Genomic DNA, 72,089 nt, shown 5'->3' with positions numbered 1-72,089 from the left:
TCTGAGTTCAAGTCCTAGGACCAGAAAAGAAAAGGGAAAAAAAACTATGTTTCATCAAATGTTGAAGCTATTTGGAATCATGTCTTAGTCTTTCTGTAAATCCACCTCAACGCTGTAACTAAATTTAATTGAATGCCATGTATCTGCAGGGCACTAAAAATAATAATAAATAAGAGGTCTTTGGACAGTGATTCATTAAAGACTTATCCAAGGGCACATTTGTCATTCTTCTCTTTCCTACTTTCTTAGCTCAGTGACATTAAGGCCTTGCTGTGACACATTTACCATCACACATACCTCATTGTTCAGATTTATGCTATCTCCAGGCTTAAAATGAAGGCTAAACTTTTAAAGCATTGATAGAGATTTATGAGAAAATATCTAGTTTCTCCACACAGGGAGGGAAAAAATGTTGTAATTCATCTGTACAAATCAAATCAAGTCATTACAAATGACCCTGATCTTCCTCAGATGCTGTGCATTAGTAGTAACTAGCACATAAATTTAGACAAATTGAGTATCACAGCTCAACTTTTGCCCAAACTGTGACCAATTAAGCTTCAGTCAGTGTTCTTACAATAACAGTCATAATCAGCTCAACTTAGGCAAACTCAACACCTCAGTATCATCTGTATAGTATGTATGAGCTGTCCACCTTCACACACCCACAGAATTCAGCCTCTGGGACTAAAGAGAGTTCTTTCCTTTTTTTTCCCCAGGAATAATGATTTGAGGGAAAAGCTTCAACTACCAAGAAAATGTGCTCAAATTTGACCTCTCTCTTAAGAGCACATTGTGAGTGACTACTGTATTTATTCCGAAAGAGCAATTCAACTCCTGTCACCAAAAAAAAAGAAAAGTTAGGTGTAATGATACACACCTGTAATCCTAGCTACTCAAGAGGCAGAAATAGGAGGATTGTGGTCTAGTGATGGTCTCGACAAAAGTGCAAATTTTATTTAAAAAAAAAAAAGCAAAGGAACACAGGCCTTGAGTTCAAGCCCACATACCACTAAAAAGAGGCAAAATACTGGTCACCATACATTATACACTATACGTGTTTTCTTCCAAAGAGCAAATCACATAAACCCTCTGCTCAGGGTAGAAAGCATGAGAAAAGAAATGAAACTTCAAACTCAGAACCACAGCTCTTCACTTCCCTACAAAGCGACAAATTGTGAAGAACTCAGAAATGAACAGCACTTCTCAAGAGCATATTGATTTTCAATAAAGCCATTTACACATTTTTCACTTGGGCTACAAGCAGCATGCTGCTTTACCAGAGCCTGCTCTGCGGAATTAAAATGTGTGGACACTGCCCTCACTCACGACATAAAGTTGTCTTCGAAATTCTCTGGATGAAAAGAAGGTTCCAACTTGGATCCGAGAGGCAAGAGGATAGAAAAATGGATATGGATGAAATGACATTTGATGCTTTTGCCTTGACTTCATAACTTGTGAAAGAAGAAAGCACATACAGTCCCCCAGAACAAAAAGACATCTGTTGGAAATACAACATAGCTCTTATTGGCTGTGTGCCACTGAGCTTTCCACCAGCCACTGCACAGGAAATTAAGTGAAGACTGCCCTTGGGAATGCATTTAACATCCTAGGTGAATGTTGATTCTTTTTATTATTTTACTTTGTATTGTAGTCCCCTAGAGTAACACCTCAGTGTCCATTGTAAAAGGAGCTTTTTTCACAGTGAGATGGTAGAGACCCTAACGGGAGGAACACAAAAGGGCAATACCTCTATCTCTTGATTATGTAAAATAATACTTATTGAAATAAACTCCAGGAAATGGAAACAAGAGGTTTTGTTGTTGTTGTTATTTTCTTTTTTGCCTTGTTTATCTGTCTTTGGGAGAATAGGGGGACCACAGAAATGAAAGGATGGAGGATGAGGGGGGCAGCAGTGGTGTCACTAGACACCGTGTGGAAAATGAACTATGCAACTTGTGGGTTAGGGATGGAAGGGAAAAACGAGAAGAGCACAAGGTAGGGGCGACATCGTCCAAAAAGAAATGTACTCATTACCTGACTTATGTAACTGCAACAAAAAAATTTAACAAGGAAAACAGTTATTTTTTTTAACGAGATTGAACCTCTTTCACAACAAGGAAGAGGAAAGGACACATGACAAGCAAAAGATAGGCTAAGTGCCAGTGGCTCGTGACTATAAAATCTTAGCTACTCAGGAAGCTGAGGCTCATGGATGAAAGCTAGCCCAAGCAGGAAAGTCTATGAGACTCTTAACCTCCAGTTAGTCACCAAAGAGTCGGAAATGGAGCTATGGCTCACGTGGCACTAGTCTTGAGGTGAAGAACCCAGGGACAGTGTCCAGGCCCAAAGTTCAAACCCAACAACTAAAAATAAATAAATAGCTCAGGCAAGCACTCACACAGGACACACACACACACACACACACACACACACACACACACACACACACATACATGCACATGCGCGTACACACACACGATAATGGAAATATTCTTAAGCAATTGTTATGATGGATGCATAACTGTGGATATGCTTTAAAAAAACTCTATTGAATTAAACACTTCAAATGAGTGCATTGGAAAATATGTGAATCATATTTTCATAAAGTTGTTCCAAAGGAGAAGCCAAAGCTCACAGTCCTATGTACCCCAACCACCACCACATCCATGTGTTTATTCAATCAATAAATATTTATTAAGTAATTTTCAAGTCAAGTACTCTTCTAGGCACTGGGGATGCAGCAGCAAACAAAATAAGATTGGTAGAGATTGTGAAAAATAATCACAAATTTGTGAAAATAACAAAGGAAACAAATAAAATACACAACTTGTATGAGACTACAATTAACTGGAGAAGTTACAGAAGCTGCAAAGTTAGGTGGTGATCTTAGACACAAAGAGTAATCAGAAGTAGCATTTTCTCTCTTTCTTTCTCTCTCTCTCTCTTTCAATTTTTTTTTCTCTCTCCTTCCTCCCAATCATCCAACCTCTCAACTTTTTGAGATTGGTTTAGAAGAATGACCCAAATCCCAAATGTAATAATATCAAAATAGAAGAGGAAGCTGAAATGGCAAAAGGGAACATAAAAAGCAAAGCATATGCATAGAGCAGGAAACTTACCTTCCTGGAACTGATTTGCCTAATGAAGACCTGCTACAGGCCAAAGGAAACACCATTCTGAAGTTTCTGAGAAGGATCCATGCCAGAGTTCAGAAAAGTGTGAAAAACAGCCTGAGACACAATTCGTTAACTATCATCCACCCATAGCCCACAGTTACATTTCATTTAACCCACACAATTATTTTTGTAATTGACCCAACTTTTAAATAGAAAGTTCCAGATTAAAAACAACAACAAAAAAAACAAAGAGGATCTCACTAAGTAGTTCTTTTCCTCCAGCCAATATCATCCACTTACGTAAATTTGCCTATTTGCCCTGTGTTCAGTCAAGTTATCAACTCAGTTCTCTGCTTTCTCTTTTTGAGATATTTCCTGTTTCAAGAAAGAGGCTTGGAATGTTGTGGAGGAAAAGAACAGAACAATTCATGATTTACTGTTTAAACTTACTATTGAGCTTATATGGTGATGTTTCGGGGCCCAGGGGTCCACATCCCTCCCGGTGAGGATTTCACAGCCCACCAGAGTCCACCACGCAGAAACAGCCTCATGCAAAAAGGTGAATTTATTTGAGGAAGCAGATAGTGAGCTGACTGGCCAGGGACACACTGCAGATTCAGGAGCTGACACTGTGACCCGGAGCAGTTTTCAAGCTGGGTTTTTAAGGGCAAAAACCATGCAGTCAAGCCTGGCCACACGCAGGAGGCCAATGGGATTGTAGCACACATAGAGAACCAGCATGGTCATGTTAGGCCGCACGCAGGTGGCCAATGGAGTTCCAGTCTGCTTCACTCTAACTGTTTGAACTAACCTATCATTTTGGTTTGAATTAGCACTCGAATTTGATGGGTTCCCACACAAAGCAGGCAGATATTCTTTCTCATGAGGGTGGGGATAAGCTGCTCCTTCCTGGAAGGGCAAGGGTGGCTGGCTGTTTTAATATGGTTAACTTTCAACACTTCAGGATAGGGCAGGGAAGATCTTAGTGCTTTCAAGATAGAGTCAGTTTTTGCTCCCCTAACAGTGGCACGTGCTATTATTCTCAAGACAGAGGCAGGACTATGTGTTAGAGGCCAGCTCAGACAATTAACAAGACCCTGTATCTAAAAAAATAAATAAAAATAAAAACAAAAGAGCTAAGTGTGTAGCTCAAGTCATTGAATGCTTGTCCAGCAAGCATGATACCCAAGATTCCATTGACCACCCCAGGAAAGAAAGGATGGAAGGAGGGAGGGAGGAAGAAAATAGCAAAAGAGACTTAGCATTCACCCCCTCTAAACAACATCAAGATTTTCCCCTAATTCAACAGGATGTCTTTAATTTTCCTTTTTTAGTGATATTCTTTCTTTCCGTATTTCCTTTTCTAGAAGCTATAAAACAGAACAGCTCTAAGAGCTGCCCTGTCTAGGAGCCAGGAAAGGGTAGCAGTCTTGGCCATCAATTCAAGAGAACAGGTCCACTTCCCAGGTCACTTACTGTCAAAGCCTCTGGAAGAGACTTGTAGGCACGATAACAATAAAAAGAGAAAGTTTCAAGAATACATATGGGCAGAGATGTGTGGGACTGAGTTAAGAGACATATGCAAATTGACCTTGAAAAGTGTAGTCTGCCATGCTAACTACGAGAACTGGTTCCTTTTGGTTAAATGTTAGAATCTGTTATGTTAACTAACCTGGAAGTTCACTGACAGAATCAAGAGTCTGGACATTTTGTGAAGTAGCATTCAACTTATAGTGAGGTAATCATTATGCCACAGCACAGCGTGATTTAGGAATGACTAGATTTATTCTACTCAGCTTAGAGGAAGGAAAGGCTCAAAGCCCTCATCCCTATTTGACTCAGGCCCTGGAGCACAAATTCCCCTGCTAATGGCTAGGCACTGATTCAGAAAAGAGAAAGGAAATAGAAAGCTTAAGGCTGGACTAAAACACCACAGAGACTGTTTCAAAAACAAGCAATCAAGCCTTAAATCCAACAACTCTAAGCAAAAGTAAGAGAATCAGCCTGGCTTCCCTGAGTCATTACTTTGCATTACTCACTTCCATGTCTATCCTTGCCCAAGCTAGTGCTTTCTTTCACCAAAGAATGTTCCAAAACATCTTTGTTATCCAGAGATCTGGGGAGGGGCACAAAACTCTGAGAATCATAGATAGCTAGGTGATTCATCAAATAGGCTGACATTTAGTAAATATTCATAGTAGCCTATTTTCATAAACAGAAAACGAATCAACCATCTCTACATCTCTATATCTAAAACAAATACTTAAGCTATTGTTTTTAAGTAATAACAACAACAAAAACACTTATCAACCTGTAGATTAGTGAGAAAGTCAAGTACCTGCTTTTAGTTCTGACCATCATCCAATCGTTCCTGCTATCTCCACCCTATTGTAAAATAAAGTGTCCTCTAATCTCCTCACAGAAATGACTCTATTCACCAAACACTGTAACTATGAAAGGAAATGATATGCTTATCAATGTATATTAATGCCAGCCATAGCATAGCCAGCCAAGAATGCCAAAAAGAAGCCATTCTAAGAATCATCTGTACATGGGGCACGCTTCTTCCCCTCCAGTCCTCCCAGTTGCCCATGTTGACCCCCTCCCATTGGCTAACTAGGCAGGTACCTCCTCCCCTCCAGCAATTTCTGGAGCCACAAGGTAGACCCAAGGAAAGTTTCTCAAAAAGGCAATAGTGACTCTCTGATAATTGTTTGAAAGTCGCTATGCATTTTCCTTCCCCAGGAGGAGAAAAGCAATACTACATAACCACTCTGCTTCAAACGTCTACTGATAACTCACACTAAAGTGAATTAAAATAAAGTAAAAAGTTAGATAAAGTTAAAAAAGTGAATTCATATACAGTAAAGAAAAAAATTTAAATTCAATCCCTTGACTTTATCCAAGTATCTTAACCTGGTTTCCTACTTCTGATAAAAAGAAACATCCCTCCAGGAAAACAAGATTCATTGAAAAAGTTCAATTCCAAAGTGTCCTTCTTAGCCAGTGCCAGCACTCACACCTGTAATCCTGGCTACTGGGGAGGCTGAGACTAGAGGATCACAGTTTGAAGCCATTCCAGGCAGAAAAATCCATGAGACCCTTATCTTCAATTAACCACCAGAAAACTACCAGAAGTAGAGCGGCGGTTTAAAGTGGTAAAGACCTAGCCTTGAGCAAAACAATCACAGAGACAGAGCCCAGGCTCTGAGTTCAAGACCCACAACTGGGAAAAACACATGTCTTTCTTATACCCAGAGCTGATTTGTCAGACTGATTTGAGGCAGTGTCTGGGACATCTCCAGCTGTGCTTGACAAGAACTAGTGTGTTTATTTGGGGGAAGTTAGCTGAATCTTGTCCCTCTGCCAGAACCACTGGTAGGATAGCACAAAATTGGCTTTCTGTCACAGAGAGAGAGGGATAGTGTTTACTCAACAGACTTGTAGACAGAAACATCCATACAATGACACTGGCTGAAATCCCAGCATAAACAGTTCTATCAGCTGTTTCAAGATCAGAAAATGCAGTTGTCTGGCCAGCTCAAGAGAGATGCTAGTGATTGATCATGCCTCTAGTCACTGAACACCCTCCCATGTCCACTTACCTATTCTATCTCAGCACCCGTATATGGGCTAGCCTCGTGCTAGTCGTGCTGTTATAACAAAATTCGGTTAGGTGGATGGCTCATGAACAGCAGATTTCTTTCTCCCAGTTCTGGAGGCTGGGACATCTGCAATCAAGGTCTTAGTAGAGTCAAATTCTGGTCAAGGCTCTCTCCTGGTTTTAGACTGACGACTGTTTTGGTGTGTCTTCACTTGGGTAAAGGAATGAGCTGCCTCTCTAGACTTTGATAAACTCACCAATGCCATTCATAAAGGCAGTGGCCTCCTGATATAACCAAACACGAAGAGCATAGCACTGTTATTGTTCACAATCCCGTTTTTATGTCTCTATATTATTTACTTTTGATTTGTTTTAATTGTTATTATAAGGGTGATGTACAGAATGATTATAGTTTCATAAGTTAGGTAATGACTTTCTTTTTGGACAGTGGTCACCCCCTCCCTCACTCTCTCCCAGTTTTTCTTTCCCATCCCCATCCATAAATTGTATAGTTCATTTTCAACATGGTGTCGAGTACCACTGCTGCATATGTACACCCTTTGTCCCTCCATTTATGTGCCCTGACCTCCCCTCCCAAACAAACAAGGCAAAAGAAAAGGAAAACAACAATGAAAAAAACTCTTGTTTCCATTTCCTGGAATTCAGTTGCTAAATATTACATTATATGACCAGATGCATATAGTCATTATACCTTTGCATTCCTTCTCCAAGAATGTGTCCCTTTGATCTCACTGTGTGGGAATGCCTAGAGTCCTAATATATTTCATACTAATCCCATCTTGCCAAAAGAAAACCATATTCATTATCTCTTCCCGCATAGCAAATGAAGTCCATAATTCCACAGCCTAACACAATAAATTTAGAAGCCTCTCAGGATCCAAAATCCAGGAGTTAGGTGATATTGGTATTTCTGGCCTAGGATCTCAGGGTCTCACAAGGTTGTGATCCCAGGGTTGGCTGGGGTGCTGTCAGGTGAAGGTTTGCCTGGGGATGGAGGATGAACTTCTAAGGTCACCCATATAGCTTTTAACATGAACCCTCAGGCCTTTGCCATATGTTCCTCTCCACAGGGGTGTTCAGAACATACCTGCTGACTTGCCCGCCAAGACATGATGTCAAAGTCAGAGATATACCAAGATGGTGGACTTGGTGTTTTTATAACTGAATCTTGGAGATGGCATTTGCACCACTGCTTTGCATGTTTCTGTGCCACCATACAAAGGCAAGGAGCACTGGAGGATATCTTGAAAGTTGGCCATCATGAAAACTGATGTACACAGAAATGTCAACCTGCCAACTGGAGTTAGTTCTAGAGAAATCAAGATTTAAACCAAGGGTTGGAACTGTACACAAAGCCCTTGTCCTTGAGAGCAACTAAGCTATCATGAAGCCAATAAGGACAAAGGTGAAGAACGTTAGGCATGCAAATCAAATACCTATCACCACCACCACCACCTTCAGAAGTAGCGTAGGACACAATTCAGAAATTACACTAACTGACGGCTTTACATAAAGCAAAACATTATGTCCTTAGATTCCCCTATTATTGTTCTTTCTTGAAAATGAATCCATATGTTCATTTCAACTCAACATTGGAAAGACAAAAGTTGAGTTATACAGAAGAAAGAAGTAAGTTTTTAGTGACTTCAAAACAAAATTAGGAACCATATTTCTTTAACAGACATTCATTTCCTGGATTAGACACTAAGGAACATAGGCTATCATTCTATTTTATTTATTCTAGACATCTACGGATTATAGCGAAGATCATGTTGTGTATAATGCTTTGAAAGGACTCTTCAGAGAAAGAACTAAATGAATTTTCACATCTATTCTTAATATTCTCCCTACTGAATGCAGACAGCAACAGGAAAATTCAAAGCTATTATTTTTAATGTCAAATGCCTTGCTAGTCCAATAAAAGGGGGAAAGATATTAAACTTTCTTATACAACAAGAGCCAGATAGCACATATCTTCAAGAAACACATCTTAATCAAACTGAACATAGGAAATTAAAAAGAGGATGGATGAGTGAAGGTATCCACCCGCACTTAATTAAAAAGAAAAAAAAAGGTTTGGCAATTCTTATGAACAAGAGAGCATGTTTTTTCTGCCCTTTGTTCTGTTCCTTTTAGAGGAATAGTGTGGATTAATTTTGGTTCAGAAGGTTCTGAAAAGAGCGCCTGAGAAATTGTAGCACTCAGTCTTCTGTTGAAAAGTAGATGTTTCCTCTTTTAGGCAAACCTGTCTTACATCAGGAAACGATCCCAGTGAAGAGAAGGAATCTTGGGTTTCAATTGAAGGCCTTGATAACCTTACAGGGGGGTATAAATATGAAAACATATAACTCATCTAATATGGAATGAAAGAAAGGATTTAAAAGTCCTAACTAAGTGTAAGGTGGGGAAAGTGTTAAAGGTGTCTATATATTTCAAAACTTAGCTGACAACTAATTCAGCTAAATCAAATAGAAAGTATTTAGTGAATAACAACTACTCACAAAGCATTCTGCATTTGTAGATTTAATCTTTACCATAAATCTGATATTATAGTTAATCCCACTGTACAAATTGGGCTCCAAAAAGCTAAATGACTTCCCAATGTCACGCATCTCTATGCAGCCACATCTGGATTTGAATGCAAATATGTCTAATTCGCAGCTGTGAACTGACCCATAACCACACAGCTCTGTAATTCTGCAGAGTAAAGAATTACTTAAAGAATTCTCGGGCTAGGGACAGGGACTGTGGCCTAGTGGCAGAATGCTTGCCTGCCATGCACAAAGCCCTGGGTTTAATTCCTGTATACCACATATACACAAAACACTGGAAGAGGGGATGTGGCTCAAGTGGTAGAGCGCTAGCCATGAGAAAGCCCAAGGACAGTGTCCCGGCCCTGAGTTCAAGCTCAGGATAGAGAAGAAAAAAAAAAAAAAACTTTCCCCTGCTGGTCTTCAGATCATTTAAAGAATGTTGCCCTGGTAGAACCTATACAGATACACACACAGTACACACTCACATATACACCAGGATTTTACATTACACTCCACAGAACGTAATATAATGCAGAAATACTACTCAACATAAAAGCTGGTCTAATGTTGCGCATTAATCATAAAACTGAGCCACTTGGAATCTGCTATGTCTTTCTGTGTTTGAGCTTCCTTTGTTACCCTTTGTCCTCTAATTTGAAGCAGTAACTGCTTTTTGTTGTCATCAGTCTCAGTATTATCCCCACACTCTTCTAGCCTCTTCTATATTCTGTATTCTATATTCTCTATTCTGACTAGATCCATGCATTAAAATCCACTGGCATAAACTTCACATTTACCTGATCAGATACTGAGGTCTTAGGACCCTGTCTTTAGAAGCAGAACTGAAGACTTTGTCATTACATTGATACTATAAGGGAATGATCTCAGGAGAAGGTCTTGAGGGTCACACAGGAAAAGGATCTGAGCAAAGATGTGCCTGTCACAATGGAATTCTATGCTGCCATCAGAAAGAATGACATCACCCCATTTGTAAGGAAATGGAACGAGTTGGAAAAAATCATATTAAGTGAATTAAGCCAGACCCAAAGAAACATAGGTTCAATGGTTTCCCTCATTTGTAACAATTAGTACACATTTAGGGCTCTCCTAGTAGAAGATTACAATAGCTCAAAACCTAGGTACATACAGTCATATAGGATTAGACTAAATGAAAGGATCTCTAGGATATGGAAACAAGAGCTTTATCTTGTGTGATTGTTGTTCTTAATGCACCGTGTTATTTCTCTCTTTTGTTGTCCTTTAGTTAATCTCATATTTTTACTGTATCTGACTTTGTTATCTGGTATGCTGTATATACATTTATTTGATTATTTGAAACAGGAAAGGGAAGGGGGGGAAATAAGATGCAGGGAGAGAAATGGGGACAAAATCATGAGAAGGGGTATCAATGTGTGTGAAGTAATGCACCTTCTTTCTGGCAAATGTAACTGTAACCCCTCTATACATTACCCCCACAACAAAAATAAAAAACAAACAAACAAAAAGATGTCCATGTCAGCTTTATCCCATGAAGCTCTGGCCCATGAATTGCGCTGTAGAAGTGTAGTTCGCTTGGAGACCAGGATATAACCAATCCATCTAGTTTGCCCAGGACTGAGGACTTTCCAAGGAGGAAGAACTTGTCACTTAACTTGTCACTTAATCAGGGACTATCCCAAGGAAAGGAAAATCAGGCCCAGCCTGACACTAGGCCCAACCTGAGGGCTCACAACTGTAATCCTAGCTTCTTAGGAGGTAGAGAGCTACAGAATCACAGTTAGAAGTCAACTCCAGGCAGAAAAGTCTGTCAGACTCCAGGTCCAAGGGATACCCAGCAAAAATGCAAGGCTGGGGGCATGGATCAAGAGAAAAGAAGGAGGAGAAAGAAAAGGAGGAGCAAGAAGAAAAGGAGAAGGAAGAAGAGGAGAAGCAGAAGCAGTGGAGGAGGAGGGGGCAGGGACAAAGATAACTCCCCAAAGGTTCATGTGTTGACTTGGTTCCCCACTGGTGAATGGCTTCTAAGGACTTTGATCCAGCCAATGAATTAATCTCCTGATGGATTCATTAATGCATTGTTGGGAAGTGGACAGAGTTGCAGGAAGTAGGTCTCTAGAGGTATCCCCATGTGATCTCTATCTCATACTCTGTCTCTCTTTGGTCATCATAAGAGGAACAACTTTGCTCTGCTATAACCATCCACCATGATCTTCTGTCTTCCCATGACTGAGAAACAAAGGGAGACCGGCAAAAATGGATCCCCCAAAAACTCAGAAACCGTGAACCAAAATAAATCCCCTTGAAGTCATTTTTCTCTATTATTTGTCACGGTAACAAGAAAATCCTAATACAAGTGAGGGGACTTCTGGTTGCGTCCAAATTTCCTCTTGAGAACAGCAAACTGTACGCCTTAGAAGCCCAGGCCTCCAGAAGTTGGGGCAGGTTCACAGCAGGTAAGGATGATCCAGAGGCAAAAACACAGCAGAGCTGCTGCCTCTGCTGTGCACTGGACTGCTGTGCTCGAATGTGCAGCCATCTGACATGGTCACAGCTCAAAAGCAACAGCCAGTTTCCTCATTCAAGCTAAAAGGTTCAATTACCTATCAGTCATTTGTTTATCACATGATTTTTTTCCTTATGGCCTAGTTTTCTTTCCTCTTAGTAAGACAAAAACAAAAATCAGAGGGTCTATAAAAAAGTAAAAGTTGAGTGTGATGTCTTGCCATCATTTCTGAGTTTCTAGATAATCTAAACTGTCCAAATAAAAATCTCTATCAACATTGTCAGGCCTACAAGCACTGATGCCCAGTTGAAGTGGAGACACAAGTTCTGGGACCAATGCGTTTGTTTTCCAGCTCTGCTACTTAGTTCTTCTGAGCCCAGTTATCCTCTTCTGAAAACAGAACCTAAATCCTGGCTTCACCAGCTCATTAAATATGTTCATGCTGACAAAGTACCCAGCACAAAACAAGTGCTCCGCATGTGAAGGTTTTTACAGTTAGCTATTGAACATCATCTGAAAGCTTGATTTCTAAACCCATCAGTGCTGTAAAATGCCATGAGAGGCTTTTACTAATTAAAATCAAGATAGTGGCCAGAAACAGAGTTCCCATCTGCAGAAATTGTAGGGATTTGTATTCATCCTAGATTATACTTGAACTGCCACTCAAAAAGATTTATATGCTGGACCTTTATCAAATGATTCTAAGATATTAGCTAGAGTAATTAGAGAAAATCAAAGGACATAAAAAATTTAAACTTGATCTTAGTGTGTGTGTGTGTGTGTGTGCATGTGTGTGTATTTGTATGCATGTGTGTAAATGAAACTGTAGTGTATAATTTAATTTAGGAGAAGAAATGAGGTGGCTGAAATTGCTCTAGATTTATTCTAACCAGGCTGTTGATACAGTGAGCATGTTCAGAAACTGTCCTCACACATAAATGAACTTCTCATAATTAATATTTGCTTTCTTAAATAAAATAAATTGCTCATTAATATTGTATGACCACTTTATCAAAAGCTGTAGAAATGTCTTAGGAGAAGAATAGTTTACTGAGATCACCCATCAATGTATGTACCATTCCCACTCTCTTTGTGTAAGGGGAATAAAATAAACACGCTAAATGATGCCCATTTCAAAATCCTTACTTAAGGACAAAGACCCTTGTAAATATAAGGCTTTCCTCTCATCCGGATTATGAAATACAGACTATCACTATAAACACACACACACACACACACACACACACACACACACACACACACACACACACACAAACAGTAAGAATAGGAGCAGGAGACTGGTTCCTCTTTTTTTAATGGAAGACAAAAAAATGTTATTGGAATAAAATAAATTTACTTTGAGATAGAACTGAAAAGATTTGGCAAACGCACGCAACTACTGGTGACTAGGAATGAATTATAAACAATACTTACTTGGGGTTATGAGCATTAATGGGGTTAAGTGGAATTTCACACTTGAGAAATTTCATATGCTCAGCCTTGACCCAACTTCAGAAAATATGTGGCTTTACTGTAAAATGCCCTAGAGACGCAAGAGGCATGCTGTTAGTTTGTGGGCAACAAGCAACAGAATTTAAATCAGAATGGAAAATGAAACACATGGCACTCTCCTCTGGCCTTCTGTTTCTCTCTGGGTGAGGGGGAAAAAAATCTTACAAGACTTCCTTCTTCCTAACTCTCACATCTAATTAGTCCCAGCCTGGTCCAATCTCCAAATATTTCTTCTGACCACTCCTCCTCTCCATCTGAGGTTATTGCCTTGTGACTCAACAGCTGGATGTCGTGCCACTTTCTTCTTTCCTTCCAGACTCAGGCTCCAAAGTAATTCCCTAGCCTACAATTTCTGCCAACACTCATCTTTCTCTGTTGTCAGATCCATCTTTCTGAAACAGAAATCCCAAGAATCATACTACAGGAAACACCAGAGCAGGAAATACCACTTTTCTGCATCTCTTTCTTAGTGTATCATTTTAGCAAATGAAAGATCCTGAGAAGCTTTGCTTTGCTTTAACACTGGTACATAACTTATTTCACTCTTACCCAGTGTTTCAAACAAAATAATGATGGATATTGATTGACCTCTTGAGGACAAGAAAATAAAGGCTGTGTGAGGTTAGATAAATCTTAGAAGTCAGAGGCTCAAATCAAGATTAACTCCAGAACTAAACTTTTTTTTTTTAACATTCTGTAGACTAACAAATTGGGAAATACTTATCAAATGTATATTGCCTACGGCCTCTGATCAAAGCCTTACTTTTCACCAAGTATCCCTAAATACCATCTCATTCTCTAATTTAAATAGCTGTGCTACATAGAGCCCAAGGACCAGAAGCATTGGCATAAACTGGCAGCCAGTTAAAAAAATCCTCTCAGTTCCAATCCAGCCCTTCACAATCGAAGTTCATATTCTAACAATATAGAATCATCTCTTTGAGAACTGCTTTCCTTAGTGCATTCTAGATTTTTAGATCATAATCTCCCCTCTCTTCTCCCATTTGCTCTCTTAGTAAATGTCTTATACAAACCACAATGCCAGCCTAAAATTCACATGAATTCAAATCTCTCTGATGTGTCCCTCTCCGTACTGCTCTTCTTTACCCCTCAACTTCACCCAAAATAGTTCCAGCATTTCTCCTCACTCATGTATAAGTGTCTGCTAGCCACAATTTCCTTCCCTCTTCACATGGAACTTATCTTCTTTCACTACCATCTCCAAAACTGGCAACCGTGACAGTAAACATTACCAGGATCAGCACTGCCTCAGTGGATCTACACAGTTCCAGTCACCCTGGCCGGTTCTCCATACCAGACCCCTGAGTGATTCGCCCAGACCAGAGCATAGAGCAAAGGAGAGGAGATGGGTAGGCAATCAAACAATGAGAGTGGAAGAATTATTCTTTTCACAAACTAATTTTTCAGAAACATATATTTCTTTTTTTCCTTTTGTTAGTCCTGGGGCAAGAACTCAGGGCCTGGACACTGTCCTTGGACACTTTTTGCTCAAGACTAGCACTCTATCACTTGTGCCACAGCACCACTTCCAGCTTTTCCTGTGTATGTGGTACTGAGGGATTGAACCCAGGACTTCATGCATGCTAGGTGAGTACTCTACCACTAGGCTGTGCTAGTACTGGGGCTTGACCTCAGGACCTGGATGCTATCGTTAAGCTTTTGTACACAAGGCTAGTACTGTACCACTTTAGCCACAGCTATACTTCCAGTTTTTTGGTGGTTAATTGGAGATAAAAGACTCACGGACTTTCCTGCCTGGGATGACTTTGAACTAGGATCCTTAGATCTTAGCCTCCTGATTAGGTAGAATTACAGCAGTGAGCCAGCTGTGCCTGGCTTAGAAATACAGACTTCTAAAGTAATTTTATGGGAAAGAATATTTTGCATGCAACTTTCCAGAGACACGACTCTTCCCTATGGTAAGATGTATGTGTGCTCTTTGGGAAAGTAAGTTTTGTCCTGGAGGGGAAGAACATGAATAGAAATCTCAGGCTAGGGCCCAAAGCAAAGATTCTAGCGTGCAATGCAATGTAATTCTGAGAAGATCTGCAATTTGCATGGCCCAGGCCATAGAGGATATGTCCAAGTATGGCCCAGTCCTAGGAGCCCAGGAACAGGGAGGCTCCTGGAAAAGACACAGGGTGGCTCTGAAGTGTGACAGTTGATTACTCTCTAGTGATAGCTTGAAATCCAATGAAAAAACCATGTGCAGCATTCTTCTCTCTCCTAGTTGTCAAGATCAGGAAGTCTGCCAGAATATTCCATAGAGACACATCCCAGAGATATCTCTTATAGACCACAAGCACCTAAGTGGGTAAAACAATCATAGAGATCCAAAGACAGGATCCACAACAAAAGCGGAGGGCTAGCTTTGGGGACTACCCTCAACATCACCCACCCATGCAAGTAATCACAGCCTCCAGCTGGACTGTGTGCATCTACTCTCTACTCCTAGACCTTCAGCACAGACCCCATTGCCTCTGTTATTGCTCATCATATTAGACAGCACTTTTCAGAGATAGATGGATAGATAGATGGATAGATGATAGATAGAGAGATATAGATAGATCCAGATAATAGATAGGTAGATAGATAGATAGATAGATAGATAGATAGATAGACAAATAGATGATACATAGCTTAAATATACAGACAGAGATAAAGATGATATACAGACACATACAGATAGACAATAGACAGCAATACAGACAGATAGATAGATAGATAGATAGATAGATAGATAGATAGATAGATAGAGATTGATAGATAGATAGTTTGGATGATAGACATAGATACACCAAGAGAGGATAGATACAGACAGATAGATCATACATACATACATACATACATACATACATACATACATACATAGACAGAGATAGAGATGATAGACACAGACAGACAGATAGATGATAGACAACAATAAGATAAATAGATATATAGATACATACATAGATACATACATACGTAGAAATAGAGATGATAGACACAGAAAGACATGTAGATAGATGATAGTGAGATAGATAGATGATAGATAGATAGATAGATAGATAGATAGATAGATAGATAGATAGATAGTTTGGATGATAGGGATAGATACAGACAGATTATAGACAGAGATACATAGATAAATACATATATAGATCTGGGACAAGATAAATCATAGAGAATTGGCTTATACAATTATGGAAGCTAAGAAGTCTCCAAGCTACAGACCCAGAGAAAACAGTGGAATAGTGTGAACACCTCAGAGATGGAGACCTAGAGTACAGAATTCAGTTTAAAGTCCTAAGATCCAGTCATGCTAGGGGCAGGGGATCGATACTCCAGCTCAAGCAGTTAGACAGAGGGAATTTAACTTTCCTCCACATCTTCTGGCTAGTAATGGCTTCAATAGATTAGAAGAAGCTCACCAACACTGGGAAAAGCCATCTGTCTGCTTCACCTACTCCACCAATTCAGCTGCTAATCTCTTCTAGAAAGGCCCTTCGAGACACACTCAGAAATAACTTTAATATAGATAGTTGGGCAACTCTATGCTCCAGCAAACTGACACATAAAATTGATCAGTTCATTCATCCTACCCAAATAAAGAACCTCCTTTTGATTTTCCCAGATTTACTTCTAATCTTTCTCACATTCATTCTCCACACTGCTCACTTGACAAGAACCAGCCTACGTCTGTCACTCCTCTGTGTAAAACAAGCCTTTCAACTTCCAAAGTTCCTGAGACACCAGACAGCCCGCACTGAACCCCCATAAAGATAACAAGCACAGTTTGCATCTATTACCAGCCCATTTCACACAGCAGTGCTCTGTCCATCCCTCCTTTCATTCTCTCTCCATTCCTTGGCCTCATTGGTAATGAGCCTTTCCTATCTCAGAAAGACCATCATCATTCAAGACCAGACATTTCTTTACACACACCCCATTCTCCATCTGTTCCCACAAACCATTCTTAGCTCTTTCTCAGGAGTCCTTTTTATTCTTTAAAGTTTAATTAAATGGCTGGTCACTGGTGGCTCATGCCTATAATTCTAGCTACTCAGGAGACTGAGATTTGAGGATCATAGTTCATCACCATCCCTAGCAGGAAAATCTGTGAGACTCTTATCTCCACTTAACCACCATAAAAGCTGTAAGTGGACCTGTGGCTCCAGTGGTAGACCGCTAGCTTTGATCAAATGATAAGGGACAGCATCAGGGTCCTGAGTTTAAGCCCCAGGACACACACACACACACACACACACACACACACACACACACACACACACTTCAATGTTATTCCCTCATGATACTCTAAGACTACATAAGAAATTCCTCTTGTTTACCCAGCACCCTAAACATACTAGATTGTATACATCATAATTTCAACTAATCGCTCATATATTTAATTCATTTCTGAAAGTGTCAGAGTAATAAAAATTATGTAGCAGGTTCTTGAAAGACAGGAAAATAGAAAGGCAGGGGAAAGAGAGAGAGAGAGAGAGAGAGAGAGAGAGAGAGAGAGAGAGAGAGAGAGAGAGAGAGAGTGAGAGAGAGAGAGAGAGAGAGTGAGAGAGAGAGAGAGAGAGAGAGAGAGAGAGAGAGAGAGAGAGAGAGAGAGAGAGAGAGAGAGAGAGGAAGAGAATGGGAAGAGAAGAATTCATTTGAGGCAATCAGTAATAATTGATCTTCCCAACAAATTGCTAACAACAGTTCTGTCAGACAACTTAAACTATTAAGTGGCTCTGCTTGGAATCATGTGTCACATGTCATGACACAAACAGACAAGACTTTATTAAAGTCAAGATAAGTAGGTACCTCGTAATTCTGTGAACAAGAATATCACACATCTAACTCTTGACTCTTCCATTAATGCTAATTAGGGAGAAAAGTAGCATTGAACAATGATGGTCAAAGCACAGACTTAGAATCAATTTATTTGGACAGAAGACTGTAGATCACTCTCTCTCTCTCTCTGTTCCAATAAGCCAGGAAGAAAGTACACTTACAGGAAAAAAGTATTCAATGTGTGTGCCTACACACATAACACAAGAACTGTGGCCAACACAAGCCTATTTAAAATAGGACTTTTTTAATATTTGTCTTTGATTTAAACTATGAATTAAATATTCTCACAGAGCACACTTTTAAGCAGGTGAACTCTAGGACCATCATGAATACTTGATGTTCCATCTGGGGAATGGACCAGAAATCCAACACAACAACAAGTCCTCCCCCATTAACCTCACTCTTCCTCAACAAGAGCTGCAACCAGACGCTTACCCCATGGCCAAGGCTAACTCTCATCTCACCTGTCTCCTCCAGCCTATGATGAGATGTAAATGAGAAGAGAAGCATGAGAGCAAGAGAATCTATCCATTGTCACCAGCTGCTCAGATAAGGCAATTTGTCAACTTCATCGAATTGAAATTAGCCTTCTTCTCACTGAGGAGAAATTTAACTCAATGTTATCTTTCTGGATTTTCCCCCTAAATTCAATATCACAGATGAATCTTATAATCTTTGAAGAATATTTATTGTGTAATCACCTATAACCACTTTTCTACTATGCTTCTTTTTTTTTTTTTTTTTTGGTCAGTCATGGGGCTTGAACTCTGGGCTTGGGCACTGTTTCTGAGTTCTTCAGCTCAAAGTTATTGCCCTACCTAGGGCCCTGGGCATTGTCCCTGAGCTCTTCAGCTCAATGCTACTACCTTACCCCATGAGCCACAGCGCCACTTCCCATTTCTAGCGGTTAATTGGAGATAAGAGTCTCCTGGTCTGTAGTGCCTCCGCTGGCTTTGAACCATGATTCTCAGATCTCAGCCTCCTCTGGCTTCATGTAGGACCTTCACCCGCGGGAAGTTCTAGAACACTAACTAAATAACCCTATAAGAATATGTCTGCGGAATACCTCATCAATTCACAATGCCTAGAATGTTGGCTCTGTATTCAATGGTGCTTTTTTCTGGCTTTTGTTGTTTTGCTATCTAACCATCAGCTAAATAACTCACAAACATTCAACTTTCATTTTAGAATCAAGTCATAGATCTCACTGGGAAAATGGCATTTGTTAGATAAAATGGCATAGAAACCGTAGCAATTATTTGAGAGCTCTCAGTGTTTACAGGGGCTGAGCTAAATGTCATTATCCTCAGGCTGAAGTGTAGTTCAGTGGTAAATACACACATACATACACACACGCGCGCGCACACACGCACACACACACACACACACACACACACACACTTACTTTCAGATAAGGAAACAGAATAAAATGAAAACATGAAACAGCTTCATGCAAAGTGACCAAAGGAGTCTGACTTGGCCCCACACATCTCTACCTTCCTCCGTCTTTACTGTGTGCTAAATACTACTGCATTCATCTGCCAACAAGGCTCATTTTTTTTCCTGGCTATTAAAGGTGAAACTGTCAGAGTCACCCCCATGACCCCATACTGAGTCATATCCCAGCCATTGTTTATACACACACTAACATTGAAGAAGCATGATGTCAACGTGTCATCCACTATCAATCTTCTAATGCTTTATCAGATGAACAGTGATGTATTGTTTGTGATAAGCAGATAATGTTCTCAAACTTCCCAAAGTTCCCCTCCTAAACCTGTGAACATGATGTGTTCCATGACCAAAGGCATGGTATGGATGTGATAAGGTTAAAGATCTGGAGCTGGGAGATTACATCACCTGTCCAGATGGACCCACTGTAGCCAGAAGCCACAATCTAAGAGGCAAGCAAAGCCTAGCACTCATGCCTCTAATCCTAGCTACTCAGGAGGCTGAAGATCTGAAGATGACAATTCAAAGCCAGTTCAGGTAAGAAAGTCCATGAGACTCATTTCCAATTGACCAGTAAAAAACTGGAAGTGGAGTTGTGGCTCAAGTGGTAGAGTGCCAGCTTTGAATGAAAAAGCTAAGAGCTAGTGCCCAGTACTGACTGGTACATATGTGTTTGGGGGTAGGAGGCCCAGAGTCAGGGAAAGTGAGGAGTTTGGAGAGCAGATGTAAGGGTGGGAGGGGGTCAGGGAGATGGCATATAGCCGTTAGAAGCTAGAAAAGGCAAGAAAATGGATCATTCTCTACGGCTTCTAAAAGGTTACACTCCTTACCTCCAGATTAGAAAAGAATGCATCTATTGCCTTGAACCACTCAAACTTGAACAGCTAATACGTTATTCAATATCTTCACTCAATATCTCCACAAGACAATAACTGCTCAGTTCACCCTCAAATCCCTCCCACTGTTCCACCTTAAACTTCCTGAACCATAAATGCCACACACATCACACCACACCTGGATGCATTTTCCACAAAGCCTATCAACTTGAGAAATGCCAGCATTTCTTGAAAATAAACCCAGATGTCATTCTCTAGAAGTAGAAGATGAGACTTGGAATCAATCATTCCTTTCCTTTGCATATACACACAAAAATGTATAATGTTTGATTGTTGTCTTTAATGTACCATGTTATCTCTCACCTCTTTTGCTGTCCCTTGGTTATCTCATATTGTTACAATATTTTGTCTTGTTATCTGATAGATTGTATATATGTTTATTAGGTTATTTGAAATAGGATAGGGAAGGGGGGAAAACAAGATGAGAGGAGGGGTGGGGGAAGGGAAATGGGGACCAAAACATGAGAAAGGGCATCAATGTTTATGAAGTAATGCACCCTCTATCTGGCGAATATAATGCAACCCTTCTATTAATTATAATAAAAAATATGGAAAAATGTGTAATGTTTAAAAAAAGCAGAAGCAAAATATAGCTGGTCCAAAACAGTGAACCATGTGAAAGAACTTACCATTCTCGTAAATTAATGAGTGGCATAGTAAGATAGGAAATTTGATTTTAAAAGAATTTGAGGATCTGGGTGTTTAGAAGAAATTCAATAAAGAAAATTTTAAATAAGATTTTGAAACCAGATACAAAACCAGTTAGCATCCTATAAAGCACTAAACTACAACCTTAGTCATTGCCTTATCTACTGAATTAAAATAACTTCTATCAAAAATAGATAGGAGGGCCAGGAGTTTGACCTAGTGATTGAGTGCTTGCCTAGCATATACGAAGACCTGGGTTCAATTCCTCAGTACCACATACATAGAAAAAGTTGGAAGTGGTGCTGGGGCTCAAGTGGTAGAGCTCTAGCCTTGAGAAAGTCCAAGGACAGTGCTCAGGCCCTGAGCTCAAAGCCCAGGACTGGCAAAAAAAAAAAAAAGAATGCCTTAAAAAATAGTAATAAAAATACCAAAATATGTAGGAATCTAGAAATTGACACCATGCAACATAGTATAAGCCCTTTATGAATAATATCTGTTTAAAATTTCAGTAAATTGCATATTCTCCCAGAAATATAAACCCCAAACAGATATTTCATGATCATCCAAGTCTAATTTACAAGCATTTGAGGGCAATATTTCTTTTTTTTTTTTTTTTGGTCAGTTGTGGGGCTTGAACTCTGGGCCTGGGCATTTTCCCTGAGCTCTTCAGCTCAAGACTACCACCCTGACCTTTGAGCCATAGCACCATTTCCAGTTTTCTGATGGTTAATTCGAGATCAGAGTCTCACAGACTTTAGTGCCCGGGCTGGCTTTGAACCGTGATCATCAGACCTCAGGCTCCTGAGTAGCTAGAGTTACAGGAGTGAGGGCAATATTTCTTAATAAAATATCTTCAGGAGCTTCAGCGACGCAATCAGTTAGTGCACGGTACTTATAAAATATCTTTATCTAGCTAGTACTATAAAATACAAGAAGACTGAGCGAGAAAGAGAGAGCATACATGACATTCCACAGAAAAAAATGCTCATTAAACACTAGAAGAATGCCCAAGTAGACTATAACACTAAAATGATATTTCAGGAAGAGGAAACTTGACAGAAGAAAAGAGAGAATGATTGTAGGGGGCAGTGTGCAAACTGCTGAGGGGTAACACGCGAAGAGATGCAGAGGATGTGAATAATGGCAGCCTATGGTTAGCTTGGAAAAACACAGGGTAGGGAAAAGACATTGCTCCACAGTAGACTTGGATATTACCCTTCTGGCCTACATCTCTTCCTTCTGTGTATCTTTGGCTTCCCTAATTACGAGAAGATAGTGTTCTGCTTAGTTGTCTTTTTAGTAACTCAAGTCAAAGGGCAAACCTTTTGACAGTATTTGCTTTTAGCTGCGGATAACGATGTGTATGGACAACTATTCATTATGGTTTCCCTTGAATTGGATTCAATAAGTATAAAGTCTGGGGGAAAAAAGCTTACAGTGTTTACAATTAACTATGTAAACAAGGTGCATAAATATTTTATTAAGGACTATTTAGATCTGCTAGAATGGCAGAAATTACATTTGGTTTTAGCTAGGAATATTATTCTTTCCTGCATTCATGTTAGGCTATGTGAAGAAGTAACATGACAAAGCTTTTATGTGCTGGAATAGAGCAGAGTTGTTTCTTAGTGATATATCTTTTGAAGAGAAGCACCTTCAGGCACCAGTCTTACGCCTGTAATTGTAGCTACTCAGGAGACTGAGACCTGAGAATTGCACTGTGAGCCAGCCCGGGCAGGAAAGACTGTGAGACTCTTATCTCCAATTAACTACCAAAAGAAGCTGGAAGTAGAGCTGGGACTGAAGTGGTACATTGCCAGCTTTGAGTAAAAAAGGTAAGGGACAGCACCAAGGCCCTGAGTTCAAGAGCCAGTACAGCCACAAAAGGAATATATATAATTTTATTTTTAATTTAATTTAATATATCATTCATATTTATGCATGTATATATATATTCCAATTCCCCAGCTTCAATACTAAAGAATTACACATTTGGTAGAGGAGACAGATCTGACCACAGGCAGAAAGACTTCAATGTAGGAACAGATCAGAAAGATGTAATATTTTCTTTAACATAAAAATAATTTGCAACTGACAAAGCACCAGATTGAAAAAGAGAAATCCTCCATCCTTCCCCATTTTCCAAAAAGCAAGGCATTCATTTACAGACAGCCTTCTTTCTACCAGGAAGGTCAGAGGTACCATTGGAGAGAAGTTTAGACCTTTATCAGTCTGGAAGTGGCATTGGAGATACCTGCAGGATTAACTTGGCTCACCAGCCTTTGTCTACTCTAGGTATTTACCTTCCCACAATTTGCTGTCTCTAGAGAGTCCAAGTCCTATTCCTTTGTCTTGTCACTTCTCAAAACTTTTACTGTTCTTTGTTCAAGGTACTCTGTAGGGCTGAATTCAAAGGCATCCTTTGAGAGTTACTCGCTCCCTGGGTAGCTCCCATGTATTTATGAAACATACATGTGAATCATCCCTGTATTTCATTTTCCTTTTGCGCATCTATCTCTTGTTGCAGAGTTCTTCCTATCTTAGCTAAGAACTACCAAAAATGAAGAGAAAATTATTTTTTTCTCTTCCCTACAGCAGCACAGAAGAAATCACCTCCAACTTGGAAGGTAATGAAAGGTTTCGTGGAAAACTGTACATTTGATAGGATAACTACCGAGTTCGTAGAATAATTACAGGCTCTGCCATAGCTCTGGGACTCAAGGTGCAGCAGGTCAGGTACACACAGGCCATCCCTCTGAATTGGCTCAGAGCCAATTCAGCAAACAGGAACACTGGCATTTTAGTGGCCAACATTGACCACAGCTGGAGGACTAAACAGTGAACTTCAATTTCCGTGTGTGTGCGTGCGTGTGTGTGTGTGTGTGTGTGTGTGTGTGTGTGTGTGTGTGTGTGTGTGTGTGTTTATGCGTTTATGCTGGTACCGGGGACTGAACTTAGAACCTTACACCGTCATTAGGCTCTTTCTGCTCAAGGCTGACACTCTGCCATTTGAGTCACTCTTTTACCTCCTGCTTTTGTACTGGTTATTTGGAGGTAACAATCTCTCAGATTCGTCTGGCCCCCCACACTGGCTTTGAACTGAGATGTTCAGATCTCAACCTCCTGAGTAGCTAAGATTACAGGCATGAACTACCAATATGTGACTTCCAAACGTCTGGGAAATGTGAAACTACTAGCTGGGCACCAGTGGCTCATGCCTGTAATCGTAGCTACTCAGGAAGCTGAGATCTAAGAATCAAAGTTCAAAGCCAACCAGGGCAGAAAAGCCCATGAGACTCTCATCTTCAATAAACTCTCAGAAAAGGCCCAAAGTGGTGCTGTGGCACACGTGGTACAATGCTAGGCTGAATACAAAGAAACTCAGGGACAGCACCCAAACCCTGAGTTCAAGTCCCAGGACGAAAGAAAGAAAGAAAGAAAGAAAGAAAGAAAGAAAGAAAGAAAGAAAGAAAGAAAGAAAGAAAGAAAGAAAGAAAGAAAGGAAGGAAGGAAGGAAGGAAGGAAGGAAGGAAGGAAGGAAGGGAAAGAAAAGAAAGAAAGAAAGAAAGAAAGAAAGAAAGAAAGAAAGAAAGAAAGAAAGAGAAAAAGTGAAACTGCTATGAAAATGTCTACCAAATCTTAAAACACAAAAAAAGATGAAAGTTGAGTGGCTGTGTGGGAATTAGTGTGGCCCACAAATCTTAATTTCTTCTCCATTTTGTTCACCATCTCAACTTGAGAAGAAAAAAGCATCAAAAACATTTCCTACATTCCAAAGGTATAAGAAGAAATGAATTTGCATGCTTTCTCAAACTTTTTAAATCCCAAGTAAAGCAGGTCTGTGTATCACCTTAAATTTTGCTTGCCAGGTCTGTGATCTCCTGTGAAAATATGCCAGAAGATCTCAATCCATTTGGAAGTGAAAAGTTCAACCAGATAGCATATTGCTGGGTTATTCACCTTTACTTTAAAAAAAAAAAAAACAGACTTTCTTCCTTCCTCTCTATAATTCATTGGAATGCTCTTTAAAAAAAAAATTACTGAAAGTGATGCTGTGGCTCAAGAGGTAGGACAGTATCTTTGAGCTGAAGAGCTCAGGGACAATGTCCAGGCCCAGAGTTCAAGTCCCATAACCGAAAATAATAATAACAACGACTTCACTGGGCACTGTGGCTCACGCCTGTAATCCTAGCTACTCAGGGGGGTGAGATCTGAGGATTGAGGTTCAAAGCCAGCCCAGGCACTAAAGGACCTGAAACTCATGTTTCCAGTTAACTTCTAGAAAATGGGAAGTGGGGCTTGGCTCAAAGACAGGATGGTAGCCTTGGGCTGAAGAGCTCTGGGACAGCGCCCAGGCCCATAGTTCAAACCCCATGACCAACAAAAACAAAAACAAAAACAAAAACATCGTATTTCCAGCATCTTTGATGAACCAAAAGTATTGACTTATGTAGCTCACAGAAAACAGAATTTCACAGAAGTCAACACTGGCAATGAATGCCAAGGATCCTGATGCAGAAATGGACAAGATTTGCTAAGGGCAGCTTGTAACTCTTCCTCTAACCAGACCACAGCAGGCTATAATTTTGCTATTAAAAAATGTTAAAAATAAAAAATGGAGGACTTGGAAATGAAGCCAGGAGGGGAGGATGGGGAGGAGAGGGATCAGGAGCAAGAGCAGGAAAAAAAAATTTTTTTAAGACAGGATAAAAGAGCAATTTAAAAATCATTACCTTTTTAACAATGAACACAGCTATTATGTTGAACCCCAAATCAACGATGTAATCGGCAAAAAAAAAAAAAGACAAAAGAATAGCAGGATAAATTGTTGAAACAAATCCCTTTGTAGTCAGTAGTAAAAAAAATCTCATTGCAATTCAAAAGATAAATGGCAATTAAGTAGTTGCTGTTAAGTGTTTATTGTTCGTTCACCTTTTATGTGGGTGGCCTTTTAAGTGCTTTGCTTTTTTGAAGGAAAAGAGAAAGTTTGTTCCCTTTGGCATTTGAACTGAAAGCAAGCAAAGGCATGCAACCATCAATTTTTTTAAGTAATCATCCTGTTGATTTTCTAAACTGATAAACTAACTCCTCTACACCATTTCCTTTACAGGCTGTTGTTTGCTTGGCTTATCACGGTTAACTATTGCTATGTGATTCAGCATGAAAACCGTAATGTAATTAAGTCGTATTAACACATCGGGAATAAAGCTTTTTAAATGGGCATGCTGGCTTTGGGAGGCAGGTTGCTCCTGAGTAGATTTAATATTCTTAAATTAAGCAAGTGTGAATGGGAAGATGAACCTTATTTTTTTAAAAAAAAACTTAAATCTGATTAAATTTGAAGATTATTGGCTCTTTAATATAATAAATTATGCAATACAGATTCAAACAAATAATAGGGCCAAGCTTCTTCTAAAACTGCACACTCTCTAACAAGTAACAAAGGGAATTATGTTTGATTGTGGAATAAAAGGAAAGGTCTTTTTTTATCAAAGTCATTTTGCATAATATAATAACCTAATCATTTTAATAAACATTATGGGGGGGGACAAAAAAGTACAAATGACACAACTTGGAGAAACACCATTTACCCTATTCAGAAAGGGAATATGGAATGGTGATGCTAATGATTTTGTTGTTAGTGTTGGTTTGGGGTTGTTTTTTTATTTTTAATTGTCATTCTGGCCAATTTGTTGTAAATTTCTCTGAAAAAGAAAAGCCACAGCTTATGTTGTTCATAGCAAATTTCTTCTCCAGAAGGCTCATGCAAATGTAAGCCATCTGCCACACATTCTGCAGAAAAGGCTCCAGTCACAAACAATGGACCCACAGTCTCTGAATACTAACACAACCCCAGGCTCCACAGGCAAGAAAAGTTTGCATTTCCCCCACAGGTACTTAGGCGGCATCTTTCCCTATTCTTCCCAGAATGGCCAGGCACCCACTGCTTCCCTCCAGGTCAGCTGGCATCAGACAGTTGCTTCATGATTAGTCTGATGTGGGTCCCTCAGAGGAATCACACACACACACACACACACACACACACACACACACACACACACACTTCTGATGAAATGACTGAAGCAGGAATGCAAGACCTGTTCAATTATTTAAACCAGACAAATGCTTCAAGTCTATGTTTTAACTTAATTCTATTCTAGCAAAAACTGACATCAATGTCCTGCAAGTGTGCTCCCCTCCCTTCCTCCCTCTCCCTCTCCCTCTTCCTCCCTCTCCCTCTCCCTCTCCCTCTCCCTCTCCCTCTCCCTCTCTCTCTCCCTCTCTCTCCCCTGTCTGTGAGTGTGTGCCACAGAAGCTTGCATAGGCTTCATCCTGTTATGACAGGACCCTTCAGAAGATTCCAGAAGCCTATCCTAGATTCATGTCACCAGCAGATGGATGTCGTAGAACACACAGTGCCAGCAGATGTACACACATACACATTTGCACATGTTAGTTGCTTTGTAAATATTAGATAACTAAATGCAAGAATGAATGAATTGAGTAAGGGTTGGATTCTTCATACAAACCAAAATAGGGAGGAGATGAACCTATAGAGAAGATGGCCATAGATGGCTAGAAATTTGTGTGATGTTTATGATACATCTGTGCAATGAGAATGTGAGTTACTTCAGCAATGATGAAAGGTATTTTCCTTGTAGTGTTCCTAAGGCCTGCAATTCTGCAACTTACTACATACTCAATAAAAATGAATGGGTCTATCCACAAAAAGACATTCAGAAGGTATTCTCAGCAATCTCATTCATAGTGACCTTGCTAAAACAATTTTGGTCCATTAGAGAGTAAAGAGCTTTAAATTTTTCATGGTGCATCTATACAACAAGATACTGCTTCTCAATTTTAAAAAAAAAAAAACCTAATATAAAGAACAGTATGAATGAATCCTAATTACTATGATGAGAAGAAGGCAGACTTGCAAAGGCAAGTAATTCTGTTTCGATGAAGTTCTAAGAATAAAGCTCACCAATAGGGCCAAATTCAGAATAGTTGTTACCTCAAGTGAGCAAGCTTTGTGGAATATCAGAAATGTTCTCTATCTTCCTCTTTTGGAGGGGTACTTTCCAGGATATTCTCTTTATTTTATTTTATTGGTGGGGTGATGTACAGAGGTGTTACATTCATCAGGTAGTGGGTGTATTACTTCTTGAACATTGTTAACCCTTCCCATGTTTTTCTCTCAGTTTCCCTCCTTTCCACCCTCTCCTACTCATCTTCTTTTTCCCTTACCTTCCTTTTTCCAAATAAACAAATGAGCATATGTGTAATATACTAAATACCAAAGTCAGATACAGTAAAAACATGATATAAACCTTAAGGGGAAAAGAAGAGAAAAGCAAGAGCTTCACATAGTTCCATTTTCCTCTTGATGAATTTACAAAATTCATTGAATAGTGCTAATTCCTGTTTGTGCTCTTGATATAAATTATTCCTTCAAAGCATTACAGTAGATTTCTGGCAGGTATATAATTTTGTACAGTCTTTGTGGATGTCATCTGGCAACGAATGTATGTAAAAGTATATTAAATATTCCTATGAACTTATAAAAAATAATTGAACAAATATGCAAAATACGAGGATTAGCAGACCCAAATTCATCTATTCACTATTTGAAAGCCAATATTCAAGAGGCAAGGCCTGTAATTCTAGCTACTCAAGAAGTTGAAATAAGAGGATTGCAGTTGGAAGCCAGCCTGGGCAGGAAAGTCCTTGAGACTTTCCTCACCAGTTAACCACCAAAAAGCCAGAAATGGAGCTATGACTCCCATCATCTCCAACCCATTTATCATTTTTATTGCTGCCTCCAGTGAAGCTATCCCCCATCTCTGCAGCCATCATTTCCTCTTTATACCTAGTTCAGACACTGAGCCCCATACCAGCACTCTTCCTTGCCCATGCCCTCTTCACTTTATGTGCAGGGCTCTAACAACATGCACTGTGATACCTTCCGCATTCTCACTGGGGTCCAGTGCCACCCTCCAGGCCACCCTGCTTCCTTTGTTTTTTTCCATCTATTGGTTTTTAAGACTGATGTATTCAGACATTGATAGAGAAGAGAGAAGGGGAGTGGAAAAGGAAGAAGAGTCATGAATTCTATTTTTAACTTGTTGTCCTTATTTCTTCTCATTCTTCAATTTCTTCCTGCCATTTAAATGCATGTTTTACTAAATGACAGTTCAAATCAACAAGTATTTCTGGTAGGCTGTTGCACAGCGGGGTGTCTATAGATAGAAATAATGCTTTGTGCATCTCAAAAAGCTAGAGGGAAAGATTTTGAAAGTTTTCACCATAAAGAAATGATAAATGTTTGAGGATATAGATGTGTTTAAATTCATTCAAACACAGTACCATGTATGTACATGTGTATGCATAAATAAAATTCTCATGCTTCATGTACCCACTACAACATGAATTTAACTTTTAAATATATATTTTAATACCACCTGCCTAAGACGTGTTTGTCCAAATTAAAATTCTGATTCTGAAGTATGTCCTACTACTTGAGATTTTAATTTCTTTTTTGTGTGTGGGGTCATGGGGCTTGAACTCAGCCTAGGCACTGTCCCTGAGCTCTTCAGGGCCTTTTGTGCCCAGGCTGGCTTTGAACCTTCATTCTCAGATCTCAGCCTCCTGAGTAGCTAGGATTACAGGCGTGAGCCACCACACCCAGCTGAGATTATAATTCCTATGAAAATCAAACAAGTCTACATGAGGTACACTATTAATTTGATTTAAAGGTATTTGTGACTGACAGGAAGCTATAGATGTGAAACTGGATGCCAGAAGTGATTGTCTAAGAACAAGGATTTGTGAAGTATAGATAGACATATTAGCAGTACTAAAACATTCTGATATTTGAGGGACACCAAAGAAGAAAAAAAATGATGAAAGGTCAGCCAAAGTAATAGGTAGGTAAATTAGAAGGAAATAGTGAGATGAAATCCAAGGTAAAGAAAGAACTTGTGAAAAATGATAATATCATCAATCATGTGAAATGTGCAGAACAAAAGCTACAAGACACAGCCATTACATTTTGCAGTTCTAAGATGTGACACAGACCAGACAGTTGGGTTACAGGTATTCTGGCTCAGTGAAAAGGGCAATGAGTTGATCCCAAATCATGTGAAATCACAGAAATAGTGGGACAAAGGGTAAAGCAATTCAGCAGTGATACTCACTAGACACTATGTTGAAAATGAACTTTACAACTTGGGGGGGGGGGAGAATGAGGGAGGGGTTAACATTGTTCAAAAAGAAATGTACTCATTACCTGACTTTTGTAACTAGAACCCCTCTCTACATCACCTTCATGACAAAATTTAAATTAAAACACACACACACACACACACACACACACACGGCCCAGTGACCCAAGTCTACCCCAAACCAGAAAGAAGAGAAGAGAGAATTGGGGCAAGGAACAGTAATACACAGCACTGATAGGTAATAGCTCCTATTTTACACGTGAAGAGGCATCATCCTCTGATAAATTACTTTGGGAAGAATGGTGAGGAAAACAACCAAGACGGAGCTCCTTAAGAATGCTCACATTCTATTGTAAATCTCTGCTAGGAGAGCCCAAATGACAAATGAGGGAAACCACTGAGCCTATGTTCCTTTGAGTCTGGCTTACTTCACTTACTTCCATTTCCTTACAAATGGGGCGATATCGTTCTTTCTGACAGCAGCATAAAATTCCATTGTATATGAATACCACATCTTGTTGATCCACTCATCAACTGAGGGACATCTGGGTTGGCTCCATATCTTTGCTATGGTAAATAGTGCTGCAATGAACATCGTTACGCTAATGGATTTAGTATGTCCTTGTTTCTGGATGGTTGGGTAAATGCCAAGTAATGGAATTGCTGGGTCATAGGAGAGCTCTATGTTTAGGTCTTTTGAGGAACTGCCATACTGCTTTCCATAGTGGCTGAATGAGTTTGCACTCCCACCAACAGTGTAGTAGTGATCCCTCCTGGACACATTCCCTCCAGCATCTGTTGTTATTAGATTTCTTGATCATAGCCATTCTAGCTGGAGGTGGAATCTTAGAGTTGTTTTGACTTGCATTTCTTCATGTTTCTATAAGCCATTCTTATTTCTTCTTCAGAGAAGAGTCTCTTTAAGTCTTTGGCCCATCTTTTAATGGGATGGTTGTTTCTTTGGAGATTAGTTTTGGAGTGATTCAATGTTTTGAGCTGTGGATATATTTTAGATATGAGGCCTTTGTCTGTTGTATGATTAGTGAAAATCTTCTCCACTCTGTAGTCTTTCTAGTTTGCTAGCCATGTTCTTTGCCATACAGAAGCTCTGCAGTTTAATGCAGTCCCACTTATCCAGACTTTCTCTGTTAAATCTTTCTTCTTAAATCCAATTTCCTCTTCTCATTCCCATCTTCTTTGATGTAAATACTTAAAGGATAGTCATGTCATGTGAATACAAATATCTATATCTATAGATATATATAGATATATATACACATGCACACATGTGTTGCATTATTTTTATAGGACTGCTGATAGATTTATGCTGTTTCTACCACACCGACCCATCTGGCTACCAAACCATATATACTCATAAGCAGTTAACTAACCAGGAATGAGTATAGGATTTACTGGCTACTGCAGTTGGCCATTATTTGTGTACATAGCCTTAATCTAGTCACTACTGTACTCCACACAGCTGAGTACTTTCTCACAGGCTCTGAACACATCAGGTACAAGCATCTACCCTCAGTCCTATTCAAACTAAATGTCCTTGTTCCTTCTATATGGTACCTGCACACACTAATTATATCGTTTTCCCATAAATACGTCCACCCATTCTCATGGCAGGAGTTCTTGAAATGAAACTGTTCACATTGGCTGACCATCGATCCTGACAACTGTTACTCTCAGCCCCACTGCATGGGCAATCCATAGAACCCTTAGTTGTAAAAGAAACTAAAAGCTCTATGGGGCAACAGCCAGCCAGAAAATGAGTTTTAGAGCAGTCATTATATCACCAAGGCAGAAGGAAACATAATCTATAGGAGGCTTCAGGCCTTTGGCCTTTAATAAAAACAAACAATAAGTTTCACGTGAGAAATATTCACTTGTAAAATGTCAGAGGGTGATGCTGTTTGGTAGAGCCAACATCTCACTGACTTCCTGCATGCAGAGATGACGGCGGTAGCCAGGCAGACAGAGCTTGTGTCTGCAAGTTCTCTTAGCTATGGTGCACTCTGGAAATTGAAGTCCATCACCCCATAAAACTGGTACCTGTCACAGCCCGCCACGCTGTACACTAGCTAGGCCTAGTTTGTAGCTTCCAGAAACCAGTGTCCAAAAATTACAGTCAGCCCTGCTTTTCCATATGGTTCTGCAAGATTCAACACAGAACACACTTCTGTGATACTACAAGGAAACCAGTGCATATAGACACACACACACACACACACACACACACACACACACACACACACACACACATACATGCATACACCTACCATTTTCTTAGAGAAAGGGAGACATTTTTTTATACCAGTAGAAATATAGAAAGCTTCCCTCTGGTTTTATGACAATTAAAGCCTAAAGAAGTAGGAGATGAAATGCAAATTTCAGAATAAAAAAGAATTACTACATTCTTAGCAGCACCAGTGCATTCTACATTTTGTCTGTCTCAGAGAGTTTATACCTCAGTGTTATATGGAGTCATTTAGACAAATTTAAAGGAAGAGTGTTTATATTCTAAGATAAATAAATAGATAGATATATACATACATACAGATAGATAGATAAATGAATAGATATGAAGATGTACAGATACTTAGATATAGATACAAAGATCAGTAGATAGTTGCATGCATATATACATATAGATATGTAGATAAATATGAATATATACTTATAGTTGCACAGATAAAGATATAATACATACAAATAGATAAAATAGATACATAGTAATAGAAAGATGGACATGTAGATACATAGACACTTAGATATAGATACAAAGATAGATAGACAGACAGATAGATAGATAGATAGATAGATAGATAGATAGATAGATAGATAATCACTAAATCTAAGACCCCCTCTATAACCCAGGATATTTCCCACCCCTGAGCTACATTCATACCTCGTTCTACCTTCTGTCCCTGCTTCCCTGTCAGAGCTGTCACTAGGAGCTATCAGCAATCCTCAGATCCTACATTTGGAAGGTGGGGGTGGGGGGTCACAGCAGGAAAAGGCAGAGATGAAGAACTACTGTCTGGGAACTAAGATCTCAGCATGAAAAAATCACCTTGCCTGGGCTATTCTTCATCCTTCACAGGACCTATTCCTAGCACCTCTACTACCTAACAAATACTTTTCTTGATTCTCTTATATCTATGGATCAAGGAACTCCTTTGCTCTCATTTTTACCAAATGTTATCTGTCTAAAAAGTGAAAGAAAATGTGAAATGTGTTATATTCTTTCCAAACATATGTATATAAAGTTAATTTTCAAAGTAGGCATGGGAAGATATTAACAACAATGACAAATAGTGAAATAGAATAATTATAGCAGTACAGTGGGGTGGAAATTATTTAGCAGCCATGAAGATTTTGTTTGCAAAATTATTTTCAGATCCCAGATGATTGTGGGTAACTGAGACACTGGGTGAAAGAGGACTTACCACAAACACTAAACACTTATCCACTGGGCAAAGTACTACATGTATTTTGATTTGTTCCTGACCATACATCTCCTAAATATAGAAATGATGCTCCTGATTGACTAGCATACTGGTAAATAACTAAATAAAAGAAATGATGCTCCTGACTGTCTCCTTCTAGCCTTCACTTTCTGGGCTAATAATCCCAACATTGTAAGCTATGAGGCCCATATCATTTAAATTTCAAGAAAAATAGCTATTATTGTTAGTATATTTTTATCAGTCCTAGAGCTTGAACTCAGTGCTCCTTGAGCACTGTCCTTGGGCTTTCTCAAGGCTGGAGCTCCACCACTTGAGCCACAGCACCACTTCCGGCCTTTTCTGTGTATGTGGTACCAAGGAATTGAGCATAGGGCTTTGTGCATAATAGGCAAGCACTCTACCATGAGGCCATGCTCCCGGCCCAATTAATCATTATTGTTTCTCGGCAATAGCAGGGAAATGAGCCCGTTGTCTCCTGTTTGCTAGGCTGGGGCTCTACCACTTGAGTCACACCAGCTTTGGGTTCCTCCTGGTTATTTTTGAGGTAACTTCTCACAAACTTCTGCCCAAGCTATCCTTGAATTGCAACCCTCACACTCAGTCACCCATATAGCTAGTTACCAGTACCCAGCTATGGAAAACACTCTTTTTAAAAAAAATCCTAAGCTTCATGTGACAAGTGAATTAATAAATATTGTCATCTTCCTCTCCTTATCAATGCACTCTAGTTATTTACACATATATTTGTTCTTAGATTAAGTGGAAGGCACATGAAGTAAAGGTCAGGTGAAGAAAGCACAGAATTAAAGAACTGTTGGCCTCACCACCTTCTCTGCAAGTCTAGATCCTCATGCCATTTACACTAAACCTAGAGTTCTTCGAATCCCTCCAGTGTCCTTTCATACTTTTCTGTCTGTTCATCTATGAGTTTCAGCCATGCTGGTTCTCACCCAGTCTTCTGAACACACCTGTGCACACCGGTGCCTTCCATATCTCAACAATATTGTTCCACTCCAATGTCATTGTTCTGACCAGGCTCTCCACACTTCACGGTTTCTATTAAAATGCCTTTCTTACTATATCTTCTTATTTTTATTACTCTATAGTAATTGTACAAGTGGCAGTTTCAATGTGATGTTTCCAAACATGTATGTGAAATGAACAAGGTCACCTCTTATACTCTTTATCCTCTCTTCCACCAGCACCTGTCTTCTGAATTTTCTTCCACATGTTTAAGTGAGTTTTATCATATCATTTTCATCAGTGCATCTGTCTTTGATCCTGTTTTCTCCTTTTTTTTCTTCCCCATTTAACCTCCTTCTATGTCCACATCCTTCTCTTGAGATCTAGATTCTTCATCTGAGGGGACACACGTAGTATTTGTCTTTCTGAGTCTGGCACAGTGATGAACACACTCGTCTCTAGCCCCATCCATTTTACCTGTGAAGGCCCTAATGTCCTTTTTTATGTCTGAATGGATGCCTATGCTACATTTCCCACTAAAACTCCTTTCTTAGTGATTCCCAAGGCTCGATTGGAAATCCCTAGGACCATAGCACATTTGCAATACTAATGAGAATCATAACTGAATACTTACGATAGTCAATTTATTATCGTTTCTCTCATTAGATTGTAAGCTCTTTGAAGAACTACCATGAGTAAGGTCAACTGAACTAACATGGATAGATTAAATTTTAAATATCTATGCCAACTAAAAAAAAAAGGAAACTAGAAATTCATGCACATCTGACTTTGTTACCCAGTGTATTGTATGTATGTTTATTTGTTTCTTTGAAATAGGGAAGGGAAGGGGAGAAAAAAAGATGATTGGGAAGGGTGGGGGGAGGGATAGGGGGCAAAAACATGAAAAGGGGTGGGAAGTAATGTAACTGATGAATATAACTTAACCCCTCTATACATTACCCCAATAATAAACTATTTTTAAAAAGAAATTCATGCACACTGGTAAAAAATGAAAAACTAAAGAGAAAAAATGTATTAGGCTATAAAGCAAGAACTTAGTCCCCATACAGAAGTCAATGATGAGAACAAACATAGAGCCTTGGTGGGAAGAACCAAGGTAAACTGAACATAAATCAGTCAATGTCACTAAACTGTAGTCTGTGATAATTTAGAAGATGTAACTTTTAAGTCCTAAAATGATAACCAGAAAAAAATGATTGCAGTATTCATTATTCTTGTGTTTCTGTTTTCATTTCTGCTTTTGGTTTTTTGACCTGTCAGAGAGTTCTGGCTGGTCTTGAACTCTCTTGTTCCTTTTCTCTGTCTCTGTGGCGCGCTCTCTCTCTCTCTCCCTCCCTCCCTCCCTCCCCCTTCTCTCTCTCTCTCTCTCTCTCTCTCTCTCTCTCTCTCTCTCTCTCTCTCTCTCTCTCTCTCTCTCTCTCTCTCTCTCTCTCTTTTTCTCTCTCTGTCCTTGCTGCACTCTCTGGAGAGTTGAGATTATAGCATAACCACCATGCCCGATATAATCACGTTTTTAATGCTAATAAATTCTGTAGCTCACACAAAATGAACACATTCCTTGAGAGATATAAAGTACCAAAACCCACTGACAAAAACCTGAATACTGCTATGTATTTCAGAAATTAAATGTGAAGTGGAAAAAAAATCCAGGCCCAGAGGACTTCATTAGCAAATTATACCCAGCATTTAAGGAAGGAATAATAACACCTGGAGAACATAGAGAAGAGATGAGGAAAAATCACTTCTCACTTCTGGTGCCATTTAAGCCAGGCAAACACATCATGAGAATTCAAGCGTTCATGTACTCATGTAGGTAAATAATGTAAATGAAATTGTTAACAAAATGTGCAACTGTTAAATCTAGCAACATATTGAAGGGATAATAAGCTCTGACTCATGGAATTTATCTCAGATATGCAAAGATTGTTTAACATGGAGAAACCAATTGACACAAATCATTATATCAACAGACTAAAGAAGAGACAAATGCATCTAAAATAATGCATTTGACAAATTCAATATCCATCTCTGACTTTAAAAACACTCTCAGCCAGGCGAGGTGGCTCATGCCTGTAGTCCTAGCTACTCTGGAGGCTGAGATCTAAAGATCAAGGTGCAAAGGACCTGAGACTCTTATCTCTAGTTAACCTCCAGAAAACAGAAAATGGGACTTGGCTGAAGGGTAGGGTGGTAGCCTTGAGCTGAAGAGCTCAGGGACAGCGCCCAGGCCCAGGGTAGGGCTTGATGAACTCAGGGCCTGAGGACTGTCCCTTAGCTTTGGTGCTCAGGGCTAGCACAATACCACTTAATTCACAGCCCTACTTCCAGCTTTTTGGTGGTTAACTAGCGATAGGAGTCTCATGGACTTTCCAGCTTGGACTGGTTTTGAATCACAGTCCTTAGATCTCAGCTCCTGGTTAGCTGGAATTACAGGCATGAGCCGTTGGCACCTCGCTCTTTTGATTTCATGTCATTTAAAAATTTAAGTATTTTGGGGCCGGGAGTTTGGCCTAGTGGTAGAGTGCTTGCCTAGCATGCACGAAGACCCGGGTTCGATTCCTTGGTACCACATAGTTAGAAAAAGCCAGAAGTGGTGCTGAAGCTCACATGGTAGAGTTCCAGCCTTGAGAAAAATCCAAGGACAGTGCTCAGGCACTGAGTTCAAGCCCAGGACTGGCAAAAAAAAAAAAAATTAAGTATTTTGCCAGTTAACCCTCATGGCCAGAGAATTCATCTCATTCCCTAACAGGGAATGAAGAGGGAGATAATATAGGCAAGTGTAAAAGGTTAATCTTCTAAAATTAATAGCACTTTAAATAATGATAGAGCAATTTCTCTTTTTGAGACAGGATCTTGCTGTATATCCCAAGCTGGCCTCAAATTCACAATCTTCCTACTTCAGCCTCCTCAAATGCTACGATTCCAGGTATGGGCCACCATGACCAGTGTCTTGATATAATTGCCTGTTAATATAGTAAATATGTATCACCTGATTCAGATAGCCCACGATTAAATAATACCCAAGAGAAATCAGACTATGTGACTATACAAAACCTTATGCATAAACATCAATAGCAATGTCATTTGTAATAACTCCAACTTGGAAGTAACCTAGATATTTATCAATAAGTGAATGGATAAATGATGCTATAGCCATACTGTTTGTTATGAGTAGCATAGTTATTTTTGTAATTAATATTTCAAAAACTAATAAGCTATTGCAAAAAGTAATAAGCTACTCAAAAATACAATCTCAAAATCACTTTTTCTGAATGAAAACAAAAAAAAGTCAGTAGGAAGAGTACACGTTGCATTTGATAATTCTATTTGTTAAGTATATTTACTTTAGAAAATGGGATACATCCTTTCATGTCACAAAGCAGATTAGATTTTCTCTGGCTATTGTGGAAGGCAAGAAGGGGTCAGCAGCAAAAAGAAAGATCACAAAAAAGAATAATTTTTTTGTCAGTCCTGGGCCTTGAGCTCAGAGCCTGAGCACTGTCCTTGGGCTTTTCTCAAGGTTAGAGCTCTACTACTTGAGCCACAGCACCATTTCTGGCTTTATCTACGTATATGGTACCAAGCAATCGAATCCAGGTCTTCATGTATGCTAGACAAGCACTCTACTACTATGCCAAACTCCTAGCCAAAGAAAGAATATTTTGTCTATGTGCAGTTAACAGATTGAATTAAGGTAAATTAACCTAGCTAAGGCTATAAGAGGGGAAAGAATGGGAATCATGACTTTTTAAGTTAGCAACTGGTTTATTTTTTTAATATCAGGATATAAGCTGAACACCAATGGTGCATGTTTATAATCCTAACTACTCAGGAGGCTAAGATCTGAGAACTATAGTTCAAAGCTAGTCCTGGCAGGAAAGTCTCTGTAAGACCCTTAACTCCAATAAACTACAAAAAAAGCTGGAAGTACAGCTGTGGCTCAAGTGGTAGAGAGCTAGTCTTGAACAAAAAAAGCTCGTAGCATCAGACACAGGAAAAGAAAACCTAGGTGTGAACAAATATTATCAAAGATAATTTTTAAGATAATGAAAATTATAATCCTCAAATTTTAAAACTTAATAGATATAAAATGAACTGCATCCATCAGAAAGAAAATTAATTGCTAAAAATGTAAGGATAGGGCCAGGAGTTTAGTCTAATGGTAGAGTGATTGTCTACCATGCATAAAGACTAGGGTTCAATTCCTTGGTACCATATACATAGAAAAATGCTGGAAGTGGTGTTGTGGCTCAAGTGATATAGCACTAGCCTTGAGAAAACACAAGGACAGTGCTCAGGCCCTGAGTTCAAGGCAAAAATAATTTTAATAAAAATTTTTTAATGTAAGAATAATATTTAAGTGGCAGCTAACACAGCTAAAATATTAAAAGTATAAAAAGAATTACCAAATGATAAGAAGAAATGAGAAGGTATAACATATGCTTAAGGAATTTAGGAAAAGTTGGGTGATGGCTCATGCCTATAATCCTAGCTACTTAAAAAGCTGGAATGTGGGCTGGGAGTTTGGCCTACTGGTAGAGTGCTCACCTAGCATGCACAAAGACCGGGGTTTGATTCCTCAGTACCACATACATAGAAAAAGCCGAAAGTGGTGCTATGGCTCAAGTGCCAGTGCTCTATCCTTGAGGGAAGCCCAAGGACAGTGCCCCGGCTCTGAGTTCAAACCACAGGACAGACCAAACAAAAAAATTAAGGCTGCTGTTGTCCTTAATGTACTATGTTATCTCTCATCTGTTTTGTTGTCCCTTGGTTATCTGATATTGTTACAGTATCTCACTTTGTTATCTGATATATTGGATATATTTGTATTTGGTTATTTGAAATTGGATAGGGAAGGGGGGAAAATAAGATGAGGGATGGGGGTAGAGGGAGGGAAATGGGGACCAAGACATGAGAAAGGGTATCAATATATGTGAATTAATGCACCTCCAATCTGGAAAATTTAATGTAACCCTTCTTTTAACTACAATAAAAAAATATATGAAAAAAAATTAAGGCTGGAATCTGAAGACCAAGCTTTAAAGCCAGCCAGGCAGAAAAATCCAGGAGACTCTCATCTCTAATTGACCCACACAATGCCAGTAGTCAAGATATAGCTCAAGTAGTAAAGTACTATTTTGGGGTGAAAAAGCTAAGCAAGTGAGTTCAAGTCTCACTACCAGCACCAATAAGTAAATAAATAAATAAATCAGGAAAGAAGACAAAATATTATGGGCAAATAGTAATTAGAAATGTGAAAGGGTATCAATGTATGTGAATTAATGCACCTCCTATCTGGCAAATATCATGTAACCCTTCTATTAATTACAATAAAAAATACATGAAAAAAAAATTTAAAAAACAAGAAAAAAAATAAAAAGAAATACGTGAAATCCATTGTGTAGAAACACCACATCTTGTTGATCCAAACATCTATTGAGGGGCACCTGGATTTTGTAGAGCCCTAACCACGGTGAAGCCATTTTTGAATTCAGACTCTATTTTAATAATATTTTCCAGAAACTCACCAACAACTAGTCACAAGGTGACAAACACCAGACCCCACTCCTTTATTGTTTAAACTTGCCTCATAGTCACTAAGATCGTGATTTGATAAGCTTAAATGTTAACCAATCATATGGTAACACAGCTGGAAACCCCCAAGACCTGACTTTGTATAAAAACCCTGCTAGCAGGAGGGTTGGGCGAGCTCTCTCAACTCAGACTCGTCAAGAGTCTAGGCTCCAGCTTGCAGTAGAGACTCTTGTGCTCTTACATCGGATTTGGCTCTTGGTGGTCTTCAGGGACCCGGAATTTTTGGCACAACAGGTTGGTTCCGTATCTTTGCTATATACGTTTGTTTATTTGAAATAGGAAAGGGAAGGAGAGAAAACAAGATAATTGGGAGGGGGTGGGGAGAGGGAAATGGAAACAAAAACATGAGAAAGAGTATCAATGTGTGAGAAGTAATGCACCTACTATCTGGCGAATATAACTGTAACCTCTCTATACATTACAATAAAAATAAAAGAAATGCATGAAGACATAGCTGATTTTTTTTCTGGAACTAAAGAAACAAGTGATTTTTTAATTGAAAAATGACACCAATAATGCACTTATCACCTGACGAATATAACTATAATCCCTCTACACATTATCCCAACAATTAAAAAATGACACCAATAACAATAATTTTTAAAAGAAAAATTGTCAATCTAGAAAATTCTATAACTAAATGCCATACTTACACTGTAAAATGCTCCCAGGTTTTAAAGGCTTAGCACTATCAGAAGGTAGTGGAAACCTAGTAGAAGTCCTAGGTCATTGATGGGAAGCCCTCAGAGGAGATTGACAAATGCCAAGCTCCTCCTCTCTGTCTTCACTTTCTTGGGCATCATGAGGAGCTACCCCTTCACAGACCCAAGAGCAATGAGCTCAACCAACGCTGGACCCAAAAATCCAGTTCTGTATGTATGTATGTATGTATGTATGTATGTATGTATGTATATATATATACATACATATATATACTTTCCTCTTTTTAAATTTATTGTTTCAGTTATTTCATTACAGTAACCCAAAGCTGACTAACACACTGGCTAATTAATTATTTAAAAAGAAAATAACAGAGAAAAACAAGTCTAAAGAAAATCTTTCTCTCCAGGCCTGAAAATAAGTCTTTGGCAAAATAACTACTGAAGGAGTTCTTCAATAAGACAGAAATTGAACCCAGAGGAAATGAATGTGCTGCCAGAAGCCAGACTGACCAAAGACATTGGGGGATGTGTTAGCACTTCTAGAAGTGGGAGTGGGAGAGACAAAGTAATAGCTAATACTGAGACAGAAACAGAATAACATAAACAACATAAATTACCAGGTAACAATGACATGGAAACATAGCCATCCATAAATGATAAGTTCTATAAGCTTCTGGAAGGAAAAAGTACAAAGAAAGTAATAGACTTGAGATATTGTTAAGTATCCATGATACTGTGAAGCGTCCATGTGAATGTTTACAAGGAAAAAGCAGGCAAGCCAAGTCTTATGGTAACAGAGAAAGCACATGAAAAAGTTATATAAATAGTGCTATTTTCTGTACTTCAGATAGCATGCCTGCATGCTTCCAGTACAGTTATGTTCATTATTGAGCTTCATAAATAAATTCATAAAGGTTCACCTCCAACACAGAGCCACAAGGCTATACAGTAAACTGCACAGTGTTGGAACGGAATCCATTAGAGACCGCAAGGCAACAGTACCCTGTCTAATCACATGCTTAGTGTGGGAGCAACTGAGTGCAATCCCAGCTCTGTCACCAATTCCCTGAGTCATCTCTGCTTGTCTTAGCTTGCCTCATCCATAATACTGTGTCTTCTGCCAGTGTTGTGGTCACTTAATAGGACTGGCAAATGAAGGATGCATCACACTCAACAAGTAGAGTTTTGTTATGTTCACAGGCTCTAGGTTTCCCCCCACACCAAGAACATGTGGACATTTGATGTAAATGAGCCCTTGATCAGATGGCCAAAGGTAACCACCAACTTTCCCAGAGGAAAAACTACCGCCACACACACATACCACAAGTCCCCATGGACATGACCATTGGCCTTGTGATGAACACATGCAGTTTAGTCTGTCCTTGGCTTAGACCCCCATACACACTGGCTAAGTGAGGGAGGGTCTGGAGTCAAGGAAGCCAGTGTGGTTAATTCTTCTCCCAGATTGTCCTCACTTACAAATGCAAAAGCAGGGCTTGAAACTCGGGCTCCTCTCCTGGAAAAGCCACGTCACATGGCTATGCATCCTACACTGCTTTCGTTCCAGGAGGGCCTGGAGCTTCTCTCCCATCCAGCTTTTCATCTCACTGTTGGCCCTGTTCATCACTACATGCCATCTGGTTGCACCACCAAGTGTGGAAACTCTGCAATATGCTCCTGTACCAGCCTTGGGACTTCCTCAGTGATGTCTGCTCAGGGAGCTTTGGTGAGTCCTCTTATCCACATGCCTGGCTATAGACGCCAGTCTAGATATAGGATATAGACATTGACTATGTAGATTGTGTTCCGATTGGCTCTGAGTTACCTTTCCTGACACCCTGCAGGCCCTTGAGAGCTGTTTAAAGATCGGTTCTGATGTCTTCTTTGTTCCACTTTGTTGGTACTGAGAATTCTTTTTATTTTTATTTTTATTCTTATTGTTAGGGTAATGTACAGAGGGGTTACAGTTACATTTGTCAGGTAGTGGGTGCATTACCTTTCACACATTGATACCCCTCCTCATATTTTTGTCCATTTCCCTCCCTCCAACCCTTCCCACTCATCTTGTTTTCCCCCTTCCCTTCCCTATTTCAAATAAACAAATACACATATATACAATATACTAGGTAACAAAGTCAGATACAGTAACCATATGAGATTAACTATAAGGTAAAAAAAAGAGAAAGGATATAACATACTATATTAAGAACAACAGGATATAACATAGTATACTAAGAACAACAATCCCTTGTTTCCATATCCTAGAGTTTATTTCATTTAGTCTCATCCTATATGTACATAGCTTTTGAGCTACTGTGATCCTCTGCTAGGAGAGTCCTAAATGTGTACTAATTATTACAAATGAGAGAAACCATTAAGCCTATGTTCCTTTGGGTCTGGCTTACTTCACTTAATATGGTTTTTTCCAAGTCTTTCCATTTCCTTACAAATGGGGCAATATCATTCTTTCTGATGGCAGCATAGAATTCCATTGTGAATAAATACCACATCTTGTTGATCCAATCATCTACTGAGGGGCATCTGGGTTGGTTCCATATCTTAGCTATGGTAAATAGTGCTGCAAAGACTCTGAGAATTCTTTGCTACACACACACACACACACACACACACACACACGCACGCACGCACGCACGCACGCACGCACGCACGCACACGAATGTTTGTTCTATATCCACTATTATCCACTGTTCTATTTTCTTTCCCTGGTCAACTACATTGCTAGCCATACCCTAAAGTCTCATTGAATAATAAGCAAAGAAACTGAGTTCCAAATAAATTAAAATAAAGTTTTAAAAATAAATTTTAAAAGAAACGTTTTTTTTTCTTGTTTTGTGAGGGAAGTTGGGAACAGTAATCAGGGTAAATGAAGCATCACTACAAGAATCCTTAACTTAACAAAGAAGACCTGGAGTTACCTACTGCCACAGTAGAAGTATTAGAGGAAACTACTTTTAAAAAAATAGGAAAAGATCTATTAGCCTCAGCCTACCCATGACTACCCAATAAAGCTATCTGATAAATCAATTCATGAGTGATGAGTAACTATAAAGTAATATTTCAAAACAGACTGTTAGTGATACAAGGTTCAGAATATAAAAGCAGGCAGTGACTTTTTAATATGGCCCCAACACACAGACAAAAAATAGACAAATGAAATTCTTCAAAAAGCTGAACAGCAGAGTGAAGAGACCACAATAGCCTATTAAATATAGGCAAAGGAGATGAGCAGACAGACATTTCCCAGACCCAGACTGACATATGGAAAAACTGTTTAACATCTTAACCATTAGAAAAAAAAATGAAAACTAATCAGTTATGGTTCCACACTTGGTAGACTTTTTTAAATGAAAGAGCACTAGGGATATAGCTCAGTGACAGAGTACTGGCCTAGCATACACGAGGACCTAGTCTTCAGCACTGGAAGAAAAAAAAGATTTTAAAACAATAGTGCTATATAACTTGGGGTAAGGAACAGGAGGGAGAAAATGGGAAAGAATGAATGAAGGGATAACCTTGACCAAGAAGCATTGTACTCATAACCTGAATTATAGAAATGTAGCTCCTTTGTACAATTTAATAATAATAATAATAATAGATTTTTTTAAGATAACAAGTGCTATTGACAATGTGGAGAAAAGGAAGCCTTGCACATTTCGATAGAAATGCAAATTAATACCACCTTATTAGGAAACCATATGGAAATGCTTCAGAATAAGTAATACTACCATATAATCTGACAACCCAGTGAAGGAATTGAAATCAATGACTGGACCTTCAGAGCCAAGATTCAGCAACAATTGAAATGGCTGAGCAGATGAGAACCTGTGTTACACATGCACAGTAGAAAACTAGTTTGTCTCTAAAAAACAGGAAATTTTGTGGTTTATCATGAAGATACTAGGCTAAGGGAAGTAGCCAGGTACAGAGAATCAAATTCTACATAATTCTACCTGCATGCCATGTCTAATCAAATCCAACTCAGAGAAAGAATGAATGGTGCTGAGCAGAGGGTCGGGTGGGAGGTGGAAAAGGAATGGGAGGTATTGGTCAGAGAGTAAAAAGTTCACTTAGACAACAGCACATTCCAGCATCTATTGCACAATATGGTGACTGGAGTTAACAATACACTATTTTCAAATAGCTAAGACAGAAGACCTGCAATGTTCTTAGCGCAAAGAAATAGTAAATAATTAAGGGAACAGACATAATAATTAGGCTGTTTCAGTCATTCCACAATGTATAGATGTATCAGAATATCACATCTGTGCCAAATAAATATAGACTTATTTTACACTTTAATTTTATAATATAGATGTGTTTACGCGTAACCATATTAAAGTGTATTCTTATAGAAATATATTGCTTTATGTATTATTATATAATAAATATATAATATAAATTTATATGTAACTTCACATTGTATGAGATATTTATATAACATGTAAGTATATGTCTTAAATATACTATTTCTATTATATTATTTATGTATTACATATTATATTTTATATTCAAATATTATTTATTGTATATATTTGTTTATATCTACTAGTCATATTGTTATCTTCAAGAAGTTGTACAAAAGGGTTTCAATTCAACATAACAATTACTATTAATCAATTTAAAATAAAGCAATTTCTTTTTTAAGATTTATGTTGTCATCAAACTGGACGATCCAAATACAGGCTAATCAAGCATTTCTTAACTTTGGGATGAACTACATTTACTTCTTTATGAAGACTTCAAATGCACATAGCAGCATTAAAAAAAACATGGGGAATTGTTATGCACATGTGGCTCCAGTGGCTGTGCTTTCTCCATTTCCATTCCTTCCATACATATGTATCACACACCAGGCTAAACTTCGCAGACTGTGTGGACACGCTGGGATTCTGTGTAAGTCTCAGTGTGTTATCATCTAAAAATCACCCATCTCTATATTCATGTGAGAAAAATTCTGCTTAGAAATACTGACTTCCGAGAAGGCTTTAGCAGAAGGCATATCTGGGGGTGTTCATCAGTGAGGTGGTGGAGGCACCTTCATGGATGATTCTCTGCCTCAGGCAGCTCGATACTGAAGACCCCAAAGGTTCACTGAAGGACTGCCTGCAAGGTCACTTCTCTGTCCATTTAAACCTGTGTGCAGACAAGGCTGGTGGCTATTTCTTCAGTGTGTTCAAACCTTTGACCTGATGACTGGTGAGGGAGAGGTGACTCTCTTTGTAAATCTTCACACCCAAACAATACTTTCCTGTCAACTTTCAGGGAAACAAATATCAAAAGAATATACTTGTTAAAGGACTCGGCTTGTCCATCTCATAGAAAAGAAAAATCCCACCTTGATTCCTCTGAGAGTTGTCTATTCAATTTTTCTATCTGCGTTTCTTATTAACTAACAAAATTTGCTTTTGTGTTAGATAGTTTATTAAATTCTTACAGGAAACGAGCAAACAATATGTCTATTTTTTTTAATTTGCCAAAATCTCTTATCCCCTTTTCCTCAGAAGCAGAAAGTGAATTTTTGTGGATTCTTAGGTGGATGGCAGATTCCAATCTAATTAATCCAGTACCCTGCATATAGAAACAACTTCAAAGCAAACATGTCTATTAACAAAAAGCAGTGATTACTGGTTGGCATGGGGCCAGTAACTTTACATAAGCAATGAACCAATGCCTGAAACCATCTCTGTGCCATATGGATTCTGCTGTAGCAATGAATTTGATCCAATGCAAGGTTAAAAGATGTCAAACTTAACTGGCGGTTAATTGATTCTGGTAAGAGGTTCTAAATACATTATCAGAAAGAACACATCAAGGCTCATCCCCATTTGTTGGTGACTTCATTGCACCTAGACATGTCGTTTCCAAACTTGACATTCTTGAATATGGTTTGGGGAGGAAGTTGGGCTCTCAGCTTTATCTCCAGCTAAGTGAGACTTAATTCCATGTGCTTAATTAGCCTGTGGTTATTCTCTTTTTCACAGGATTATTGTTGACAGAAACCATGACACAGTCATGTCCATTCTTCCATCTGTATTCCTCATTCAGATCATGACTCTTTGGTTGCTATTAAGGGTCTTAAAGCCATCTTGACTTCTCCAAATTCCTGATCTTTCATTCACACTCATAAATTTAATTTTATTAATGCTTCTCGCCTAAGTCCATTCCTCTCTCACTCCCAAAAGCCAAGCCTTTATCATCTCTTACTTAAATAATAGTCTCCTGGACAGAATGGCAAGCCGTCCTCCCAAATGCTAATGCTGTTTTTAGCCCCTGGTTCCCTGTGTGAATCTCCTGAGTCAGAATTCACTGTGGGAAATTGCCCTAAGCACGACTGCCATGGTCCATTTCAGCCCTACAGACTAGGCCATTGTGCTGACTTCTACAGTTTTCTTTCCCTCAAACAGAATATCCCCCTAGTACCCCATCCCCCGGCACACACACCACTTTCCACACTGTCAAAGCTTTCTGTGTATAACTTTATTATAGCAGTGGCCTAATGCATTAGAGCTGTGTTTATGTCTATCTATCCATCTTGGTTATGAGGCTCTATCATTCCTATTCATCTCAGTTATGGAAAATCATGCCATTTATCTTGATACAGCTTAGTTCCCCATAGTGTTTGGTCTTATTCTCTGCATAAAGAGGCAAAATCACCAAAAGGCACATTCTAGCTATGTGGATAGGTTAATTGAAGGCACACTAATGATTAAATCTTACTCATTATATGAGAGGAGGAGATGTCTGCTCTACATCAAGGAGATAAACTTGATTTTAACCAGGTGTGTCTTTTACCAATTAACAATGACAACAACTAATGTTAATTGATTACTACATTTGCTGAACACTTTGCAATCCTCATTTCATTTATCATTCACAAGATTCCATAGGGTAAGAATTTATTTCACAGTGTGTGGTGGTTCACACCTGTAATCTTTGGAATTCCAGACTGAGATCAAAAGAATTATAGTTCAAGGTCAGCCATGGGCAAAATGCAAGATCTCTTCTCAACAAATAGCTGGGTCCAGTGCTGTGCATCTATCATCCCACTTGTGTGGAAAGCTGAACAAGAGAAGATTGAGATTCCAGTCTGGTCAAGATAGAAATTTTTCAAGAATCCATCCCAAAAGAAGAAAGCTCAGTGTGGTGGTATGAACTTATCATTCATTTATGGTGAGTACCACAAAGTAGAAGAATTATGGTCCAGGCACAGGATTGCACAAAGAGTGAGAACAAATTTCAAAATATCCACTTCAATGAAGGGTTGAAGGCATAGCTCAGCAGTAGAGCACTTGACTACCAAGTGTGAGGCCCTGAGTTCAATTCCTATTGCTACCCGAAAAAAAATTCTCTATGTATTCAAGTCATCTTATCTAAGAATCAACACAAAATTAAATAATAATAAATGTTGGTGGTAAAAACATAATATATGAACCATTATATTTACAATAAAGGGACTGAGATGCAGGAACTTGTCCAACTGCTATAGGCAAGCATAATCCTCAAAATTCATGGGCGACGTTTTCAAATGGGCAGAACAAGAAACTCAAGAAAAATGTCAAATCAAGGAATAGCATCTCCCACCCAATATGAACAGGCAATGGAGCAGTCAATGGCAAAACTAGAGGAGAGTCCTCTAAATGCTCTACAAATGCAATTGATAAACATGATTAATGAAAAGTTTGAAAACATACAGAAAGAGATACGTGAGAAAGCCATATTTAAACAAGATGAAACCATAAAGAAGGTGATACATGAACGTGAGGAAGCCATAGAGGAGGCCATAATAAAGGATTTACAAAGAAAAATGGACGAACATAGAATCCACAAACAAAAGGCTGACCAAATTCCAACAAATGTCCAATGAGAGTAAAACTGCTGAGCTAACCACTCAAATGGAAATCAAGGAGTTAAAGAAGTCCGTATTCGATCTAAAACAAGAGGTGCAAGGCATCAAAAATGAGCAATTGGAAGGGAGGAAGATGAAGAATAAAGTAGAAAGTATTGATAGCAAGTTACACAATGCAGAAGAAAGAATCTCCGGGGTTGAAGATAATCTAGTTGTTATACAGAAAGAACAGAAAATGAGTCAAACCAAATCTAGGAAATATGAGAGAATGCTTCAGGGGGTCCAAGATACAATTAAGAAACCTAATTTAAGGCTAATTGATATTGAAGAAGGCCTGGAGGAAGTGGTCAATGGTATTGGAAATATACTTCAGGGAATCATCTCAGAGAACTTCCCCAATATCCAGAAGGGCAGGCTCATCCAGATAAAAGAAGCTTTTAGAATCCCAAACAGACCTGACCAGAAAGGACATCCCACCACCACATTATAATCCATATAGGATCAATAAAGACCAAAGAAAGGATCCTAAAAGCAGCCAGGGAGAAGAGAACAATCACCTATAAAGGAAAACTAATAAGAATAACCACAAATTTCTCAGCAGAGACCATGCAAGCAAGAAGAGATTGGAAGGATATATGCCATGCCCTTAAGACAAATAAGTACCAACCAAGAATACTGTACCTAGTTAAGTTCTCATTCATAACTGAGGGAACAATAAAAACCTTCCATTCCAAGGAAAAGCTGCAACATTATGTAGCAACCAAACCAGCATTACAGAAAAATCTCAAAGATGTTCTACACATTGAAAACCAACACCAACATGATACTGACAAAGAAATGGCACCTAAAAATCATACCAGCTAAGTACCGCAAGAACTGTCAAGCCACAGGCCCTAATGAAAGCTTTTTAAAATGGCAAGAACTAGGCTCAATGGTTTCCCTCATTTATCATAATCACTGGAAACCTTGGGCTCTCCTAGCAGAAATTTACAATAGAACAAAACCTAGATACATAAGGCCATATAGAATGACACTAAATGAACGGACCTCCAGGATATAGAAACAAAAGCCATATAATGAGTGATTGTTGTTCTTAATGTACTATGCTATTTCTCATCTCTTTTGCTGTCCCTTGGTTATCCCATATTGTTACAGTATTTCACCTGGTTATCTGATCTATTGTATATATACATATTTGGTTATTTGAAGTCGGATAGAAAAGGGAGGAAAACAAGATGAGGGGCGGGGTGGGAGGAGGAAAATGGGGACCAGCACATGAGAAAGGGTATCAATGTATGTGAAGTAATGCACCTTCTATCTGGTGAATATAAGGTAATGCTTCTATCAATTACAATAAAAAATATATGAAAAAAATGACAGGAACTAGTAAATATTTTTCAATCCTAACTCTCAATTTCAATGGACTGAACTCTCCAATTAAATGGTTTAGACTGTCTAGTTGGATCAAAAAGCAAGATCCATCATTCTGCTGTCTTCAAGAGACACATCTTGCCCAAAAACAAACATTATTTGAAAGTGAGAGGTTGGAATACAGTTTATCAAGCTAATGGCCCCCATAAACAGGCTGGAGTTGCCATTCTCATATCAGATAAAATAGACTTCAAACTAAAATTAGTGAGAAAAGACAAAGAAGGTTATTACATACTAATAAAGGGATCTCTCCTCCATGAGGACATAACCATTCCAAATATCTACACACCTAATCTCAGAGCACTGAACTTCATCAAACAAACTTGACTTTCACTAAAATCACAGATAGGTCGAAACACAGTGATTTTTGGTGACTTTAACACACCACTCTCACCTATGGACAGATCAACCAGGCAAAAACTCACCAGAGAAACATCAGAATTGAACAACTGTATAGACCAAATAGATCTAACACGTATTTGCAGATTCTTTCACCCAGCAACATCACAATATACATTTTTTTCAGCAGCATATGGAACATTTTTCAAAATAGACTACATTTTAGGGCATAAAGCAAATCTGTACAGATTCAGAAACACTGAAATTATTCCCTTCATTCTCTCAAACCACAAGGGCATCAAATTGGAAGTGAACACCAGTCTCCACCAATGAAAAACCTGTAACTCACGGAGATTGAACAACACATTGTTGAGTCATCAATGGGTCACCGAGGAGATCAGAACAGAAATTCAATAGTTTAGGAAATTTAACAAAAGGGAGCGCACAAAATACCAGCTCCTTTGGGACACAGCAAAGGTAGTTCTCAGAGGAAAATGTATATCTCTGAGTGCTTACATTGACAAATTGGAAATATTGCAAACCAACAATTTATGTCCCACCTTAAGCTCTTGGTAAAAGAGCAACAAACCAACCCTAATCCCAGTAGAAAAAGAAAATTATTAAAATCAAAGCAGAACTAAATGAATTGGAGTCCAAAAAAAACTATATAAAGAATCAACAAATCATTGAGTTGGTTCTTTGAAAAAATTAACAAAATTGACAGACACTTAGCAAATCTTACAAAAAAAAAACAAGGGAACACACCCAACTAAAATCACAGATGAGAATGGTAATATCACGACAGAAATTACCAAGATCCAGAGCATCATGAGGGAATACTTTTCAAACCTTTATGCCAACAAATTTGAGAATCTAGAAGAAATGGATGAATTTCTAGCCAATATTAACATACCCACACTGAACGAAGAAGACCTAATCCAACTAAACAGACCTATTCCAAGCACTGAAATAGAAATGGCAATAAGAGACCTTCCATCCAAGAAAAGCCCAGGGCCAGAAGGATTCACAGCTGAATTCTATAAGGTCTTCAAAGCAGAGCCCACACCAATACTTCTCAGGCTCTTCAACAAAATTGATAACAAAGGCTCTTTGCCAAACTCTATCTACGAAGCCACTATAACCCTCATCCCAAAACCAGACAGAGATTCATCAAAGAAAGAGAACTATAGACCCATTTCTTTGATGAATATTGATGCAAAACTTCTCAACAAAATACTGGCCAACCGTCTTCAGCAACTCATCAAAAAAATTATACACCATGATCAAACAGGATTCATCACAAGGAGGCAAAGCTGGTTCAACATACGCAAGTCAATATAATTCAACACATCAACAGGAGCAAGGACAAGAATCACGTGACTGTCTCAATAGATACAGAAAAGGCATTTGACAAGACCCAACACCCCTTTATGCTAAAAGCTCTGGAGAAACCAGGAATCCATGGAACATACCTCAGTATAATAAAGGCTGTGTATGAGAAACCCACAGCTAGCATTATGCTTAATGGTGAAAAGCTGAACCCATTCCCTCTAAAATCAGGGATGAGAAAAGGATGCCCACTCTCTCCACTCCCCTTTAACATAGTATTTGAATTCCTAGCCAGAACAATAAGGTAAAAAGCAAGCATAAAGAGGATCCAAATAGGGAAAGAGGAAGTGAAACTTTCCCCCTTTGCAGAAACATGATTCTGTATTTAAACAACCCTATAGACTCCATTCCCAAGGTTCTTGAGCTGATTCAAAACTTTGGCAAGGTAGCAGGGTATAAAATTAATCCTCAAAAATCAACTGTCTTCCTATATACCAACAGTGAAAGGAACAAGGCAACAATCAAGAAAGTAACTCCTTTTGTAATAGCCTCAAAGAAAATAAAGTACCTAGGAATTAACTAAGAATGTAAAGGATCTTTTTGATGAAAACTTTAAAACCCTGAAAAAGGAAATTAAAGCAGAACTGAGGAAATGGGAAAACCTCCCATGCTCCAGGATTGGAAGAATTAACATCATGAAAATGTCAATCTTGCCAAGGGCTATCCACAAATTCAATGCAATACCCATCAACATCCCAATGTCATTCTTTAAAGAAATAGAATAGGCAATCCAAAATTTCATATGAAATAGTAAAAGACTCTGCACAGCAAAAACAAATCTTGGCAGAAAGAACACCACAGGAGGAATTTCAATACCAAACTTTAGACTCTATTGCACAGCTATAGTGACCAAAACAGCTTGGTACTGGCACAAGAACAGACCTGAAGACCAATGGAATAGAACTGAGGACCCAGATATTAACCCACATACCTATGGCCACCTAATCTTTGATAAGGGGACAAAAAAATAGAATGGAAGAAAGACAGCCTCTTCAACAAGTGGTGCTAGCAGAACTGGTTAAGCACCTGCAGAAAACTAAAGCTGGATCCTCCCATGTCACCCTGTAACAGGATTAACTCCAAATAGATCAAAGACCTCGAGGTAAAAGAGATACACTGAAAACATTACAAAAAGGAATACGAAATGCACTAGGTCTCCTTGACACAGGTCGAAACATTCTTAATAAGGACCAAGAAACACAACAAATCAGAGAAAGGCTGGGTAAGTGGGACTACATTAAACTGCAGAGCTTCTGTATGACAAAGGACACAGCGAGCAAATTAAGTTGAAAAACTACAGAATGGGAGAAGATCTTCACTAACCATACAACAGACGAAGGCCTCATATCTAAAATATATTAACAGCTCAAAAAATTGAATAACTCCAAAACTAATCTTCAAAGTAACAACCATCCCGTTAAAAGATGGGCCAAAGACTTGAAGAGAGTCTTCTCTGAAGAAGAAATTAAAATGGCCTGTAAACACATGAAGAAATGCTCTACATCTCTGGCCATAGAAGAAATGCAAATCAAAACAACTCTAAGATTCCACCTCACTCCAGTTAGAATGGCCAGGATCAGGAAAACTAATAACAACAGATGCTGGAGGGAATATGGCCAGGAGGGATCACTACTACACTGTTGGTGGGAGTGCAAACTCATTAGTCTTCCTCAAAAGACTGAACATAGAGCTCCCCTATGACCCAGCAATTCCACTACTTGGCATTTACCCAATCGTCCAGAAACAATGACATATTAAATCCACTCGCACAACGATGTTCATTGCAGCACTATTTACCATAACAAAGATATGGAACCAACCCAGATACCCCTCAGTTGATGAGTGGATCAACAAGATGTGGTATTTATACACAATGGAATTTTATGCTGCTGTCAGAAAGAACGATATCACCCCATTTGTAAGAAAATGGAAAGACTTAGAAAAAATCGTATTAAGTGAAGTAAGCCAGACTCAAAGGAACATAGTCTCAATGGTTTCCCTCATTTGTCATAATCTGTAGAAACCTTGGGCTCTCCAACAGAGATTTGCAATAGAGCAAAACCTTGATACAAAAGGCCATATAGTATGATGCTAAATGAAAGGACCTCTAGGATATAGAAACAAAAGCCATATAATGAGTGACTGTTGTCCTTAATTTACTATGTTATGTCTCATCTCTTTTGCTGTCCCTTGGTTATCTCATATTATTACATTATTTCACTTTGTTATCTGATATATTGTATATATGCGTATTTGGTTATTTGAAGTGGAATAGGGAAGGGAGGAAAACAAGATGAGGGGTGGGGGTGGAAGGAGGGAAATGGGGACCAAGACATGAGAAGGGGTATCAATGTATATGAAGTAATGCATCTTCTATCTGGTGAATATAATGTAACTCTTCTATGAATTACAATAAAAATATATGGGAAAAAATTCTTGGGTAGAATCCCTTACCCCCTTACTACAATATTTGGCAATATGGTTTTTAGGAGACAATTAAAATTGAATGATTGACAAGAGTCTGCTAGTACAGGCAATATTGAGGGACAGAGACAGAAACAGAAATACAGAGGCAAATGCTTCCATTCACTTGGAACAAGAACAGGCTATGTGAACACACAGAAATGATGCCACCATCTGCAATCTAGAAAGAGATCCTTTTCCAGATTTGGACAATACTGGCAGCTATGATCTCAAATTTCTAACCTCCAGGACCTTGAGAAGAAAACTGTCTGTTATTTAAGCTATCCAATTTGTGTGATAATGGTGTATGTTTTAATTGCCAAATTTTTTTGTGGGGGAAGTGAACAGAAAAATGGAAGACTCAAATTTGCATATAGATAACATATTCCAAAACCTTTACCAGACAACACAATATTTATCAAACTCTTAGAGTCCGTTGATGGATCTTGAATTCAGTCCAATGGGTCAGAACATCAGGGTTTTTTTGCCAGTACTGGACTTGAGCTCAGGGCCTGAGCACTGTCTTGGACTTTCTCAAGGCTATAGCTCTACCACTTGAGCCACAGCACCACTTCCAGCTTTTTTTTCCTATATATGTGGTACCAAGGAATTAAACCCAGGTCTTTGTGCATGCTAGGCAAGCACTCTACCACTAGGCCAAACTTCCGGCCCAAACATCAGTTTTTTGAAGAATATAAAGGAGAGGTATTAGAATAAAATATGTAAAATAGAGTAGTATAGAATAGAATAGAATAAAATATTAGAATAGAAGAACATAAAATCTGAAAAGAAAGTGCATTTACAGCATCTAGGCATATCACACATAGAAATGGTATATGGTATTTGGTAAGCCTTTTGTTCATAAGGTATATGCAGGAAGTATGAGGAGAAATATGAGCCCCCAGAGCAATGCAGATTTTTACTGTGACTTACCCTCAAAAACACATATTAGGGCTGGGAGTATGACCTAGAGGTAGAGTGCTTGCCTAGCATGCACAAAGCCCTGGGTTTGATTCCTTGGTACCACCTACACAGAAAAAGCCAGAAGTGGTACTGTGGCTCAAGTGGTAGAGTGCTAGCCTTGAGAAAGCCCAAGGACAGTGCCCAGCCTCTGAATTCAAGCCCCAGGACTGGCAAAAAAATGAAAACATTATATATGGATCAGAAGAAAGCCTACTCAAACCAGACCCTTTCTGATGGAAGCAAACATCAGCACAATTTTCATGTTGCTTAGGATATTATCCTCCTAGACACAGTTTATCACTTAAGCTCTATATATTACCCATCTATGTTCCTACCTGTGGATTCTCCTTACAACACAACATGGAAGTCTAAACTACCTTCACACACTCTTTCCCATGATTCTGAACTCACTCTGCAACATTTCAGGGATGGGGGACTCTTCCATTACAGTGCACAGTATCAGATGTATTTTTTCTATAAATTACACTGCTACATGCAGTGAGGTAGATTGTACCCATTTTTGCTTCTATTTCAGACAACAATACCCTGCCTATAAATGCCTGAGGACTACAAGCAAGAATCCCTGTCCCTAGGAAGCCCAGATTTGGTCACAAGTTAATAAAACAGGTATTAGCTCTAATTCTTTTTAAAAATGGGATTTTAATCTTTGACTCACAGTGAAGGTGTTTCTCAAAAGAAAAATACTGTGGTATGCAAACATCTCTAATTTTCTCTCTGATTCAGTGTTGATCCCTATATTCTGGTGGAGCGCATTAGCTGTGGAGAAGGCTCTGGGATAGTCTCCCAACTGTACTGGCAATGTGTCACAAGTGACAGTCAGCCCAGGGATTCAAATTGGGTATGAGCAGAATGAGTAGCCATCACTGCAAATGTTAGCTTGGGTCCTAAGCAGGGAAGCCAGGTACACTCCAGAACTGAGGCTTAAGGATCACCCTGGGCCTCAGGACCATGGACAGCTCCGAGGGCTCCTAAGTGACTGCAGAATGGCAAAAATTCTAGGGCAAATGAGCCTCAACACACTTGTCTTGTTGCCATTGGAATGCAAGGCCCATTCCATAAAATATGACTCAAATTGGGTGACACCATGCAATTCTCCAAAGTCATATATCGTGCAGTTCTCCATCCAGGTATCTCTTCTTTCAATATAAAAATGTGGTTTTGTGCTGGGCACAGTTGCTCACGCCTATAATCCTAGCTACTGAGGAGGCTGAAATCTGAGGATCGTGGTTCAAAGCCAGCCTGGGCACTAAAGAACCGTGAGACTCTTATCTCCAATTAACCATTAAAAAACTGGAAAGATGGTAGCCTTGAGCTGAAGAGCTGAGGGACAGCACCCAGGCCCAGAGTTCAAGCCCCATGACAGACAAATAAATAAATAGTGTTTTGAGACTACTTCACAGTAAGTAACCTGCATTACACAGGGGGCCCATATGTCCCTTCATACTCCCTGTATCTACTGTTTCCTTCCCAGAGTCTGAATAGATATAATTCCTTCATGACTGGAGCAGCCCTTGGTCACCACAGAGCAGTTGAGTGACTCCTCCATTAACATCTTTCAAATCTAGCTCCTTGATCTCATAAACAACTGTTACTCTTAAACAAGCACCTTTCCAGTTTAACTTACCCCACATCAGTTGCTATGATGTATAGTCAAAAATTCCTAATATCAAAATTTTACCTACTAGAAGTAAGCCCTGGAATCTTGGGATTGAGGGATGGAGACCAGAGAGAATAATAAACACACAATTAACCAGGTTCAATAGGAAGAATATGAGCCATGATTTACTTGATTTATATCTAAGTCTTAACACATCATACACACACGCTTGGTACCTAGTTGTTACTCAAAGTATGCCCTTTTAACAGAATGATGGATAAAATACTATAAAGTGAGAATGGCTTGAAAAGAGAGCAAGAAATGCTGGTGAAAGATTATTGTAAATAATATAATTTTGCAGGAAAGAAGTAAGAACTAAGAAGTTATTACCTTGTCACGTGTATGTGTGTGTGTGTGTGTGTGTGTGTGTGTTTCTCCCTCATTTCTATCTCCCTCACTTTTACCAACAAGTTCAAATTTCAAAGTCTCACCCTTTTTGTCCTCTCATTTGTTAGGACAGAAAGTGCAGAGTCTCTTATGTCATAGAGAAAAGCATCGAAGCAACAGAAAAAAAAACATGTAAAAATAAAAGCTTTTTCAAAGAATTCTTAAATTTTGATCCTTTTTGATATTCCCCTGACTCCAGTTAATAAAAATAGCCATAGTTAAGAAAACATTCTCCCCACTCCTTTTCAATGCTGCCTATTATTCTTGAATGTTCAAAAGCCCCAGGCTCCCAGCTGGGTCAAAAGGTTTCACAAAACATCCACGAATTATTTCGTAGCAGTGTGTCTCCCACAGCTGTAAGGCATGAAAATCCATCCTCTCTTTCTGATCGAAAGTCAGAATTCACTGGAGGAGGTATAAAGAAACCACCAGATAAAGGTTTATTCTCTTTTTCCACCTGCAACCTGTAATCCAAGCTACAACCCCTCACCTAAGTTCTTTCCCAAGAGAAAAATCCCCACATACCTTCTCTGACAAGGTACTTTCCACATTTTTTTATAACTACAGATTTGGTTTTGGGGAAAAAAAATTTCATCCTCCAATATGCTGGAGGGCATTGGTTGTTTTCACTCCCAAACACCAAAGGGAGAAAAATACTCCCAACCCTAGACCTTTTGTCTTTTCTCTTTCAATCAGACTTTAGCAGGTTCAAGTTGAGCCTGCTAAAAAGACACCGCTGTTCAACTCACTCTTCTGTCAAACCCAACACTGTGGCTTCGCTGGATGTTGCTGCAAGACTGCCATCCTGGAAAACGCCGTAACATTTCCAGTCTGGGAAAATGCCATAACATTTCCAGCCTGAGCCTGACATGATTTGATTCTTCAATCTACCATTCTCTGTGTGAGTGGATTATGACTTCAAAGTGAGATCCATATGCTGCAAACTCTTGCACATGCAAATGCACTTAGCTCTTTTCTCATTCAGTCCCCAAGCACTGCTAAAAAAAAATTGGCCTAGGGCATGCTAGATCCTTCATGCTCGATCCCCTCTGCATTGACAATACAAGAGCCCCATACATCACAAAACCAGTTCCAGGGAAACCCAAGAAAAATACACACATACATTGCTTTAATAATAGTTAACTTTTTCAAACCAAATTAAGCTATTCTAGGTTTCTATTAATTCAGGGATGCTGTTCCTGAGCTTTCTAGCTCAAGGCTAGTGCTCTACCACTTTGAGCCACAACACCACTTCCAGTTTTCTGTGGTTAACAAGAGATGAGTCTGATGGACTTTCCTACCCAAGCTAGTTATGAGCCACAATCTTCAGATCTCAGCTTCCTGAGTAGTTAGGATGACAGTCGTGAGCCACCAGTGCCCAGTTTTTTTTTTATTTTTGTGCTGCTAGAATTTGAATTCAGAGACTTGTGCTTGCTAGGGAGGTACTGTACCACTTTGAGTCATAGTCATAATCCTAGTCTCTTGGGTCTCATGCTTTTGCCTGGGTCTGGTCTCAAACAAGGATCCTCCTACTTATTACTTCTTATGTAGTTAGAGTTAAGGAACTAAACTACCACATGTGGCTTGTAATTTTACTTTTTTCCCACCAGATCTGGCCACGAACCACAATCTTTCCAACTGTTACCTCTGAAATACCTGGAATGCATCTTCATGCTAAGCCTGAAATAAAGCTTTTGGGGGGGAAAAAAGAAAGAAAGAAAGGAATCTCAAATTTTCTATAAAACTAAGAACAATGAATTATCAGTTAATATTCTCTCTTTGCTTCTGACGATGATTTCTACAAATTCGTGAGCATTTTGCCAGAATCAAGTGCCCAGGATCTATTTGTTTTAGAGACTCCAGTGAAGTTATTCATCCTGGTCTGAAGAATCTTTTAAAGTCTAGAGGATAGGATGGGATTTTTCTGCTTTAACTGTACTGTATGATTCTACTGTAGGACAATTAAACACACACATGCAGACACACACACACACACACACAGAAATTAGGAGTCACACACATACTAAAAGAATCACTTCCTCAGCACATCTATACTCACCCAATCAGGATTGTTCCTGGAGCAACAACATCCTGTCAGGACTGGTATTCTGCACAATATAAGAAACAGTAAAGGAGGGAAACTTTAAGGGTTTTTATATTTCTGCACTTCAAGTATATCCTAGGTCACCTTTTCATGACACTGCACTCTTCTTCATTCACCTAAACTTTCTGTAAGGATGGCTTTGCTGTCTTATTTCTTGGCAAAATTAGAACTTTTTGAAAGCCTGCATTGCTGTGTAGGCCTCTATTAGACTTGAGATGGGTTTTTTTCTTTTCAATTATGATATTTTATTGCAGCAAAATTGAGTCCTCAGGCCAGATCTTTCTATAGCAATTAAATTTACAACAAAAATTTTATTATAACCAAGAAATATTCCCAAATCCTGCTGAGGATGTACTGAGGTCAAGATCTCACCATCACAGTGACCAAAAGCACAATTAGCTGAAAGGTCCTGAGAGATTCTGCCTTACTATTGTCCCTTCTCTCCCAGAAAAGTATTCAGAGCTCTCTTCTGAAGAGAGATTTCTCCTATAACTACTATCCTCAAAGTAACTATCTCCAATTTCTTCCTCAGAGTGATCCAGACATCAAAGAATCGAAAATCACCTCCCTTTCACCCAAAATAAAAGGAGAGAGGTGACTCTCAACTCTGAATCTGACCAAGAATTCTTTGCCATTGAGTAATCAAGATTCAGTGGAATCATGCTTTAATCCAATTTCCCAGCTCATCTCTTTCTGTCAGGAATTCTGTTCCAGAGCTTTGGCTCGCTGCCACTCAAATAGTCTCATGCTTTGTCATCAGAATACTTTCACTCAAAACAACCACCCTACCCAGAAGGCCCTTCAAAATTTGCATTCATCTTTATTAGCTAACTCAAATCTCTTTTCTGCAAAACATTCTTCTCTTAACTGGTGCACACTAAAGGAATTCCACTCATCTTTGTGCCAATTCTTCAGGGAGTGAAGTGAAACAATGACAACCAAGACTACACAGGAGAAAACAGATTCAAATGGGAATCCAAGGGGAAGGGCTGGTGTTGGATGCTGGTGAACATAAAGGATGACTCCTAGTAGAAAACTAGAGGGAAGATATTGTTATTCCCACACAATTTCTATCAGGCACAATATATGAAATAGGAGGCATCACTGGTGAAAATTCTTAAGACTTTGTATGTTCCCAAAGGAAGTATAGAAAGACTGTAGACACATCTTCAGGCACAGAGACCTGCTATTGCCTTTAATTACAAAGATCTCTCACTCTGCACCAAACTTTCCTTCCTATCACTGGCTGGTTCTTCCATCACAGACGCCAAGCTTGAAATCAGGGATAACTGATATCACCTCCAGAATGTTCAGTACTTAAGTTTGGGAAACAGAGACTATATCATTCTTGCCCCTTGAGCTACATGTGCATGTTCATTTCAGTCTGTCTTGCCAAAAATAAATGTGCTACAATCACTGTTTTTACAATATGCTAAAGATATATTGCCGAAATAAGTCTGTTCCTCTACAGAATAAGCCAGCCGAAGGCACTGTGCTCCATCTTTCCAGTGAAACACAGATTTCTCACTGCAAGAAGGAAGCAAAATGGTGCTGAAGAAGAATTGCAGTTGGTTAAATAGAAGCCACTAGGAACATCTAGGAGGAGAACATTCTTCAAATATCAAAGCATTTTCATCTGCTTCTGCTTTGAGCTAATTTTCCTTTTCTGTGGGAAGATCATTTCCCAGCATTTTCTTATGATATCAGCAAACAAAAGTCACAAAGTTTGCTGACCTGGATTCTCCTTACCTAAATTATTTTCTTTCTCCATAGTTGTATTAGGAAGAAGTGCTTGGTAAGGATTGTCCCCACCCCCAGCTGGCCCTGCTCACATGGAATTAGATGCAGCCATGTGTGTGCACATGTGTATGCACGTATGCATGCACACACACATGCACACACACACACACACACACACACACACACACACACACACACACACAGAGTTCTCTACAACCATAAGGTTGTAGACCAGACCACTTCTTACTGGTAGAACCCAGTCCAAGGAGACACTGCTTAAAACTAATTATCCAAATCCTCCTTAAAAGACTCCAGAATTAACCCTTCTTTGTCAACTTTGGAATTCCGATGGGTTTGCAGTTAAAATGTTTGTAGACTCCTTCTCTTTGATTTTATCATCTTGCAACAGAAATCTCAAGTAATCTTCAAGGCTTCCAGTTCAGCCACTCAATCTCTTGGCCCCTTCTCCCTTTTAGGTCTGCTAAGTGCACTTGCCTTCCCATGGCTTACCATTCTCCCACCCCCAGACTCCTTGTAAACACACATAGCCAACTCTCCACATGGCTTCTAGCTTGGTTATCTAACAGAAATCTCTGTAAACACAAATTATCCTTGCCAGTGGGAACCAGTAACCCCAAGAAGGGTCGCACAGAATAGCCTGCTTGTGTTAACACCACAGGGTCCATGGCCTTGAGTTTTGCAAGGCCATGAATATACACCTATTTCACATATATACATTACCTTGTTCTGTTTTAGGCCAATGAGAAAAACATGACGAACATTTTCTAAGTGACCATTGTTGGAATTTTTTAACACCTCCCTCCCTGTCCTGTAGGATCTTCTCAGAGGCCAGGCCCCAGGCTAAGCTGGACTTCTTGGGACAGGACAGTGAGAGCAGTATCTTACTTGGAAACAAGCATAGGAACTCACAGGAAATGTGGAAGACCACATTGATGAGGTACTGGCATCTCAGCACTACGTAGATCAGGTGTCAGAAATCACTTTGCCTGTATCTGTTTGCAGCCTGTAAATGGCCTTCTCTCTGCCTACATTTCCTCAAACAATATTGTTTTTGTTTGCTTGTTGTTTTATTATATTATATTGTCAGGGTAACATATAGAGAGGTTACAGGTACATTCATCAGGTAGTGGGTACATTACTTCTTGAACATTGAACATTCTTCTCATGTTTTTCTCCCACTTTTCCTCCCCCTGCCCCCTTCCAATCATCTTGTTTTCCTGCTTCCCTTCTCTATTTCAAATAAACAATTAAACATATATACAATACCAGGTAACAAAGTCAGATACAGGCTAAGTGAAATGAATTCTAGGGTATGGAAACAAGAGGTTTATTTTTGTGATTGTTGTTCTTAATGTACTATGTGAAGTTATTTTTTTCTCTTTTTCCCCCCTTATGGTTTATCTCATGTTGTTACTGTATCAAACAATATTGTTGTTTGACAGGATTACCCTTGGCGATCAAAACTCCCAGGTTTAGCGCCCCATGAATAAATTCTGATTACTTCTGAATAAATACCTTTTTGGTAGATCATGGTCATGAGAAATGATTGAGAAAGAATGTAATAAAACAAATACTCTATGATCCTATCAAATAATATTTATTGAAATGAACTCCAGGAAATGAAAACAAGGTTTTTTTTTTTTCTTTGTTGCTGTTTTGGTTTTCTTCTTGTCTTGTTTGTTAATCTGACTTTGGGTGTGTAAGGGGGACATAAACTAGAGGACTCAAGGGTGAACAAATACAGCAGTAGTATTCACTAGACACTGTTAAAAATGAGTTATACAACTAACGTGTTGGAATGGGAGGGAAAAACTGGGAGAGAGAGCAAGGGAAGGAGGGACTTAGTCCATAAAGAAATGTACTCTTTATCTGACTTATATAACTGCAATCCTTCTCAGCATCACCTTCATAATGATGATTAAAAAATAAAAAATTACCAAAAAATAAAATAAAACAAATATCATTGACAACTTATTTGTTGGTATGTGAGACTAAGATGAATATATTTTGCTAAGAGAACAGAGAATATATTTTGCTAAGAACAAAGAAAATATTTTTCTAAGAAACTTGTTAGCCTTTGCCTAACTCCTAATTCTAAGAAACTCTTGTGGCCTAACTTAGTTCACTTATTATTGATAATATATCAGTTTAAGTACCATTTTCAGGTTTGATCACTGTAGAACAAACAAACAGACTCATAAATCTTCACACGGCTATTCTTAACTAGGAAGAAGTTGCTTTCTTCAGTAAACATCCCTAGTGACTCAGTAATAGAGTGCCTTCCATCACCCAGAGGTTTTCTTTTTTTCTTTTCTTTTCCTTTTAATTGAGTGCTTCTTGAAGCATGACTTTGAGATAGGAGACCTATTTGGGAATAGAAATTGCAGCCCAAAGTATCCATTACTTTTGTGAGGCAGGGCCCAAAAGCAGCCACACTTTCCCAGCTTTGGACATTGGAAGTGCTAGGCGGATTAATGACATTGCCAAAAAATTATAGGACTACAGGGAGATTAGGGAGGCTGAGACTGGACATTCTCTCCCCTCACTCTGTCAAAGCTGAGGGATTAGGAGAAATAATACAACCCCTCCAGCTTTACTCCCTTCCTTCAATAATAGAAAAAAAAAGTTAAATTCCTAATATGGAAATGTTTATGGATTTGCCCTTCTCTCACAGTCAGAAGTCTACTTTAAAAGCTAGTCCCGATCTGAAAGGAGAAAAGAGCTAATTTTTTTTTTCAATCACCATTTTCCAGACTAATCCGAACCACACCTTGTTTTAGCAGTGTCCAGCGTGTGATGGATTGTCTTAATTCTTTCAGCGAGGCCTTGGGTTTGGTGGGAGTGTGAGGAAGAATTCCAGGGAAGCCCTGAGCTCCATCTCTGCTCTGCCAGACCTGACCTCTCCTGGGCCTCACTTCTCAGTACACATCAATATGGATGAGGTTTGGCTTTGAACTGTCCATTCTTCCAGGAATGACAGATGTCGGATTAAACTGCAAACTCCCCGACTTGCCTTCACTGCATTCACTTCCAATCAATAAACGAGTTCTGGGGCTCTCAGCAGGAAGAGTCTGCATTACCGCCCTCCTCCCGGGATGAGGAGCTCCTCCCAGCTCCTCGGAGCTCACAGGTCTTTGCACAAACCCTTCTCACCCCCAAGGTGAAGCATTACAGAGTCTATAAATTTGATTTATTTGAATTCTAGCAGAAACATTTGAGGAACAGGTGGGCAGACTTCTGTCCTGAGCTGACCCTCAAAGTGCTGCAGAAATGGGTTATTCCTGGCATCTAAGAACGGCTCCCGCTTCTCTTGGCTAGAATAAATAACAGTGTGACCTCTCTGTGACATGTAACACGTGGTGAGCATTTGCCTTGAGATAAAATGGCTCCAGCATCACAAATCCCTGTTCGTCCCGTGAGACCACTTGACGATGGGCCATCCCTGGCTTCTCAGGCACAACCAAATGTTTGCTTCGAAGGACCCATTCCTCTGTTGCTTGGCCCCAGATGCCATCTATTGAACAGTCTCTCTGCTTCTCTGCTAACACCTGGACAGTCTTCACTCAACAGCTGGAAACCCTCCACAGAAGGAGAGTGACAGATGAGCTGGAGAAATGGTATATGCAGAATTACCTGAATACACGCACAGGAATCAGGAATTGTTTGTTTATGAGCAGCCTGACACCAATTCTAAGCCGCTCCAGTAAAAAAGGAAGATTATTAGTAGTACTGAAAAAATTGGGAAGCAAATGCCATCTCAGGTACAAAAGCCAAGAGCTAGTGCCACACCATCCCTCAAGTCCACTTCCGCCAGAACGGCTGCCCCTTCTCCTCTCTGTCTCCTTGCCTTTTCCCGTCATTTTGGCATTGATGAGTTGAGTTACTAGGGAACAACATTAGCTTGAATTCCCTTGAATACTTCCACATCTCCTATGGCAAGCTATCAGTTGAAAGCTATTGGTTCAAGCTGGGTCAGGTGGTCACACTTATGGACTAATCAGCTGTGGCTCCTGTGGTGCATTATGAGAATAGCGACTTAGCCCTGTTTCCCCAGCTCTGTGGGAAGGTGGGAACCATCTCAAAGTTAAGGAATGCTCAAGACCTAAGGAACAAAAGGCGCATGGTATCCTTAATATGCAGTTATTAAATCCAGAGTGTACAAGAGCGAGGACTCAATAACTGCATACCCAAAGCAATGGACATGGTAATGGAAATACAAACATAACTATATAGACAAAAAACCTATGACTCTATAATCATAATGTTTTATTTCATAAACTGATATGTTTCTATGACATACAAACCGTTAGCGTAATTTTGATTAAGTTCTAAAGACTAAGTCCCAGAGAATGTAATTAGAGATTCCCTCCTTGAACAATTGTTTGTTAAACTTGTCATTTAAAATATGATGTAAACATAAGCCATATAATTAATCATTGTTGTTCTTAAGGTACTATGTTATCTCTCATCACTTCTACTGTCCCTTGGTTATCTTATATTGTTACACTATTGTTATCTGATATATCGGATATAATTGTATTTGGTTATCTGAAATTGGATAGGGAACGGGGGAAAACAAGATGAGGGGTGGGAGAGGGGGGAAGGGAAATGGGGACCATGACATGTGAAAGGGTATCAATGTGTGGGAATTAAGGCACCATTTATCTGGCAAATATCATGTAACCCTTCTATTAATTACAATAAAAAATATATTAAAAAAAAGTTAAGTAATGAGGCTGAGCAGGCAAAATGGGTCTAAGACCAGCAAACTCTCAGTAGCTCCAAGTTTCTGAAACTTAAAGAACCAAGATGTGCAAATACACATCTAATCACCCCTAGAAATGGCTTTACATAAAGTCACGTTTTAAAAGTATAATGCCAACCCTTTAAAAAACAGTTTGGACTAATCTTTCCCCGCTTATTTAGAAACATCAATTGATGTTTCCAGCTGAATGTCTCCAATAGGAGAAGAAAAAGAAGTAACTTCACCAAATGCCAAACATCTGCCCATTTCCAGGAATTTTTGTTGGAATAATACAATGCCTGGCAATAGTAAATATAGTATGTATGTATTCCCCAAAATAGATGCTCGGCCTGCTACTTTTTTTTTTTTTTTTGCCAGTCCTGGGCTTGAGCTCAGGGCCTGAACACTGTCCTTGGACTTTCTCAAGGCTAGAGCTCTACCACTTGAGCCTCAGCACCGCTTCCGGCTTTTTTTTTTGTATGTATGTGGTACCAAGGAATCGAACCCGGGTCTCCGTGCATGCTAGGCAAGCACTTTAACCACTAGGCCAAACTCCCGGCCCAGCCTGCTACTTTTTATATTCGTGTTTCTATAGTTCCTTGACTTATTAATTATTGAAATAACTTGTTCTTTATCAAATGTTTGCTATTTATTGTGGTGGCCTTCAAAATAATACAATTAAGCAAATCTCTATGGTATGTATTGGACACTGCTATTTCAGTTATGAAATGCAGAAACTCACTGAAACTATCTTAGACAACAGGTGGGACTGTGTTGATATTAGGAAATGTCACAACTGAACCATGAGAAGAGCAGAGAAATAAACTGGATGAAAGGTTAAAGGGATTTAGAGACAGGAAAGAAGATTCTCTCTCATATGTTTATTTGTTTATTTGAAATAGGATAGGGAAGGGGGAATATAAAATGAAGGGAGGGGATGAGGGGAGGAAAGTGGGGACAAAAACATGAGAAGGGACAGCAATGATTGTTAAGTAATGCACCTTCTACCTGGTGAATATAATGTAACCCTTATATTGATTACAATTAAAAATAATTTTAAAAAAAGATTCTCTCTCTCTCTCTCTCTCTCTCTCTCTCTCTCTCTCTCTCTCTCTCTCTCTCTCTCTCTCTCTCTCTCTTTCTTCTGTCTCTCTCTCTCCCACCCTCTTTTAGTCTCTGTCTCTTTCATCTATCTATGTTCTGCTCTCAACCTGGCGCTCCTGGTAATTCAGGAGTTTAGCAAGTTATATCTTCAACCATTGCAGAGAACCAGGCTACTTTCTTAGTCTTTTGCTTTTTAAAAACCTGACCAATGTTGATCTTGAATCAACAAAGGATAGGCAGGCAGCTGGGGAGCTAGGAAGTTCAAAGACCACTGTTTTGCCTGCTGAATCCAAAGTAAAAGGTACTGCAAGCTGATTAACCTGGAATCTTTGTGACTCACATAGCCGAAGCACATTTCCCACTCATTTCATAGTCTGGTAAGTGGCTGTCCAGAAGGCAGATCCAACAAGCTACAGTGGCCATTGTGTGTTTGTCCCAACAGACACTTTTTCCCCCCAATAAGGAAAATGGATGGATGGCTGCTCTTGGACTTCCACAAATACAATCCAAGGCAGAATGTGCATCATAAGAGAAAATAACCATGAAGAAACTACAAATAGGCCAAAAAAATCTTTGAATGCAAGACAAAATTGAATGGACAATTGTGAAGCCTCTGAAGGAAAACAAGTATAGTGAAGTTTTAAGAAAATGCTTCTTTGTGCTTCATTCACTCAGAAAGACCATCCTTAGGGCTCTTGTTTGATGAACCTTTTATCTTTTGGGGTTTTTTTGTTTTTTTTTGCCAGTCCTGGGCTTGAGCTCAGGGCCTGAGCACTGTCCTTGGACTTTCTCAAGGTTAGAGCTCTACCACTTGAGCCTCAGCACCACTTCCGGCTTTTTTCTATGTATGTGGTACGGAGGAATTGAACCCGGGTCTTCATGCATGCTAGGCAAGCACTTTAAACACTAGGCCAAACTGCCGGCCAAACCTTTTATCTTATATGGCAGATTTTCCTTTTTCTTTCTTTTGTTTTACGTGTGTGTGTGTGTGTCTGTGTCTGTGTCTGTGTCTGTGTCTGTGTGTGTACAGATATATGTGTGGTCTCATTATTGTAACTCAGGCTTACAGTTCTCTGCCTCAATCTCTTGAGTGTTGGAATGGCAGTGATGTGCCACAATTACCACTCAAGAAGCAATGTGGGACCTTCCACTACCCAAGGAAAACACTTTAAAATTGTTTGGTTTGTGTACATGTTCTCTCCAGAGGTGTTTTTAGTGCCAAAGATTGCAGTGCGCTAGTATAGTAAAAGCTAGATTCAAGACTTTTCCTTTCTTGTCCTTTTTGTAATTTTCTGATCATGGGCTTAAAGATGGTTCCTCACAGGAGTGTATGTGTGTGTGTGTTTGTGTGTGTGTGTGGTGTATCTGTGCATGTGCATGTTCAGGTTTGAACTCAGGTGCCCTGGGCACTCTCCCTGAGCATTTTTGCTCAAGGCTGGCACTATACCACTTGAGCCACAGCTCCACTTCCACATTTTTGTTGGTTAATTGAAGATAAAGAATCTAATAGGCTCTCCTGCCAAGGCTGGCTTCAAACCACAATCCTCAGGTCTCAACCTCCTAAGTAGCAAGAATCACAAGTGTGTGCCACTGCTGCCTACCTCTTCAGAGGATCTTTATTTGCTAGAAAGAGACTGCAGCTGGCTCTTTCCATGCCCTAGTTGTCCCTTCATTTTTACAAAGAAGAAGACTCCTAGAAAAAAGCATGTGCTATCCTTATGGATCTTTTTCAGTTATCCCCAAGTCGAAGGGATGCTTTGGTCAAAGGAGTGATTCTCGTTGAACATTACTCTGGAGCCTTGTCTCAGAACCTCTTCCTTCTCTTGTCCTTCCCCACATGAAAGAGCAGCCATAAGGGCTCCCACCCCATGCAGTCAGGCTCCTCCAGCTTCCTTCATCACCATGCTTCTCCATAGCCCCTCTGACGCAAAGGTTGGGGCAGTTCTTTGGGAAGAGGGTAACAGAAAAAAACATAGGGAATCTTAAAAACTGAAGTACCTAGGGGAACAACAATAGCTAAAGGAAGTTTTCATGACTGAAGGATGGATACATTTTTAGTTTATAGAAAATTCCCAGATCACCTTTTTCAAAATAAAACAAAAGCTTCCAAAACCATCCCAAACCTCAGCCTGAAAGTCATAGTTCACACGAAGAGTCTTCAAAATGAACCCAGCCTGAGAGAGGGCACAGGTGTGAAGCAGAATTCCTCCCATAATCCTCTGCACTCACACAATGCTTTTTGAAATATAACCTGCCGGTTAAGCGGCCTGTTTTCCCCTCCTCTCTGGAAAGCACTGAAGCATGGTAAAGTGGGCTAGGCCACTTGCCCCATGACACAGTGACAGAGGGAGCTCAGGGAATAAAGCCCTGGTGCCTATTTTAGCATGCAGCCATTTTTCTGCTGCACATGTGTTTCATAATGTTCCTCTGGGGATTTGAGTTATTACTGGGTTTTGCTTTTTGGGGTGGATAGGGAGAATTCAGGTGGAGAACACTAGTAAAATGCAAGAAGTTAAAGCATTATTGGTTTAACAAATAGAGAATGTTTTGTTCCAGTTGAAAGTGCTCCAATATTTCATCCCAAAGTCATCTTCGGGCATAAAAAGAAAAAAATGGAAGGAGTCTGACACATACTGAATAAGATTTAGTAGGCACATCTCCAGAGGAGCCACGGACCCTGTGTTTTGCTGAATTTGCACTTCCTCTTTAACCTTAGGTCTACCTGGCTAAATAGCTACTGTGCATCCCTAGTGAAGATTAAGAGCAATGTAGTCAATAGAGTTCAACATTTTTATTACGTATTAGTTGCTCTTTCCACATTCTTGGATTTGCAAAAATATAATGCCTGGTCATAGCCAACTTTCTCCTTTAAAAATCAAATCGTCCAAGAAAGCAATTCTGAAGAATTTCCCCGCCTACACTCCCCTCACCCAAAGGATAAATGGAAAAGAAAAGAAAATACCCAGGTTTTAATGATTGCTCGATGACACTATTCTTAACACTTCTGTCGGCTATTATCTCTGAACTCTGCAATGTATTCGGACTGTCATTTCCATCAGAAAAGAAAAATGAATTAAGGAGGAAATGTACCACCAATGATATGTCCTTGTCATATCTCGAGAGCAAGAGAGAGTCACTGAATGGCAGCTGGGCAGATGTACCACTTCTAGTAGCCGCTATATAAGGCAGTGTAGTAAAGTGGTTAGCTCCAATCTTGCATCAGCTACTCATTGCTTTCTTGACCTTTGGCTGATTACCTCCAGGCAGCATGTTTGACATCTCTCATTGCTCAGCCATAAATTGGAGCAAATAATCATAGTGGGTAATATGAGTTGTAGAAATTTGTTGGGGACCGACTGTGGGGTCAATGACCTTGGACCTGACCTTGGACCTACACAACTGTATACACAAGGAAGTAACTCTGATCAGGATGACTTTAAGCAAAGTCAATCAGTTCTTATCATGATGACTTTAAGCAATGTCAATCAGTTCTTATCATGATGACTTTAAGCAATGTTAATCCTTTCTCATTTATCCTATATGTGATTTGTTTACTATTTTGTATGAATGTAGCCTCTGGCAACTCCAAGTTTTAAGAAGAGTATTTAAGGTCGGAACTTAAAATAAACGAGAGAGTCTTAGGCGGCAGTCTGGAGCTCACAGTCTTCTTGGACTGCTGACTTGGGCTGTAGTCCTCCCGAACTCCATCTGTTTGTCTCTCTTCTATTTTTTCCTAGTCCTTGCCCCTATTTCAGGAATCCCAATCCGCGAACCCTGGTTTGCTGCCGGCTGGCCCCGGCAACTGGCGCCCGAACAGGGACCTGAAAATCTGGGACAAGGTGAAGGACCCCCCCTGTGGTGAGTAACACGTCGTAGGACTATTAGGAGAGTGTATAGTCAGGAGAAAAAAAAATTATGGGTCAAGTTAATAGCTATATGTCATATTTACCGATCTTAACAGGCCTACTTGAAGCCCACGGAATGTGGGTGGAAAAAGGGGCACTTCAGAGCTTCCTACAGTTTCTCGAGGAGGCATGCCCGAGGTCTATAGAGGAGGAATTGCAAAAAGCCTGGCAGGGGATAGGAAAAAGAATTAAAGATTATTATAATGTATATGGCCCCGAAAAGACCCCAGTAGAGGCTATTGATGTATATAATTTAGTAAGTGAAGGCATAGATCCTGAACATGAGAATGCTGAATTTGAATTAAGGGAACTTTATGAATTAAAGGACCCTTCTGAAAAACCTGAGACTGAGCCATATGCCGCAGCCCAAGAGAGTCTAAGTGAGATCTTGATAAGGGAACAACAACCAGTAGATATTGAGTATCAGAATTCAAATTTTAATATGAGGGAGGAAAGTTATGATGAGCCGATGGAGGACCGGATAGCTACAATAGAAAAGAGGTTAGAAGAAATGCTACATCTACTATCTAAAATGGGGATAGAGCAGAGAGCCCCTCCAGAAGTAGGAAGGAGATATGACCCTCAGGCCACTATGGTTTCTGATTCTAAATCCTATCCCTCACACCCACCGCCTCCGGCTGCAGCCTTACGGCCTCAATCCCTTTTCCAACCTTTCAAGCCTAAAGGCCCTAGCAATAAGTCCCTTTTAACAGGCACTACAACCAGGCACAGTGCATCGCAATTAAACCTGGCTCAGGCTGCTAGAGAGAGGGAAGTTATTTCAGAGCCTCGATGCTTCCCTAGTTTAGTTGATCAGGATGAACAAGTATACCATCAACCTGTTACTGTTAAACTATTGCAAGATTTAAAGAG

Source organism: Megascapheus bottae, chromosome 6, assembly GCF_031878675.1.
Source record: "Megascapheus bottae isolate mThoBot1 chromosome 6, mThoBot2.hap1, whole genome shotgun sequence".
Classification (NCBI taxonomy): Eukaryota; Metazoa; Chordata; class Mammalia; order Rodentia; family Geomyidae; genus Megascapheus; species Megascapheus bottae.
The sequence above is the reverse complement of the archived record's forward strand: the minus strand, read 5'-3'. Positions refer to the sequence as shown.